The 72089-nt window shown below is 37.4% G+C and overlaps 1 protein-coding gene across 5 annotated transcripts; it reads left to right on the forward strand.

The window, feature by feature from the left end:
- The first annotated feature begins 13172 nt into the window (after positions 1-13172).
- AKAP11 (A-kinase anchoring protein 11) lies at positions 13173-58056 on the forward strand. 5 transcript variants are annotated; one of them, XM_026058943.1, is made up of 12 exons: positions 13173-13241; positions 18994-19098; positions 25978-26094; positions 29300-29347; positions 30719-30853; positions 32056-32320; positions 32802-37446; positions 39998-40153; positions 44937-45050; positions 45819-45865; positions 48397-48557; positions 53620-58056. In XM_026058943.1, the coding sequence occupies exons 2-12, from the start codon at positions 19039-19041 to the stop codon at positions 53764-53766; spliced, it is 5895 nt and encodes a 1964-aa protein (XP_025914728.1). In that variant the 5' UTR covers positions 13173-13241; positions 18994-19038; the 3' UTR covers positions 53767-58056. The 5 variants fall into 5 exon arrangements, with proteins under 5 accessions (XP_025914728.1, XP_025914723.1, XP_025914727.1 ...); XM_026058938.1 differs by lacking the exon at positions 44937-45050; XM_026058940.1 differs by lacking the exons at positions 13173-13241; positions 18994-19098; positions 44937-45050 and adding exons at positions 21429-21455; positions 22707-22736.
- The last annotated feature ends 14033 nt before the right edge of the window (positions 58057-72089 follow it).

Raw genomic sequence — 72089 nt, forward strand, 5'->3', positions numbered from 1 at the left:
CATGATTTATGAAATAGTTAGATTACTTGGGCAAACTCTACTTTTTAATCCTCTCTTGCATGCTGGAATAGATGGAATTTCTGATTTCTTTTGAAAGTAGGCCACCTAGTGCTTACAGAGCTGCACCACAGTGCAAAAACTACTGCACACAGCTTGTTTTGCTCTCCCTTTAAACCAGAAAGCTGCTCATTACTTTTCATGAAATACTATGTGTTATGCTCTAATCAACCATAACAGAGCTTTTAGGTTGTGATTTCACATGTACTGAGTTTGCCTGTTCCCAGCCCTGCTCTCTGCTACTTACTTAGCTCCAGCACTGTTTTTTGTCAGACCTGTGAATCAATGTAATTCCCTAATGTGGGCAAGAAAGGGGAACAACCGTAACAGGGTAGGGGTCTGTGGGGTTAGTGAACTAAATCAGCTGATAAAAGGATCTAATCAACACCAGGGCTGGCCCAAGGAGGAGGCAGTGCAGGTGGAAAAGAGGAGTGAGGAAAGGGAGAGAGGAAGCATGGTTTTCCCCTTTCGGTGCCAGCAAGTCAACAGAAACTGCAGCCTCAAGTTTTCCAAACAAGAACAGAATTAAGGTAGAAACACTGACAACTTCTGCTAATTGACACTAAAATGCTATTAGGAGAAAAAGCCCCAGTCCTTTACAAGTGCTATTAAAAAATCATGAGCTAAGCAGTCGCCGTACTTGAATGTGACATCTCCAAAGAAAGCTGAAAAGCGTAGCTCGAAATGATGTTGCTAATTCTGCAGCTGTCTGATTTGATATGTAACCAGTGTCCCGGGAAGATACTTCATGCCAGCATTTTGCTGGAGTTTTCCTTTCTCCTCCCAATGAGGCAGAAGAAGAAAAGCTAACCATCTGTGGTCATTAAACGTCTCATGGCACTTCTCAAGGGTGTGTCTAAAGTCTGGTGATGAGCAATCCTGACCAAATTTTGCACTGGCTAAATCTCCTTCGCCTTAGCAAAATTCTCTCAGTGATCTCAAGTGAGAGGTGAGTTCTGATTTTTTGCACATATGTAAAAACTAAATACAGAGCTATTCAGCTCTGTTTGTAGTATAGCATAGTTGAATTCAGCTGTGCATAGTTTCCAGTGTATTTAACAACATCATCGTTTCTTGCATAGGTTCAGCTTTTCAGTTACTGTTCTGTTCCCATTCTGTGAAAATCAGTAATTCCTCTTCTAGTCTGCCTTCAAAGAAGTGCAGAGTTTTCTTTTTTTTCTAAACAAATTTAACACAAGTTAGTGGATCAGATCCTTATCACTAACAACATTTGTAGAAATACCGTGTCTCAGACTGTACAACTTAAGAAAATGATTAAATGTCAGAAATTTCTTATTTGGTTAATGGGCTTCATGCACCTTCATGAAACATCTTTTGTTAGCTAGTGTCTGAGACAGAGTACTGGCTGGGCTGTTGGATCTTGCATGGAAATGTTGACACTCCTATGAGGATGAGAAAGTTAGCAGAAAGTAAGGTCTAAATGAGGCTCCTTTGGTCATAAATTTCAAAAAATTACAGAAAGGCTCCGAATTTTAAAGCAAGCTTTGCATTATACAAGATAAAAGTGGTAAACTGAATGCTGTTGTATACTACTGCATGCCTGCCTATGCAGCTTCTTGTCAGCAGCTATTTCAAAGATCTGTTACGTCAAACTGACTGGATGTTTTGTTGTCACTGGTAAAATGGTACCTGCATAGATGGACAAAAAAAATTCTGTAATAGTGCTCCTCAGTGCTTTGTTGGCAGAACTTTACTTTTGACCTAATATCAACTCTCATTCATTTTGGACCATCCATGGTAAAAAGATGTTGAATGAAGAGAGACGTGTGCACGATCGCTCCCGGATCACTTCAGATGAATGTTGGGAAGTTTTTTTACACGATGAATGCTGTTCAAAAAATAGCAGTCTCCTTAATGTCTTATCACAATACATTAATATTTTTAAATCAGTCTTTTCTTTCTAATTAATCAAAGCATACTTTACAAAGAGCTCTACAACACGACTTCAAGATTGCTCCAGAGAATACTGTCGGTGGAGAATTTATTATGTATTTTTCTCATCACTGCCCACAGTGTGACTTGTCAGGCGACCCACCAGCAACTGATGACTCTGTAGGTGTTTTGGCTTTTTTATTTTGGGTTGCATTTATGATTGTGGGAAAGCTGGCAAGGGTAGAATCCTTCAGAAGCAGAGGGCAGATTTGGAGCACAGAGAGAAGAAGGTGCAGGGCACAGTAGCTTTAAACTCCTTTTTGCCATTCTCCTGGATGCTTCTGAAGTCTGGGGAACCATAACAGCCTGTCCACATTGTACTCTCTTCCTCAGTCCACTATGTGAGCACTATCCTAGCCCAGACAAGCTTCCTTTACCTGCAGTGTTGGTCATTATCTTTCCTGGGCAGAACTGCAAAATGACCACATTAAAACTTAAAGCCTTCAGTGGAGCACTTTAAGAGATATTTTAAAGAAAGTAAGATATTTTCTTTAGCATTTAGTATTCTTCTCGCACATGCACGTTTATACTGCCTTCAAATATACAATTCAGTCAGGCTAAGTTTTAATTTATTAGTTAAACTAATTACAAATATTAATTAATTTTTTTAAATCATATCCTAAAACTTGTCAGCTATTAAACTGGAATTAACTTTATTTAGAAACTCAGCCTTAACACCATCAATATCAATATCAGGTTTCTGCAGTCTCTTAAAGTGCATTTAAAATAGCAAATTATCCTTCCCTGTGACACGTTAGATAGATACGGACAAAAAAAATTCTTGAAATTAAAAAAAAAAGGGGGGGAGACTATAATCTGTACTGATGATCCTAGGATACTTCCTATTTCTCAGGTTTGGGTATTGCCCGTCACATCCCAGTTATCAGAACTGGACTTGTGCTGTAATACTGTGCTTCATAATGTACTCTAATTTCTGAAAGGAGGCAAATTGAGCATTCAGAATAAGAGGAACTGCAGTCCCCCACAGATTCCCCTCTGTGATGATCAAGGAAGCAGGACTAGAAAGTACAGTTTCAGGCAAACCTGCCTTGCCAGACCCTTAAAAAAAACAGGATCTGAAGACGAAGCATTAGACTGTTTCCTAACAAAAAATGTGTGCAAATTCTTCAGTGACTCTTCTGAAACCCTGAAATGCTCAGTTTTCCTCACACAAACCATTTATACTGGGCTTTGATCAATTTTCAACTGTAAAAAAATGCTTTAGATGCCCTGAAAAAATCAACATAATTCTGCAGATGAAGTGGCTAAATCAGATTAATATAATTTTGTTTTCTGATATAAAAATGGTGAAGTTAGGCCTTTAGGGGAAATGAAATCCATTTCCATTTTTCTCCTTTGCCATGATGTGTTTTAAGTGTTATATTACTAAAGAAGCCATCATCACTACTTTATTATAACTTACCCTGCAGTGATTTTATTATACCATTAACTTCAACTCATACAGGATCAGATTGTTCTAAGTTTATGGCTATTGTAAAGTTTTTAGTATAAAATAAAAGAAATAAGAGTATTGTGGAGGTTTCAAACACTGATTTCTTTCCTGTACCCCATCTTCATTGTTCCTAAAGAACAGGAAAAAATTGCAATTGGGCAATACTTACCTAAGGTTCAAAATTACTTTTAGTAGCAAAGAAACACTTAAAAAAACCTTTTGGCTTATCTTTCAAGATAACCATCTTGCAGGGACAGGTCTCAACATTGCCATGTGTTCAAAGCTGACAAAATAAAAAGCTGCTGGTAATTCTGGAATCTTTTTGGCAGATAAGGAAAAATAATTTAATACTTTTATAACACAGCTTTCAGAATCAAATTATGACTTATCTATAGCACATGTGCTTTATTATGCCACATGTGACCTGGGCAATTACTTGAAAGCAAACAACTAATTCTCATTTTCCATTCATTTATAAATAGAACAGTGYCTTATCAACTGTAAATGATGATACATTGTTAAAGTTCAAACAATTTAATATACCTTTTTTTTTACATTTTCAAATATTCCTAATGCAGTTTCTTGAAATTAGCCAAGCAGACAGTGAATTATTTCCCTTTCAATCAATGGAAAAGTTTTGGAATTATGTTTGATATTTCCATGGTTTTAAAGCAACAAGAGTTTTTCCAGTGACAACAAAGGAGATATTTTCCTTTCAACCAACTTTTTCATTATTTTTCTGTATTAAAAGAATAAATAATACATTATTGGTAATACATGAAGATCTAATCCTATCAAGATGTAAAATTTTAAGCTATGTTAGAATCTTGAAAAACACTATTTAATTTACTGTCACAGTCAAGTGTGAATGAATAACTATTGATAATATTTTGGAACAGTTTTCTTGCTCTGCAAAAGGTACTGTATTTTCTGTAGGCCACATTTTTGCAACAAAAAAATACAAAGACTTGTTCTGAGAGGCCAAGTCTGTTCCATTCACATGATGTCTTACTGGTCAGTACAAAATCATGAAGCTAATTCTTCCAGAAAGTGCCGTGCTTGTTCTTTTTCAAGCTGTACCTTGACTTATTTATAGAATATTATTATTATAGATATTGCTGTTATCGTGATCCATGTATCTGTAGATGCATAATTTTTTTRAATCATTCCTATTTAGACTCAGGCATAGTTCATGATTACACTGCATATTCCAGACTTCCTCTGGCCTGGCCCAATGGTCTCTACATGCTCAATTCCATATAGTTTTTAGTCCATAGTAAACACGTAGGCTAAAGTTATATTTAGAAATCAGGAGGAGTACACAGGGTAATGATCACTACAATTAGATGAACTGGAGGTGTTCTGGAAATACATTTCAAACTTTTTTGTTTACATTCTACATTCTGCTCTGATATGCTTCAGTGACAGCTGAAGTCAATTCTCTTTATAGGGGAAATTAAGCTGCTTTGGTTTTAAATATGATGTGCAAATGTAACATTTCTGAGCTCAAATGAAAATTTAAATGGGAGAAGCTATTTCATTTTCCCAATGAAAATGAAATAGCCTTCAGCAAAGAAAACTCAGACACAGTTACTCAGAAATCCTACTTGGGTGGGGAAGAACTCACATTATTTCTTTCAGGCATTTCCATTCTTTGTCTCATTCTGGCCAAGATTTTCAGTCTTCAGGCAGTGACTTCCAAAGAGGTCCTTGGAACGGAGCATTACAGTGGCCGCTTTCCACAATGGCAGCACCCCAGGGTAATAATTCCCTTTCCCTGCAATATGGCTTTTAGGGATTCCTTGTATCACACTGACCTTTTATACAATCACTCATTCTAGTTCGTCTTAGGTGTTTTATTCCTTGTTACTCCTAGTTTTATTTTTATTTTTTGGGAGAACTGAAAATGAATTTTTTGAGAAGCTCTCAGTACTCCTATTACAGCAGAAAAGGTGTCACCAAGTAGTGTAAGAATTTGGTAGTTTCCCTTCAAATATTCTGAAGGGAAAGACTATAAAACTTCCATTAAAACACACTGATGTTTAAATGGCATTTCTTTTATTGATATCAGAAAGGAAAAGAAATAAAACTTCTGAGTATGTGGCTGAACTGAGTAAATTAGGCATCAGAGAGACTTTAAATGACACACTGAAGCAGTAATTGGTATGTATAATATAAARCTGGGCAACCCAGATGGACGTGTTAAGACTGACTGAAACCTAAAACATACGCTGAAGTTGTTATAGCTGAGATAAACAGCACATTTTAAGATCTGTTGCAGCAGTGTATGGCAAACCGTACAACAAATCCACCAGAAAGGAAGAAGTAAGCACACCATGTATAGCACACTATATTTTCATTTTGGGAAAGAGACTCACAATGCAAATGATTTCCTGTTCAAGAATAAACTCTGTAAAAACTGCCATAAACTGGGCCATGCACAGAAAATATGAAGGTCAATGAAAAGCAAAACAACTATCACAAAATTCCTTTGGAATCTGTGGGTAACAGGCTGGGATTCACCCAGATTGCTGTAGCATCTCTACAGGATTTGAATTTGAGAGAGAACAAGAAAGTAAGAATGAGTTGTGTTTATTTACAAGTGGAAGGAACAAGATTTGAAACATGGCTCAGTAAAGCATCTGTTGTTCCTCTAATTTCACAGCAGGAGTATTAGAGACCATTTAAATAGATGAAGTTGCAGAAAATTTAATTACCACTAAACATTTACAAGGGAATTCATTGTTCCCTGGAGTTACCACAGTTAATGTAACAATGGTATATAACATCTCTGAGCTTTAAAGAGGAAGTATATGCAGGAACTGGTTGGAAACAACCGATAGAAGATTTCTGGTAGACTAGCAGAGTAAAAAGTATCTGCAGATTTAAAAAATGATGAGCTTTATCTTAGAAGAGAAATTATCTAAACATTTGGAAAAAGCAGCTGATTTTTTTTATTATGATACCATAATCTTAAACTGTAGGAAGGCAAAGATGTCATTTTTTACAAACCTGTCTGAAAGTTTTACAAACTTGTCCAAAAACACTGAAGTGGAAAAATAACTTCAACCCTGCCAGAATTCTGCCATAATATATAAGGTTAACTTCAGCAAAGTTAGTGCATTGCTAGTTCTAAAAACGAAGGAAGGTGTCTGAATTTGTGCTGATCTCAGCACTACCAGTTACTCAGTAAAGCATACAAATAAGTATCCTTTACCTAGTTTGGAAGATATAGGTGCCTCATTATCTCATTTTTGCTAGTTCATCCTAACCTACATTCATGCACAAATACTCACTGAAGACAATGAGACAGGGTGTGTCTCATATGTTACATATATAAGTATTGATTTCAACCTAGTACCTTACTGTCTAGAGTGGTAACTGTACCTGCTGGTTAGCAGGGATACACAAGCAGGTACTATTGGGTACTCCTGGCGTGCAATGTTATTTGGTAACACTAATCGCATAACTAGCAATGAAGGACAACCTGAAAACTCCCTCATGGGGTTGAGTATTATCACAGATCAAATACAGGAAAATTCAGTGATATCAGAAGCTCATATTCACAATAAAGTTGTGCATAAATAACAAGGCAAAGCTGAAGAAATCCAAAAGGAATCCAGAGCAAGGCAGGGCTGCATTCAGTCATTATTAACTGACTTAATAATAGTCAGTTATGGAGAGGGTGTTCAAGCATTTTCTAAAAAACAGACTTGCACTGGAAACGTCGGATAGTACTGGTTTCATCAAAACTTTTTACAGAAGCTAAAGCGGTGATCTGCCAGCCAGAAATCCAACCAAGCTGGCTGTTTGCTGTAACTCAGCTGCCTGTGTATCTAGCCACCTGGCAATTTGCCGACTGCTCGGTTGGTTTCTTGGCTCCCCAGACATGTCAGCTGGCAAAGCAATAGATTGTTCCACTTTTGCCAGAAAGGCAGCCCAGCCAATGTGTTTTGTTCCAGTGCTCAGTGAAACATAATATTGACAAGCTGGAATTTCCTGCAGAATAAAAATTTCACTTCCCAGCCAACTCTAGTTATTATCGTACACTCTTGTGTAACATGGTGACAGTGTTATCACATCCTTTATACAAATACAATGCACAGAAGTGATGTTAATCCAGAGAGTGTTTTAAGGCATTGGATAAGAATCTTGTAGCATCTGAAACAGGCTCTATGCAGTACAATGCACCTTTTTATAAAGTTAGTTTGTGATGCTTTCCATTTTGTATCAAAAGGTCTACTAAGTTGTCTCTTAAAATTCATTTGTCAGCAGGACATAACTGGCCAACTGACGGATAAATTCTGAATATAGTCTGTGGATTACATCTTTTACACGTATTGTTTTGGAAGACAATTTACTTAGGTTACAGATCATCCAACTCCAGTTTCAGTTTCCAAGTAATGCAGAAGAAAAACCAATGATAGTTGCAACATATGTTTATATACATATAAAGATCATTAGATTTTCACTGTTAAAACAATGAGCTAAAATACTCACGAACGTGCAAATAAATATTAACATATCACTGGAAACAATAGATTTGTGAAACTTTCAGCGAAAAGAAACCAGCAGATGTCATTATACGTGCCATAAACTGAACCCTTGTCAGAGATAAATGCCATGGTCCAGCACTGGCCAAAGATTCATGACAGAATGACTAATAAAATTATACACTCAAACAAAGCATTCCAGTTTTTTAGTTGGTAGGTGTGTTACGAGTATCATCTTCAAGGAGAGACTGAGCAGGGTTTAAATGGCAACGCAAGTCAACACATGGGTATGCACTTGGTGGCAGAACAAGCCAATTTAAGCTGTTCCTGTTCTCAGTTGTCTCTGTGCTATCCCCAGTGCCATGCTGACACATTTATTATGCTGGTGAACTGGATCAGTGAAAAAGAAGAAAAGCAGGTTGTTTTCTAGCCTTCTCAGTCCAATCATCTCATTTACTGCTTGATTTCACAAATGTTCATGCTGGCACAGTCCAGTAGCAGTGCAGATGTAGAAGCAGGTAGCTGAGGCTGGGAGGCAGAATGCTATGTTATAAACAGAGAAGCCACCAAAAGTCATTCAAGAAATTGTATCATTAGTTCCTATCAGACAAGCTTTAGATTTGGGGGAAAAAGTAGTAGCAAGCATGGCAAATCCTTCCCAGCTTGCCACAAGAGGATCAATGGAAAGGCTTATCTAGGCTCTCAAGAAATACATGCTATGTCTCCAGTTGAAGGTAGGAATGGCAAGACTATAAACTGTCTATCTGCCTTTGAGCAGGCAATCCATATTACTACATCCGTGTAGTTTATATAATGCAATTTAAAGTCTTGCCTGGATGTAATAAAGCTTTAGGTATAGAGGGACATTCTCCAGAGGTGGTGTCATAAAAAAACCACTGATTGAATTATGCAACTAAATAGCTTTCCTGTACAAGGGAAAAAAATCTTAGCAAGGGACTAATAAGAAAATGAATGGAAAACTGCCATACACTCACAGACTAGTTCTTATCTCCTTTTATAGAACTGGCATTGAATATGTTAGAGAGATGACATACAAGTCAGTCTGAGATAGACATTCAACAAGTTGCTCTAAGCCAGTGATACTGAAAATATCAAGCTTATAAGACAGGTGCAGATAGTGACTCAGGATAGTATCAGTGACACAATAATATTTCTGCCAGAAAAGATTCTAGCGATACATATCAAGATGTTTTTGATACAGAAAAAGCAGAAAACACTGCAAGCGTCTACATGACAAAACTGCAGCAATGTCCAGGAGTAAATCACAATCTGTCTTGCATTCATTTCTGTCATGTTGCATATCAAATGAAAGTAACATAACTTGTTAGAAATGTTCTTTTACCTTAAAAGAGAAGTATACAGCTTATAGAATCAGAAAATATCCTTTTAAATAGTTTATGAATTCTGTAATTCCTCCCATAGAAACTGAGTGGAGCAGTATTCCATATAATCACACACCTATAGCATATGGTTACAAAAGGAAAAAGGGAAAGATTCTGAAACTTGGAAGTATGTCCAAAAAAGTTTTATATATTTCTAACCTGAAAAAGAAAATTGGACAAAAATCAACCCAAAATGTAAGAAAAGCCCCATTGGATCAACAAAAAGGTTCCATCCAATTCACTGTTCCATCTCTGATTACTGCTCACAGAGCCACTGTTKGTGGTGAGCATGTTCCTCGCCATTGGCACGGAATTTGTCTACCCCATAGAACTTAGTATCATCCTCAAACCTGGAGATTTCACTGTGCACTCCCTTCTATGGGTCAGAGATGAAGAACTTGAATAAAACTGGTCCCTGCCCTGATTCCTGAGGGACCCTACTACTGACTCTTCTGCATCCTGAAAAGTTACCATGAAGTCCAGCTTCCGTTTACTCACTTTCATAGGGCCTGGTAACGGATGTTGTTGCTAGGCAAGGTCCATATTCTCCTACTAGCAGCGAAGTTTTACACACCCACTGCTGGCAAAGAACCAAACCTGCCTGAAAATAAAACCATAGCAGCCGCTGGACACCCTACATATTCCTGTCAGGAACCCCTCTTGAAACATGAAAATACTCCTGTGGTAATTAATGAGACAAATAAAACTGTGTTCCATGATATCAGATTAGTCTCCTGGATAAGTCTGATTCCTGTTGGATCTATGTTAGATATGTATGCTTTGGGTGTAGCTTTGGGTTTATCTACCTATACTCATGTATTAAGTAGGAAAATGCATTAGTTGAAAAAAGCAATTCATTATCCTTCACCTTTCAGTTTAGTGTTTTCGCTATAAAGGGAATGCTGCTCTTTTGATCAAATATTCTACTAGATTTCTGCTTTATAAATGACTGTCAGCTTTTGCACTTGCTGTCTCTGAAACTCTCTCCTGTTCTGTCTGCCAACCCCAAAGTATATGAAAAATATAAGACTAAAGTGTGCTCTACAGGACATAAATTACCAGAGTGCAGAAACTGACACTCTATTTCTTCATAATTAATATGCATTTTAAGAAGTGTTGACTCACCAGCCAATTTTCCTGTACATTTACAAAGGCAGTATTTAAATCAGTTGTAATAAAAATCAATATTCCAAAGCTATTGCCATTTTTAATATTGTACATAAAAACATTTTTCTGACAAACAATGGTGTGCTGTGGGTTATGTTTCATAGTTTCCTGATGAGGGTAAAGTCTTGATTTTTTTCAAGGTTTTGCCAGAGAGCCATAGGAACTCATTATTCTGAGTAGTCTAAGGGGAATTACAGAACAAAAGGAAGAAAAGTCTTGAATTTATTTTTAAAGCATGCTTTCTCATATTTGTGTTGTTCCAAATTATTTTGTTTTGGAACACTTACTTACAGTAAGTCTTGATATATGAAAAACAAAAACAACCCCCTTTTACAGAATTATTAGTTTTTATGAAAACTGAAAGGTACCTTGAACTAAGGAGTTGGTCAAAAGAGGTACCTTTTGGTTGATCAGAGATCTGCAAAACTGTTAAAATTTCCTTACTTAAAGGTCAGTAAATTTATGAAATAGCATGGTCTCAATGACTACTGCAATGACGACTAACCTGAGTTAAATTTGATTCAATTATTCATTTACTTTCTCCCCACCCCATAGGGACCTGCAGTGCCTGGGAAGAAGAGAAACCTTGTGTTTGACCCACTTTACTAGCACTTTAGAATCAGTGATCCTTTGATTCTTTTTTCTAGCTAGCCTGCATGGTTTGCAGGCTTTGCCCCACAGCTTATTAGTTTTTAGGGCAAATTAAAATGAAATTTCTCTATCTGTTGGTAAAATGAATAAGTGAATATGCATCCTGACTTCTGAGGTGGCTAAAATGATTATGCAACCCAGAAATAGCAAATGATCAAGGACTAAACAGAAATAAAAGCAAAGGCTTAAGTAAAAACAGAAGCTAGGTGGAAGCCAGGAATTACACAGAAAAAGTTATGGTGATCCAATAGCAAATAAGGTTTGTTTGTTTGTGGCAAGAACACGCTCTCATTGCCTTTTTACAGGGCTCAGGTACTAGTGGGAAGAAGAGATAAACACAATTTAGTAGGCAGTCAGGCTAGTCTGTCTCTCTTTGTCCCTCTCTTTCTGTGAAGTAGATGGGTCACACTTTGAAATCCTCAGTACATAAAAAGCTAGAAGGCTAGCCTCTTTTTTCTTTCCTTTTCTGCCAGTATATAAAGCTTTGGATTCTTGCTAAAAACAGCTGTAGGGGCTCTTTCTTTTCTGTCCTGCAAAAGTTGTTGCAATCACATGCCACCTTGCATGAGTCTCTAGTTAGGGTGGAATTCTGGTTCTGTTCTTCCCCCTCCTCAGTTTCACTCTTATATGCCGACTCTCAGAAAGACTGGTCTGGATTTTGGGAGTCTCTCTTTTGGGGAAGGGAGAGAGTTGTTAGCCTCCAGTGACAGACTATCCACAGATGATGGATAGTGCAGAGAATCCACTGCAGTAAACAGACTTTCTGTTTTGTGTCCTTTGCTGCTGCTGTGCTAGGGTCTGACAGAGCTGGTGCTGTAATGGAATAATGTTGTGAAATTGCATGAGCTTTTATTAGATCACTGTTTCCATGCAGATAGAAAGAAATCCAATGCTCCAACACCATGCACAGTTAAATACTCATCACTGTCATAGTTCATGAGAATTTGAAAATAAATTGCATATTTGATGGCGTATCTGATTGTGCCTAAATTATTGGGGAATCTGGTAGCACTGAGTTTAAAAAAGGGTGGGAAGGAAGGAAATGCTCGGAGGCTTCAGGCAGAGTTTAAGTCTGCTGTCTGTGCCTTGTGTGACTAAAACCAGATTTAGCCTCTAACCCATCTGCCCTGCTGAGCCAGCCAGCCAGGTGGCAAGCCAAGCCTTGCATGAGAGGTTTTTGTGTGCAACCGGGAGGCGAGTCTTAAGTCCAGACTAACTAGGCAGGAAAGACCCACCTCGCAGGTCTCCTCTCCCATATGCCTTGGAGGACAGAGCTTGACATCCTGCTTCTAACACAACTTTTCAAGGGCTGTGTGAAGGCTGTAACTGCACTGAGCGAAGGGTGGTAGCCTCATGCCACACCACGTTTCTTGCTGCAGGGCAGATACTGGCTGTGACCCTACTGTAGCTTTTGCAGAGGGGACGAAGCAGGACTGGCTGAGAGGCTCTTTGCCAGGCGTGCTGAGGGAGGGCAGCAGCACCAGCTCACATATTCCCCCTCAGAGAGGGCGCCTGTCAAGGCCCGGAGGGGCAGACCTGACAGATGGCCAGGGGCAGGCACGAGGTGGGTTTTGTTCCTGACTTTGCCAGGAGGAGGTGTGTAAAATGCGGCTCCTGGGAAGAGAATATGGAACATACGCCCGTTACCGGGCCCCCGGAAGGCGACTAACGGCCATAACGGGCGGGGGCCGCGCGCGCACCCCACGCGGAGGCGCGCGGCGCTCGGAGGCGTCGCGGCCGCCGCCTGCGCGTCTTCCTCCTTCCCAGGGTTCCTGCTGGGGCGGCTTCGGATTCCCGCCTTGGCGGCCAATGAGGACGCGGCGGGAGCCGCCACGTGACGCCCTCCCTCCTGCGGGGGGCGCGCGAGACTGCCGGGGGGGCGGGGAAACGTCGCGAGAGCGGCACGCACGCGCGCAGGGGGCGGGGGACGAGGGCCGGGTTGGGGAGGCGGCGGCGGCGGGGCGCTGCGGTGACGGCGGGAGGGAGGGGGCCGGGCTGGGTGCTTGCTCTGTTGCTTTAGGAGGCGAAATGGCTGTGGGTGCCGGATGCTGAGGAGGCAGTCAGGTATGGYGCGCCCGCTCTTCTCCCCCCTTTCTCCCCCCCCCCCCGGCCGTTTGGCGGCGGGGGGCGCGGCGGCCGTTGCTTCCGTCCCCGCGTGAGGCCGGGGGAGCCGTTGAGGGCGGGGCCGCGGGGCAGCGGCGGAGCGCTGTCTCCCGGCCCGCCGGGCGGCGGCTCGTCCCCACAGGTGGCTGCCGCCTGGGTACGGGGGTGAGGATGCTCTGCCCCTTCTGCGCCTCCCCTGCGGGGAGGAGAGCCGGGGCGCGCCGCTGCTGGCTCCTCCCCAGCGGGCTCTGCGTGGCCTTGGGCAGGGCGCTCCTTCGCCGGCCCTGCGCTTCCCTGCGCCCGCGGCGGCAGCAGCGCTCGCACCTGAGGGGAGCGCAGCGCCCTGGGCCGGGGGGATGTGGGGGGAAGGCCCCGAGACGCGGGGGGGCGGTGCTCGCGGCCCCCCGCCGCGTGGCCTTCGCGGGAGGCGCGGCAGGCTGCGCCGGAGGCCTGCCGCTGAGGGAAGTCCGGTGACCCCCTCGGCGGAGGTCGTTTGTGGTCCCGGCTGCGTGCTGGCTTGTTTWATGGTTGATGCACGCGGGTTAACTAAGTTCACCACGTTCTCGGCGTTTAGCCTTTTAAAAGACGCTTTTCTTTTTCCCCTCCCCATCCTTCTCCCACTTCCTTTCCTCCCTCAAGGGAGGAGGTGGAAGGAGTGTTGTGCGTTCACTTTCCTCGCTCTTCTGAGGAGCTTTCTCTCGCTGCTGAAGTTACCTGTTTCTGTAGGTCGCACTGGTTTTCCCTAATATCCATTCAAAAACAACCCCCCCCCCCAAAAAAAAAAAAAACCGTAAACTGTGGCTTTAGATCCGGTACAATAAGATTTGTATTGAAGCCTTGACATATTACTGTAGTTCAACGAAATCACTATGAAATAGGGTGAAAAATAATAAGATCTATTTTATCTGAGAAAGATCAGTGGTAATAAAGTCAGTGGTAACAAAGTGCACTTAAGTTGTCCATATTAGAGTTGGAAAAAGTCTTACTTGCATTGAAAGTTTATTTCATAATTATACAGTTAGCCTTTAATCTTGTAAGAGATTCTGTCAGTATTAATTAATTCTTGAGAAATTACATATTTATAGCGTGGGTCCCATTTGTCCAGAAAAATTCCTTGGTCTGCATGCATGAGCAGGCAAGGTGACTTTTTGAAGCTTGGTAATGAAATTATGCCATCTTGTCTGATAACTCACAGTATTTTCTTATCCTTCATGGATTGTTTAAAATCCATTGACAGCTGGAAGAGTATAGTGGTGGAAAGTCTTATGCAGTGTGGAAAAATAATAAAATAAATTAGATTATTCCTTCTTCCTGTTAATCTTTTAGTATGGTACAGTCTGAAAAATACCTCCTAAACAGGGTATTCTCTGGCAATGTTCTTCTCCAAGGGGAAATAAGATTGCTTGAAAAATGCAATGTTACTATTGCAATGCTGTTACTTTTAAAATCATTAAAAAAAAAAAAAAAGATTTAGCCATGTTATGTATTAGACAACAGAATAAAGTGCAAAAACAAGAAGTTAATTGCATAAACCCCAAAGTCTAGACTAATGGGTATTTTTAGTACATTAAAAGTAATATTTTTCTTAAAGGCTGTATTTGAGAATGCAGACTCCCCCCAAAAGTTTCTTGTGTTTTAACAAGTGTTCTTTATGTTTTAACAGATTTTCTGGTGTTTAACAGTTGAGAGGTTGGCTTGTTTAGATGAAACTTAATTTGATTTTTCCTAAAGTGATTTAAAATATATACTTTAGGTGAACAAAGGCAAATATCCCTTTTGTTTAAAGTCCTCCTTGTGTAGGGAGGAAAAGTGAAAAACAGTAAAAGATGGTTTTTTGAGAGGGGGAGGAGAGGGGATGATTCTATAGTTTTTTAGTGTTGCTACAGTGGCATTCAACTGGTTAGTGCTATTTTTATGGCTGTGATGCCATATGGCTGTGTTGCTGATATGCAATCAGAAAGTAAATAAAAACAATCATGTTAATATTGAGTGAGMTTACACAGGGAAAAGATGAGTACTTGCTGTTTACTACAGTGAAAGAGTTTATTTTTAATCTTTTAGAGAAGATATAGCATGAGAAATGTTAATATTCCCTATGACATTTTATGGTRTAGTTATTTTATGATAAAATGTGAAATGTTTCTTGTTATACTGTAGCAATATTAAGAGACAATTTTCTATGGTAGCTGCTTATCAAACTTTTTAAAAAAATAGCAAAGGGGTTCAATTTAGGGTAGACGGAAAACTGCAAGTTTTCCAGTTTTTCAGCTATATAGTCTGAAATATATGGCTGCATTTTTTTTAATCATTGTCTGTTTTAACAGTTGAATGTTGAAAATAATTTTTTTTTTTTTTTTTTTTTTTACAAAAAGAAGAGGAAAGACTGTGATGCAGTATACTGGCAATACCATTGTAATAATGGAATCAGTGAATCAAAAGGAAATGGGGTGGTGGTAGCAATTTATAAAGAAAATGTTTGAGCCAAATCTTCAGACATCTTAATGTACAATTGATGAATGAAAGCACTCATGGACTGAATTTGTTCCACCTTTTCTTAGCGTGGATATAGCTGCAGTCAAGACAACTTGCATTTTTTTTAAATAGACTTTTTCAATGCTGCCAACCCTATTAGTGAAAGTGATAAATTATTAGAAATAAGAAATGGAAAAGCATCTATCAGACTATTCTGTGTGTTTGTCAGTGCAAGATTGTTTCATTTGATTTTTCAATAGCATTTACTTTGTTAAGGTTACAAAGGAGTGCATATTCTTGTTTTTAATTTTTCTTTTTTTAAGTTTAATATTTGGAATGAGTGTATCCAAGTTCAGCTTTTGCTTAAGCTTGGCTTTTGGAAATCATCAGCTAAGCTCTTTTGGCCACTTCAGGTCATTATGTTGAAGGCACAAAAAGTATTTTTGCTTTAAAAGAAAGATTTCTTCCCTCCCCTCCCCCTCTTAAACAGTACTATAGCAAAAATATGTTTTGGAACATAGTCATACAGTTTTCCTCAGCTTGAATCTTTTATTGGAAATTAATAAGAATGGAATATATTACATACATTTCAAATTTACTGCATATACAATTCAAATTCTTACATATGCTGGTATGCCTTTAAACATAGACGTGTGTGTATGTTCACAGCTATTTAAAAGATTTACTTGGCACATTTGCATTTTATAGACATTAAATAAACTTTCTACCTCTGTTAGTTAATGGTTGTAAGTGCACTCTGATTTTTAATAAATTTATGTGTAGGATGAATTTATATAAAAAATTRAAAACCAGGGCAAAATTTCTGTTGAATTCTTTGAGCTAATTTCACTAGTGAATTTTGCACATTGCATACTTGAATGAGATTTGAAAAGCTAAATGCTTATTACTTGTTGCTTAAACTTAGTGTGGGTATTTATTGGCGATTCTCACAATCAAAGTCTTTTCTTTTTTTCTTTTTTTTGTTTTTTGAATGTCTGCCCGTGTTCCTGAATAAATATCAGCCAGAAAAGTTCTGTTCCTCTGACATCTGAGACTTTTGCCATTTATTCCACTTTTCTTGTGAAGTTTACAATAGAAGGAAATGAAACTTAATAGTAAAATACAGTATGAAGAAGTAAAAATAATTTTAAACAGTAGGTTTTATTTATGTAAGTTATGAACTATTTCCAGACTGTCTTTCCTATCAGTGCTTTCACTTCCTTTCCAGTTAGTTTTAAAGTTTTGGTATTTTTCTGATGATTAGACCATTACATTTTTGAAGGTGAAGAATAGATTTTTTGTTCTGTTTTGTGTTGTACTGTTGGACAAATGGGAACCTTCAGATTTCTCTGAAATTGCTGTTCTTCATTTTATTGGATGACAGAGAGCTGGGATACCGTAGGCAGTGGAGAGAGCCTGCATAATGCAAGTGCTGAAGGACAGAATGCAGAGAAGACAAAATGGTTATGGTGCTGAGTCAAGGATAAACCAGGACTGTGTCTGTCCAGCATCTTTCAGGGTCTTTGTACTATGACTTACAGAATTGTTGGTTTCATGGTGTAGATGACACTGTAGGTGGCTCTGTGTGGGTACTTAGGTCTCTGGAGTTTACTAGTTGAGCCCTGTGCCATAGGATGATGCTTAACCTGCTGCCTGAAGGCAGCGTACTGTAACCATAAACTACTGTACCTGAGTAAATCCTGTTGGACCCAAGATGGTTACAAAGTCATCTCTGTCATTTCCCTGTGCAGGGAGGGCTTTCTTGAATTGCTGCAAGGAATGAGCAGTCCGCGGGTAGTGGAGCTCAAGTACTTGTACTTGACCCTATGTGGGAAACCAGCTTTTCCCATTGATGGTCCTTCTTCGGACAAGGATATATTAAAAGAGTGTTTCCCTGATACAATGAGATTAGCAAGAGTAGATTAGCCATTTAAGATGGAGCAGTAGGGAAAAGTGAAGTGGATCTGTTTTCTTGCTTGATATTGTTTCATGGCATTTTTTAACATGTAAATCTCAAGAGAAGTGTGATTGTGGTTTTTTTCTTCTTCCATCCATAAAGTTTGCCATGTTTTTTTTCTTTTTATATATGTGTATATATATTAAAAAAATAGATGGTAGACAGATTTAGAGACCTGCTTTGTGTTATTGTCTTAACTGGATCTCTGAAGTTTGGAAGATTAAGATGCATATCCTGCTCTGTAGATGAACATGTTACAGTTTATTTACCTGTGTAACTTTTTAAAAGTTTCTAGCAAATTAATCTTCATTAAGATTATTTTACTGTGATGTCTGCATGTTTATTTTTTATTTTGAAGTCAATTTAATGTGTTTGCTCCTTACCTGGTTTATTTTCAGTAGTCTAGAAGTTCTTGTTGGCTAAATTGTGTGACCAAGAAGAAAGATAATTTTGTAGAATTTAAAGAGTCCAGCACATGCTTTCTCTCACTTATTGCTAATTTTTGGGTGGTAGAGATGAATGAAACAAACTGAATTCTTCTGTTTCTTTTCATTGCTGTTGATTAAAGAGGGAAACTTGTAAAATGTATTTTGATTTCATTGCTGTATCTTTTGTTAGAACTGGATATARGGGTAAGGGTAACTAAGGTAGAAGCTCTTCTGACTACTACTTTGGTGATATGAGAGTCCTGGTAGATTCATGCTTGGTCTCCTGTGTTTTACCGGTTGGGGGAGGATTGTCCAGAGCAATGTGAGAGAACAAGACTATTAATGCATGTTATCCTAAACAGGAGTCACCTGTGTTCTGTAGTACTTAGAATGACAGAGTAAATAGGCCAGTTGGCTGAGAGCGTAAGTAGTACATTTTCCTCTCCAGATTGTTGGAGGGTAGTCCTAGCGCGTGGTACGATACAGGGATCTGCCAATAAATTTCACTAGACTATCAGCCATAGTAAAACGATATCAAGTGTAATGCTCCCCCCCACCCCACCCTGTGCAACCTTGAAATCTGCTTAAAGAAACATATTGGAACTAACTTTTTAAATTTTAACTTTACTAAAACTTTACTTTTTTAGTTTTACATTTTGTGTGGTTTTAAAATCTTTAAAGCAGTATGCCTTTTTAAAGGCAAAATCTGCATGGGTGTTATACCTGTTAAACTTTCTCGGTTTTAAAATGCTTTTACTTGTTTTCATTGGTTCTTGTTTCATCCACTTGCTTTTTCAAAATATATATTAACTAAATGAGGAAACATAAAATGATCAAGTATAAATGTTTTTTGTAGGTATTTTTGAGCTGATTTGCATCAAATACAAAGATTGGTGAAATCATGGATATATATGCCAAGGCTCAGAGCAATCGAGTGAAGCCAAGGATATCTGTGAAAAAGGTAATTATCTGTTCTAAGCAATAGTACTTTCAAGGCTTTTTGATCCTAATCCTAACAGTCTAGTAATGAACCAAGTGGACTGGTAGGTTTGGTTGGTTTTTGCTTTATATATTTTAACTTTGATAGGCTAAAATTTCAAGGAGGCAAAAAACTGCCATTGCTTTATGTTTTGGCATATTTAGCCAAGTGGACCTGGGAGATGGAATAATTGAAAGGAGTACACTGCATGCGCATTTGCTTTTTATCTCTTATTTTGAGGTAATTTGATGAAATTGTGATGTATTTAAATATCAAAATTTGCCTTGTTTAGTGGAGTGTGAATATTTTTTTGAGCACTGATTATTCAAGTTTATGTGTAATTAAGATATGCATAATATTCACTGAAAACTATTCTATGAAATCTGTTAAGACTTATTGTAATATCCTTGTCTTTAGATCTTGGTTTCTTGACTGGCTTATCCTTATGTTTACATGAACTTTTGGGGAGTGCTTTGATGAAAAATAAGATCTGTCTAGCACTTATGAATGAGTTATATATTTTTTTACCAATATGATGTCTACTAATTATAATTGCTTTATTTATTCTTTTCAATTCTGTGGCTTTAGCTTGGAGAACATAAATATACTCCTATGTTTTTCTTGAAACTTCTATAAGCACTTATTTAAATGGAAGTAATACATAGCAGTTTATCCTGAAGGAACAAATTGATTTATCCAAGCGTGTTTCTCAAAAAGTAATTGAATGCAGATGAGTATTTTTTAGGTCTTTCTTGATTGCTAATAAATTCTTTTCTTACAGGTATATGCAATGCTAAAGAGGGGAATCTGAGCAAGGAAATAGTGTCACCTGAAAATTACATTACTTTATTCCATAAGCAGTTTTTTTGTTGTTGTTTTTTTTAAGGGAAGTAGTGTCTGTGATACAGGTCCTGTAAAAACAGCTTGAAAGCAAAGATCTGCATTATGTGTCTGCTAGTTTGCTGCAGATATTCACTTGTTTCAATTTCTGATATAGATTGATAACAGCCATACTTCAGTTTGTAACTGTGGGTACTATTCTTTCACTTTAAGATACAAGGTATAAAAGTTTTTATTAGTTTATGAAAAATCTCCTGTTCAAATAGAATTGCTTAACTACATTCAAGTCATTTTGTATTTTCAGCCTGAATATAAAGTGAATTTTAGAGATATTTTATAGTCTTCCCTTTATTTTTTTTTATTAACATCTTYTCTTCTCTACTCCCCCCACTCCCCCCTCCCCCCAAAAAAACCCCTAGGTTTCTAGGCCTTTGGTTTCCAGAAATATGTTTCTAATAATGGTAGCGAATGGTGATTCCTGACTGATTCTAATAGTAGCCTAAAACATTATCTCTCTGAGCTGTTCTATTAATTGCCATTAAACCTTCTGGACCGTGTGGTTCTAGGAACATGAATTTGACCCATCTCAGGTGTCTCACRGGTTTCTACATTTTCATGTAGCCAGACTGATGTTTTGGTCTGTAGCTGCCTCCTCTTAGTTTTTCCCCAGGGGCAGCCACTTAGACTATAGTGTGGAACCTCCATCCTTTTGCACAGAGCTGGACAGTAGAGTGGTCAGAACCACACTATACTTCCTCTTCTGTTGATTCATAGCCTGTAGTCTGATTCATGTCCTCTTCGTAATACTTAAATAAATTGTTACAGTAGCTCTTGGAAGTCAGTCCATGGTTGTGGTATGGTAATTTGAAGACCAAGTTTCCATCTTTACAAAATGATTTAAAACATTTYAGTTTAAATCTTACGGCATATGAAATCAGGAAGAGCTATTTTGTTACTTGACAACAGAGTAAATATGAAAATCTCTATCATTGGACTTGATTTCTCTGCAGATACTGGAAAAAACAGAGTTTGTTTCAGACACTGTTAATGCTCCTTGAAATCTCCTCCAGCTAGCTATATAAAGCACTGTCGTCCTCCCTGCCAATGACATAGGCATCTTACGGGTTTGTGAGTTGTTTGAAATGTTTGAAAACAGTTGTTTAAAATAATTCATGAAATCCATTAGTATAGAATTTAAGCTACTATACTGTGAAGGATCCATAGATAAGGACTTCTGGATTTGCTGGCCACAAAGGGAAAATGCAAAGCTTTGCTCACTTGAGCTAGATGAGGGAGATCTATTTTTCATGTTCAGTTCTGTCTTGCTCTGAGTGCGTTTGAGGACATTCGTGTTTCCCATGCTACGGCTTAGTAAGCTCAAAATCTTTGTTCACAGCTGAAATAGGATTCCCTGCCCAACATCTGACTTCAGGTTTTCTGTGTGGAAGGAGTACACAAACCTAGCAAGCAGAGCTCTACAGAGATTTTGTCTTTTGCCTGTAGGTAAATGTGTATTGAAAGTAGTTGTGCTATTTATAAAAACAAATAACATCCTGTTGTTGAGGATGACCTCTGGTTCTTACTTAAACTGAGCTGGTAGTCTTAGGGACACACCGTTTTTCAGTTATAAATTTAGTTGAGTGTCTCCCAAGCAGGGGTTGTGGGAGAGTTTGCTTACATTGCCTGATGGATATAAGACAGGAAGAATTCTCTGGATTTGAGTCCAGGCCTCTGCTGTCACAGGTATGATTTCAATAAGCATATGAAGTTATTAAACATATGTCTCATAGTTAATGAGGGGAGATTAAAAAAAAAAAAACTCCCACTGTTTTTAAGTCTTTTTGAATCTTGCTGTTGTAATAAGTAGGAATCTTCTTATGAATTCCAGACTAAAACTATTTATAGCAAATTTATACCCATTTGTTCATGGGTGTCATTAGTCTTCAACTTAAATGGCTTTTTTCTTTTGCTGATGTTCACCTTCATGGTGTAGTTACAGTCAGAGATCATATCTTCTCTCAGCCTGCATTTTGGAAGCTGTGTAAGCTAAGGTCTTAATCTGCTTTTGTATGAAAGCCTCTGCATTTCAGTGATTACCCTTCATAGTCTTCCTTGCTGTGCTTGTTGTGAATTAATCTCCTTTTTACATGTGGATGATACTGTATGGGCAATTACAGAGGATGTCCTCCTCACTGACTAATGATGATAGTTCTCTTGCTGAAAGGATGCATCCTAGGGTCATGTTTGTTTGTTTGTTTTCCCCCCCCCTTCAGTGCTGTGTCATATTGACCACTCATTGCTATCCCATGATCAAGTAACAGAGTCAGGTCTCTTATTTTCCAACTTGCAAATTCCCAGTTCTGTTTGAAAGCTTGCTGTTAGTTTTCAAGGAAGTAACCTTGCACTTTGTGCTGCTACATTTTAAACTATTCTTGTTATGGCAACTCACATGTTGAACAAGTTCTTCCTGTCTGGTATGCTGCTCTTCCTCTTAATTGATGATGCCTCCTTGCTGTGAATTATCATTAGACTTCATCTGTACTTTTTTTTTTTTGCAATACATTTATTAATAATGATGATACTTAATCAGTTTCAAGATAAATTTTGAGGAAGTTGTTACTGGCCCACTTCTACTATACCCTCTCAAAACATCCTTTGCTTCCCCTTTGGGTAGGTTCTTTTTTCCAGAAACAGTTCTTTTGCTAAATTTTTTTTTTTTTTTTGGTTTGATGACTCTTCTTATGGCACAGTGTACTCTGTATCTGTGGAAGTCCAGATGGGTGAGTTCTGCTCTGGAAATAGTATGTTATATATGCCTGGTTATTTCCATATGTTTTTCTTTCATTGTTCCGACTTCTTCTATATTCATTAATTTGGTCTTAAAACCATGCATCACACCCTTCCTCCTCCTTTTTAAACATAGTTATTTTATATCTTCAGTCATGTAGTGCCACCATCAGTGTGCTACCAGATCTATAGTCTTGTGTGTCAGTTCTTCCAAACCCAAGTGATATTTTTTTCAATTAGTGAATCTTTCTTCCTCTCTGACTTCAACCTGGTATTCTCCAAACCCTTGAATTTTCCTTCGTCTCAACTATAGTAACTCCTAATACCATACTTCTGTTCCAGTTTTCCCTACTGCCTCTTCTTTCAGAATATTAAACTAAGGAGAAATACTTGCTTATAATTAAGATATATCTAATGGTCTGTAGCCTTAGAAAACTAACAGCTAGAGAAGCATACCGAGCACTTTTCAAAGTGGATCACCATTAGTCTGCAGAGAATTAGCAGGTCATGTTGTTTAGCTCTTGAGACTTTTTCTAAATTACTGCTCTGAGTGCTGTGACTGATTAAATTATTGTAGAAGCTGAAAATGAGACAAGCTTGTTTGTCTTCACAAAAGACTTCTCTGAGAGGAGTGGTGGAGAGACTAACTGCTTCTAGAATTACTGGGGCAGAGTCTTTGTGCAGTGTTGGCATTGTAGCCACTTGCAAACCTGGAAGAAACCAGAGAATCAGGACATTGTCAGCTTACTTAAGAGATTGGAAAGCTATACGTATATATCTAACACGTGTCAAAGGAAAATTGCAACTGAACATACATGGGGGCAAAGGAATAGATGAAAGTAGAAATTAGATGAACACGCKTAGTTAACTTACTTCAAATGACCCTGTGACATGCCACTAGAAGGGCGTCCAGGATTCTTTCGGATTCCGGGGTTAGTTGTACTGAACTTGAGAGATCATCATTTGTCAAGTGTGAATATAGCAAAGCTAACAGAATAGCAAAGCTGCAAATAGAGCAGAACTGAAAATATATATACATGTCAGAGTTCTACAGTTCAATCACAGGTGCATGGTACAATGACTGCTCTCGTCCTTTCCTCGAGGGCCACCCTGCCAGTATAGCTTTCCCTGGATTCTCAAGCAATGGGTGCATGATATAGTGACTGCTCTCACCCCTTATGGGCCACCTCTCCAGTACAGTTTTCCCCGGAGTCTTGAACAACAGGTGCATGGTATAGCAACTGCTTTTGCCCCTTATGGCCACCCTCTGGCCTAATTTCCTCAATTTCTCCTCACCACACTGGAGACATCAGGGGTGTCTCTGCTGACGGGTGGGTCTTCAGGTCTGCAGGCCAGCTAACCGTGGGTCCGAGTCCACACAAGTGTATGTGKCTTACTCCCTTCTATACCCAGTCAGAGCAATGCCAGCCCACAGCCCTACCAAGGCCACATGGCTCTAGTCAATACTAGCATGCACATCAGCAGGTGACCTTGTGCTCAGCCTGTTAGATCCTGGGTGGGTAACAACACACCCATTAGCAGATCGTTCTGTGGGGAATGGCTCCACCGTGTGGAGATGTCTATGGCGTGAGTCTGTGGTGTCACTTCTCCTTTGTCTGGACTTGTCAGTCACGGGGTCATTAGCGAGTGTTCCCCCAGGCTGCAGCAACCTCACAGTGTGGTGGTGCCGGCCGGCCATGATGCACCCGGGGTTTGTTAACTCTTGGGGAGCACCCCAGAGCAAACCCCTCTTCTATGGGCTGCACCATCTGGTGTCCCGTGCTCGCCTTTGTGGCGGCTGCCAGATCCCAAAACTGCATTAAATGCAGTTTAAAATACTTGAGGTGAGAGCTGTTGCTTTTCTATATAAATGACTGTTTTGACTGCTTAAACGTCATTTGGCCTTCAGTGTAAGGGTGGTAGTCTGGGACTTGTTTGTTAACATTCTGAAACATATTATGGTAATTTCAAGGATCCTAAAATTAAGTTTCTATTTTGCTTTTGTCTAGCCATTTTAGAAATGTTTTCCTAATCTTGCATCACCATGAGTAAAAGCATGGTAATGCTGTCCATGCTGTAGTAATTGGACCTCCCATGCGATAGTACCATTTTTCTACAGAAAAAATCTTTCTTGTGGTTTAGTTGTAATACATAAGATCACTTTTTACCATAAATGGATTGCTTTTGCTGTGGGAGTATCAGAAAAACAAAACACTCTCTGACTGAATTCGGCTCTCTAGCACTTACACTGCTGTTTAAGAAGCTATGCAAAATTGAAATAACTTTTCATAAGTTTGACACACTGATTTCATTTTTAGCAGAGCAAGAGTAGGGATGATAAACAACTGGACTAATAGTTAATAGCCACATTATGATCCTGTTTTTACTTAGCTTACCACTTGCTAGAGAAGATGACAATTCAAAATAGRAAAAGGTTGCTGACTTCCTAAAAAAGTGAAAGGATGCTTTCTTTTTTACAAGCTGAGGAGCAAAAGAGTTTTTGTTGTTGTTCTGCCATCTTGTTTTGTTTACAAGCTATTTCAGATAGCAGTTCTTTGATTCTGCTGCCATTTATCATTTTTACATTGGGAGAAATTCTTAGATTCTCAAGCCCTTCTTAGCAGTCTGTCCAAGTTTGCATGTCATCTTAAGTTTCCAAGAAATAATTACATCCTGTTCAGTTGGACTGCTTTTTTTTCAAGGAACAAGGATATGTCTCTTGTCTGTCTCCCTCCCTCCCTCCTTCCCCTCTTCCCCCCTTCTCCTGACTGTTGCAGTCACCACCATTATTCCTACTGACTACATGGTCTTTCAGTTTTTCTAAGGAAAAGATGGTGGAAAAGTTCCGTATATAGGTTTTGATTTAAGAAGTAGATAGGGCTTGAATTCATCTGCTTCTTTTTTCCTTCCACTTATTTTAAGACTGCAGGCATTAGTTGAACTAATTAATAAACAAGCCTGCATTTTCTCACTATTCTTTTTTTTAATACAGAATGGCTAACTTCTTTTGGAATAAAAGTATTGCTTAAAGAAAAACCACTTAATCTGTGTTAGTTTCATGTCCTGAAGTAGACTTAAACTTCAAACCTGGTGATTTATATGCAAAATAGTTTGACACAGTGCTTAAAGTAGGGAAGTGTATTGGGGGTAGGGAACAGACGGATGGATCCTGTATCCAAAACTGAAAATGCATTTTGTTTGCTTTATATTTTGTTGTTTTTTATTGTCTTTCAGACTTTTGGTGAAGGTGTGCTGCACTCTATGAAGTCACTGCTACAGAGCAGAAAAGAGTTATGCAGTGTATCAGCAGAAGAGTGCTTAAATTGGGAAGAACAAGCTAATTTTCTTGAGGTTTGGCATAACCTAACAATTTGTTTTTCATAGGTATGATAAAGGATGATTCCGCTTGTAGTGGAATGGGAAGTCGCAGGATAGTAAACATGAACAATATGGCAACTTGCTGACTGTCCATAAACTCTACTCTATATTGTTGTCCTTGAATTCAGTAGTTGCAGTCTTTAAAAGGATTGTAAAGTTTCAAGAAGACATTTCTCTGCTTTGTGAGAATCATGAAACTAAATATCAAAATGTGTGGACAGATGATTTTGTAAGAATTATATTACTGGCTATGCTGCATTTGATGAGCACTCCTGTGTTCAGRTTGTATGCATGGTATCCTAACAAAGTAGCAGAACCCTTACATTCAGGTCTGAACATGCAAGCTATACAGGCATACCTTGGAGATATTGTGGGTTTGGTTCCAGAGCACCACAATAAAGCGAATATCGCAATAAAGCAAGTCAAACAAATTTTTTGGTCCYAGTGCATATAAAAGTTATGTTTACACTATACTGTAGTCTATTAAGTGTGCAATAGCATTATGTCTAAAAAAAATGTACAAAATGTGACACAGAGACACAAAGTGAGCACATGCTGTTGGAAAAATGGCGCTGATAGACTTGCTCGATGCAGGGTTGCCACAAACGTTCAATTTGTTAAAAAAAACAAAAACACAAAAACAAAACAAAAAACCAAAACAGTATCTGCAAAGCGCAATAAAACGAAGTGCAGTAAAACGAGGTATGCCTGTAATGGTTGTCTGTTCAGACAGATGGTGCTCTAGAAGAGCACTCTGGATGAAATGTAAGATGGTCAATATACGATCACAGAACAGATTTTTTTTTTTCCTTTGTGTAAAAATGTGGGGAAAAATACCTATATAAAGAATAGTGTTAACAGAACATTATTAGAACTGCAAAGTAATTGCTCAGACTAAGAAAAAACAGAATTTAGGTTTCCTATGCAATTTTAATTCAGCACTTCTATCCCTGTGGATTATGATAACCTTCAAATACAGTTCCACATACACTATTTATAGTTTAAGGAAAAGGTTTGTGTTGTTGATTCTAGGTCCTTCTGTCCCCCAGTCCACTCCCCAGTGATTTCTGAACTGGCATACTAATTTCATCCATGTTTGAGATCTTAAAGGTGATTTCTGTTAATTCTGTGACAACTGAAGGCAGGTCACATAGATCCAAATTAATGTTGTCACTGAGGCAAAAATAGGTGGACTCTGCAATGATGTCATTTGGCCAATGTCTGCAGGCCCATCAGCATATACGCTGACTGGTTGGCCCTCTTCTGTGTGAGACTGCAGCTCCTGAATACTGCCCTGTCTTGCACAATGAAGTGTTCTCTGGGAGAAGGGGCTCGGAATTATTACCTTGAGAARGAGGAAACAAAAGGGACATACACCCACAAAAAACAACAACCAACCCAAAGTCCCCCAAAATGCTGTTCAGAGAATTGGTTTTCCTCCAAGTCCTTTAAGTCGTTCGGTATTCTGTTAGGCCTCTTCAGTGGAAGAATTCAGCTTATATTGTAGATATCGTACAGATTAAAGATGTAGGAGTTGAAAGGTGTGTTGTAGGTATTGTATGGATAAAAGATGTAGGAGTTGAAGGGCATATTGCTCAAATGGAATTGTTTCATAGTTAAGACAGTGAATGCTGTGCTGAAGAACTGTGTTTTGCCTAGAGCTGTTTGGAATGCTATTGCAAAACTTTTTTTTGGTTACTGCTTTGTCATAACTGAAATATTCTAATTAAGATATGTGGATTTAAACGTATCAAGGATCTTTTCTGTTGGGAAAGTAGCCTCCTAGTACAAGACCCCCTAAAATACGAGTTGCCAGAATTTTTAATGTTTTAGTATGATTTCAGTTTACAAGTAAGACTTCTTTTGTCTTACATTGAAATAAAATATACAAAATGCAAATACTCAGCAAAACAATTGTTTTACACCAATTTCTTTTTCTAGCTCTGTTTCTTTCACAGTTTCTATGTATTCCCCATCAAACTGCTGAACCAGTTAATCATAAGTGATTATGAACATAATACTGTTCTTCCCTTAAAAATTTTTTTTTTACACTTAAGACCCAGCTAACTACCTTACAGAAACAGTGAGTAATTGCCACAAAGTTAGTATGACCTGCGATTTGAATACATACAATTCAGCCTACTGCGTAGTGTTCTGAAATAATTGAATCCAAGGCATCAAAAATTTAGCTCCAGRCATAAGTGAAAATGTTTGATCTTTGTGCTTTAATTCCCTATCTACAAAATAGGAATTTTTTTTTTCTTACAAGCTTTTTGAAAATAAATGCTTTGGGTTTTTTTGGAAGCATGCAGATACACTATTGATTTGCCGTAAGGGAGAAACTAAATGAGAACTGAATAAATCTGACATTTAGAGCAGGGTTGGAATAATGGACATGAAGTAGGTCATGAAGTGGCACTGAAGAATGAAAATAAAATACTTATTTCCTTTGATTTGTTAGTACTGAATGATACAAGATGTCTGTAGACAAAATAGTATGGGAATATGTGATAAAATATCACTGTTCACAAGCACAACAAGCTGAGGTGAAGCTGATTAGACAGTCGTATCACCTTCCAGTTTCTTGAGCCTGACAAGACCTTCTAAGTATTACAGTTTTTGTTTTTTGTTTTTTGTTTTACTTTAGGAATTTGTCCACTTGGATAGTGCATGTAAACACCTGGCTTAAGTCCTCTGTTCTGTTTTGGCCTAAGGCTAATCAATTTACATGGTAAATTTGCTTAATATATCACAGCATGGACACAAATTTCAGAACTGATTGAAACTGGCTTATACCTGGCCAGCTGGAAGCAAGGACAGAGGAGCACTGATCTTTGCAAAATCATGTTTATATCAGCAGACATAATGGAACTGTACATGTTGCTCAAGATACACCAGCCAATAGGCCACTAGAAGAAATTCTAGGTAGTAGGTTTTAAATGTATGCGTTCTTCAGTCTGATCTAATCTTTCATGACAAGTCAAATTGCATAGGCTTACTATTCTTCATGTAAGACTGTGTATTACTCTTTCTGCAAGCAATGCTGCTCAAAGGTATGGGTTTTTTTGTGACAGTAAAATRAAGCTTTACAGTAAAGTCAACTGAATTTTAATTCTTAGATTTCTACAGAAATCTAGACATTTCTGTACTTTAACACATTCATATATTTATTCTACAGATTACATTTATAGGTTTTGCTGAAGAGATTGGTACTGCTCATTTGCAGGTATAGTATTTATCTCTATTGGAAAATAATGTAGTTCAGCACTGGTGATCCCTTCTAAATAATATATACCTTTTTGATGGGGGAATTTTCTTTGAGAAGTTAAATATGTTTACACTTAGTATTTAAAAACTTTCATAACAGTTTTAAACATAGTTGAAAAATACTGATTTTGATTTTAATACAAGTACCAGTGCTTTATGTATATATTCAAAATATTARTTGTTTGGGAATGGTCTGGAATAGCATGCTTAAATTGCGTTGTTTTACTATGTGTATCAGTGTTTTGGCATGACTGTTTTGTTTGTAGTTTGTAACTTCCTCCTTCATAGAGTTGTGCTTAATAATAAGGTGCCACTGTCATCTGCAAAGCTATAACTTTCCTGAAYTGACTGCTAGCTAGCTAGCGATTGCTATTCACTGATGCTTAAAAATAAAAATAGAAACTCTGAATCCATTTGTGTTCAAACTTGCGTCAATATTGAGAAATTAATACAATAATACTGCTAAACATTCTCCCAAGTATGGATAAGAACCATTTGATCATTTAGAGTTAGATGAAGTTTAGAGAGAGTAGGGCTGATGAAGTTTATGAAAATTTGCTACATATAAGTCAGTAATGCTCATACTGTTGAGAAGCATATAAAAGATGAGAAAAGATTTTTAAAGGCCTTTTTTTTGTGTGGTTTAGGTGAATCTAAAAGTTATCCAAGATCATGTTTAAGCAAGAGCACTGTCCCTGTGTTTTTAATAGTGGTCTAAAACACCATTCAAAGAAAGTCCGCTAAGAGCATGTAGAGATCCATTTAAAAGTATTATTAGCTGAGCTCAGTCTTTTCTGAGTAGCTGTGCACCTTGTAGGATGGGTAGATGCTTTTTACTCCTTCTAAGATTTTCCCATGTGACCTTTAAAGGTCTTCTGTCACATGAGAACAGTAGACGTTTTTCTTTGGTAGAAGTGTGAATTAGAAATGAGTGTGAGTTAAATTATTAGCGAAAATGAATTTTATACCAGAGTTTGAGAGAATAACTGAAGGATGGGGTAAGAAGTAGGGAAGAAAACAAAAGCTTTATCAAAATTAATGGCCATTAATATTTCACAGAATCACAGAATGGTTGAGTTTGGAAGGGATCTCTGGAGATAACCTAGTCCAACCTCCCTGCTCAAGCAGGGTTACCTAGAGCAGGCTGCCCAGGACTGTGCCCAGACAGCTTTTGAATATCTCCAAGGATGGAGACTCCAAAACCTCTCTGGGCAACCTGTTCTACTTGTTAATACACAGTTTTGGGGATATGAAATCAAAAACTCTTCATTATCACTTACATGTTAGTTTTTCACTTTGTATTCTCAATGTGTTCTTATATTTAAATTAGGAATTGACAGCTATTTCTGTAGAGCTTCCAGATGTCCTGAAATCGCTCCAGTTGTGCAAACTAAAAGAAAATGAAGTTATATTTCTAAAAGATATAAAGAAAAGCTTGGAAAAACCTTATATCATGAAAGATCAGGTAAACATTCTGTGTCTTCTTAGATGCATGTCTTAGATACAGATGTCTTTTAGTTGGTTTTATGAGAGTTTAGTAATACCACACCTTGTCTTGCTTGTAATACAGTATTTAGGCCATCTTGGACCAACCAGTGTTAATGTTGTTACGTTTCTGCGGTTTCCTTGTGTTTAAAATTAATGTTAGAAAATCTCAAAATAAACTCTTTCCTTTGGAGTTAAGTGCTTTATTATTAATACAAAATAGCTAATATAAATATTTAATATTTATGCTGCACAAGAGAACTTATGCTACAATGAGTCTGTAGCAGTGAACTCGGTAGGAGGTTGCTTAAAAGGTGAAGCAGTGCACGGGTAATCCTCAAGTGAGTTATGAATAAGTACTTTTGGGGACTGTTTCTTGTGAAAGAACATGAGTTTTAGAAGATTAACTAAGAAGTTTGGAGGTGTTTTTAGTTTTGAATGCACCTTATGATCAATATTTTGCCTAATCTATCTAGTATGGAGTGAAATGCCTTCTTGCATACTTACTTGATGCATGATATGCCCTGTCTGTGTTTGCTTGCTGACTTGGTCCCATACTTCTGCCTCACTGAAGTCCTTTTCATGGCCAGCTTGGAAAGAAAAAGAAACTAATCAAATTGTCATAATTTCCTGGCACCTATATTTCAAGGAGGAAAGTCTGCAGAGGAATGGAAGCTGTATCTGAGCTGAACAGTCATAGGCAATGTCAGCTGTTCATAAAATTCAATTTTATTTTTTTCTTCTCCAATTATAAATGTTGTTAAAGCAAACTTTTTAAAACCATGTTGACTAATGATACAATGTAAATTCGATTGTATTGCTATGACACACACATATAAACTGAAATATTCAGCATGAACACAATTTGAAGTCCTGTCTTCCTCTACAGGTTTTTAACATGTATATTCTTAATAGTCTTGAGCGTATATTATCAGGGCTGTATTATATAACTGTTTGTTTTGTTTTAATGCAATGATTTATTTAGAATGCAGGAGTTACTAAAATGAGTGATTTAACTATTGCTGTATACAAACTGTTCCATTTTTTTCCTTATCTGTAAAATATTTGTAAATTGTTTACTGTTCATAAAAAATATACTGAAGGAATCCCTTGTTACTCCTGACAGTTGAATTTTTTCCAAGTTTGTTACATGTTTGTTTTCTTGTTGCCCTCTTTTTCAAGAATCAACTTCCTGAAGTGCTTTGTGTGATGAGATTGTCTCCTTCATTCCCAAGGATCAAAGCTGATTATGTATTTACCTTGCTGAGCAAATATACTACAGGCATAAGATATGCAATGGAAATAAACTCACTGCAAAAACATCAAACAGAGACATCCAATGCAGAAGATGATGATACTAATCAGTCAGTTTCTTCAATTGAGGATGATTTTGTCACTGCTTTTGAACACTTAGATGAAGATGAGCCTTCAAAGATGCAAAGTGTTGGTAAGTGCTTGCATGCTGTTGAGTTTTGTTGTAGAGCCTGTTCTTTGAAATTTTGTCTGTTGCAGGACTTCATGAGACAATAAATGTATATGAAACATTTAGTAATTTTTTACAGTAATTACCTGTTTCAAAGGGGTAATACACAAATGTAAATTTAAATTTTTGCCTTTCTTTTCACAACAGTAGTCTGTCAAATAATAAACCAAAGATTCCAGTTGTGATGTCAGATCCAGATAAAGTAGAACCTATGATGTGTGCTAAAAAGTATGTGATTTTATTAATGATTAGATTTGTCTAATAAATCAATCCTTCATTCTTTTCAAACTCTAATCATGAGAGATCACCTAATGTATTGCAACAATAGAAAGCCCAGTGATTGCTATCTAAATCTGTCCCCGGTATTGTGCATTTGTGTGGAGATTTTTGTTTTTGAAGCTTTTTTTTTTTTTTTTTTTTAAGTTTTTTTTTTTTTTTTTTTTAGGTCCATGCAGTTTTAGTTCTCGAAACCATCGAGATGTTGCTTCACAGACCATCCCCGCTCAATGTTTAGAAGCTGTTGACTCAAAAATCCTCGTGGGTTCTGTACATCGAAAGTCATCTGCTAGATCTTCTACTTTGGTTGATATTTTGGGACTTAAGGAACTGTCCTCAGTAAAAAACTCAGTTACAACCTCAATTTCTGATCCTTGGATACAGCAGAGTTTCTATAAGCCATATAATCCTTCTGATCAAGGTGTTAATTTTTTACGTAAAACATTATTTTCCTCCTCTCCGGCAGAATCCTCTGAGTCAGATTGCTCCAGCCCAAGCCCTATTATCTTCTTAGATGAAGAAGGATATCAAAAAAGCTTGAAGGCAAAACTTCAACTGCCAAAAATTCCAGTAGTGAAAGATGGCATAGAGGATTCGGACTCAGAAGTAAGTGAATTTTTTGATAGTTTTGATCAATTTGATGAACTGGAACAAACCCTGGAAAACACTTGTAAAGTTATTAGGGATCCAATCCAAGGGAATCCTCCTCAGAAAAGAAGGACTGTTCATGAGCACCTGTGTTCTGCAAGCATTACAATGAATCCTCAAAAATTCAAGTTTGATCGTCCCACACTTCCAGCCAATGTAAAGAAACCAACTCCTCGTAAACCAGAATCGCCATACAGCAGCATTTTTGATGTTCCAGATTCTCCTCGCCCGGTTAAAATGTCAGGGGAAGAGAATGGAGGTTTGTTCAGCCCTATTAGATCATCAGCTTTCAGCCCACTAGGGAGCTGTGGTTCTTCTGAATGTTTGTGTCGGATGAATCTTGGTGGAGATGGGACAGGTCAAAACCACCATGACACACTTTATAATACTTACTCAGAATATGCTGATAGTTTTTCATTTGAAATACTAGGTTCTGTTTTTCATTCTGAGTCTTCATCAGAACAAATATGTGCAGGAAATGAGTCCAAACGCAACAGAATTGCTTTGAAAGGAGAAAAAAGTCTAACTACAGATCACAGAATGAAAACTGGCAAAGAGCTGGCTAAGCAAGCTAAATTGAAACATAAGTCATTAATGATTAGAGATAGCATTCAAAGATTTGCAACTGAATTGGTTGAAAAAAGTTTTGGCAGTGCGTTTAAAGATCTGCAAAAAGGCGTTTCTTCATGCACCAATGCACTTTGTCATTTGGCTGCTAGGTTGACTTCTTCAGTCTTTCAAATGGCTTTTTATGAGATTGGAAGACGTAGAGCAATTTCCTTGAAGGAGTGTGCCATTAATGGGCTGGCAAGCTTTTTGGTGAGTGAAGCTATAACTGGTGCTTTGAAAGAACTGCGGCATGTAAAGAAACAAATATTTACCAACACAGTTGCACGATTTGCAGCAGACCTTGCTGAAGAACTTGTATTTGAAGGAATCATGGAAGTATGCCAGTTTTCATATCCATCGACACCTACAGCTGCACAGCCTTCATCATTTGATTTTGAAGACAAAGTGGTAAGATCCTATGCCAGAGATTTGTCTGAATCTGTCATTCAGGAGGCTTTTATTGAACTATCTCAGGTTGATGTGACCTTCACAACACAAGCAGCCATTAGTGTTTCCATGGACAACATTAAATATGTGAGCGCAGAAAGTATGTTACAGTCAACACARACTTCCACAGCTTTTCCTAGTTTTAATGATAGAGTAGCACTGAATCCCATACAAGAATCCAGAAAAGAATATACAGTACAGCAAGCTCTATTTTGTGCCTCTGGTGTTGTAAGTTCGATACCTGTGCCCTTAGCTGGAAGAGCTCTTTGTCAACATCAGGTTTCCTCTGATGTTTATAAAGCAAAAGCATGGACTGCTTCAAACTCTGATGGCAATATGAAAGTGTACAAAGACTCTACTCATCTGTTTTTCACAACTAGAAAGAGAGAGGAGGAAATTGCTTCTTTCAGAAATATATACCTAACTTCAGATCCCAGTCAAAGTACTGAAAATAATTCATCACTTTTACATAACCAAAATGATACCAAACAAGCAAATAACAGATCTGGAATGAATAATAACTTAGAATTAACAAGTGGGTCAAAAAGCATCAGTAGTTTCTCTGGAACAATGGTAGATATGATCGTAAATGAAGCCTATGAAGCCATAACTTCATCCAGGGTTACAAAAGCAGTGGAAGAGTATACAGATTTTTTAACAAGAAAAATAGTAGAGAAAAAACCTTATTTGCAATGCATTGGTGAAGATTTTCCCAAGAATGTGTTTGCAGACCACTTGGCCAAGTATATTATAAAACAATCTGTGGATGAAAGTAACAGCGTCGTATCCAACACCTGTGATTATTTAGCATATAATATGGGCTCACAGACATACACAGATAACAGTAGAAAAGAACAATATAGTGTGTTAATGAAGCAAGAGGCTGAGAAACAAAATAACGTCCCTATAATTGTTGAACAGCAACGGATGCCTTTGAATAATCCATCTAAACTTCTTACTCCAGCTCATTCTGTTCCATGTTCTTCAGAATCTAAAGACAGTTGTCAGGAACAAAAAGGACGGAGGTTGTTTTCAAGTTCACCACCATGTTGTTCCACTGTGACTTTTTCTAAGCATGACTTTACTGACACAGGAAGCTGCTCAGTAAAGTACTTAAATAAGCCCTCAAAATACCGTGACACTCAAAAAGCATCGTCTGGATCTCTAACTTACAGGCAGGATGATTGTTGTCTGCATGCAAGTAACTTTTCAGTTATGTTTGGTAGTGTAGATGCTTTGCAGATGGAAGATAAATCAGTTATCAAGGRTGGAAATACCTGTGTAATGCCTGATACACCCCCACCAACTCCCTTAGTTCCATGTCAAGCTAGTTCTGAAAAGAACCTAAGGAAGTTATCTAAGAAACTCAAGGGAGAATTAGCAAAGGAATTTGCACCCGCAACACCACCTTCTACGCCATATAATCCATCTGTTACTGGTTTGTCTGAAACTGAACACAACTCTCTGGAAAAGGAAGAATTTATGCTGAAACTCATGCGGTCACTTTCTGAAGAAGTGGAAAGTAGTGAAGATGAAGATTATTCTGAAATGCTAGCTGAGAAGGAGGAACATCCAGAAAAAACAATACAGTATGCAGATCACTTAGCTAGTCATATAATTTCAGTAGCAACTGAAATGGCTGCTTCCCATTTAGATGATAAAACAAATGAAGGTGAAGCTAATAAACAGGTTCAGTTAAGTATGCCGAACAAAAGATATGGGTCTGCTGTATTTATAAATATTCCAGAAGAGACCTGCAATTCTTTATGGAATTATGCAGGTGATATGGCAGGAAAAGTTATCAGTGAGGCCAAGAAAATGGTGAAATCAAGGCATTGTAAACTGAGGTTGAAGCGGGTTAACTGCCAGGTGGATTGCCTTTATCTGAGAAAAGGTGATAAAGTTGATAGTTCAAAAGAATGGTGGGGTCCAGGGCAGGACCAGTGGCCYGGGGAGAGGGATTCTTCTGTACTTTCTTTACCACAAAGTTTGGGCATGATGGGTTTGACTTCCAAATACCCAAGCTGTGAAAGTGTGACTGATGAATATGCAGATCATATTATTCGAGTTTTGAAAAGAGAAGGTGGTAATGCTGAATTGTTAGTGGATCAGTATGCTAGTAGACTTGCTTACAGGTCTATAAAATCAGGCCTACAGCAAGCTGCTAGGAAAACTAAATTGAGGTACAACAGAAGGACATTGCCTGGGCAAAATACAAAGGTAAATGGTAAGCTGGAGCTCTTCAAAATAATGAATAAAGATTCACTACAGCAAGTGAAAAGCAGGATTCATCACTGTGAAGACCAAACTTGCGAAAGGAATGTCTGCGCACAGAGAGCGGAACACACAGAGTTGTTACGTTTTTCGGAATCCCTTGCTCAGAGTATAACTTGTGATGTCAGGAAGAAATTGAAAATGTCGGGAGCGTGTTTGCCAAAATCTTTAACAGATTCTTGTCTATATAAAAAGACTGAATTTGATGAAATCACAGGGGATCTTATTAAAACAACATTTTCTAGGACGTTTCTTCCTTTCTCCCCCAATTGTAAACTGTATCATAGTACAGGCAGTTTAAATGAAAATGGCTATAGTGAAGGCATAATTCAAACTATAGAACAATATGCTAGGAAAGTAGCAGACGATACTCTAGAAATGAGTTTAGAATCTGCTGTTCTCCATGCGGCTGAAAACAGAAAAAATGGGGATGGACTCTCATACACTGAGAAATTGTCTCCTTTTTCTGGAACTGTCTGTAGATGCTGCAGTATGAAGGAACATCTGTACTGTACAGAGAGTACATCTCGTCTACCTGCACAAGAATCCTCCATTCCAGTGAGGCATTTTCCTCATTCTAGGTTGGGTGGTGTCTGTCAAAAATCAAGAATATTTCACCTTGATATTCCTAAAATTCATATTGATGTAGAACAGAAGGCAGTGTTTTCTGACAAGGTGGTTACTGCAGCTATTGAGAAAGCAGAGAGAGAACTGAGTAACATGAGTCTGACGGCTGACAGTGGTATTGGGCAAGATGGAGTCAGTTTTGCCGAAAGCCTTACTACTGAAATAATGACATCAGCTATGACTAATATTGGTCAGGCAGTTAACATAAGGTAATATTCATTTTCTCGTTTCTTGCATTCTGTACCAGAAAAAGGTGGATTGTTAATACAATCACTGTGTGATCAGAAGCAATTTTTTTTCTTTTAGAAATATACACTTTATATTTTGAATGTTTGTTCTTTTTATTATTCTGGTGATAGTTAAACAATTTGGACCTGGAAAAAATACTTTTTTCCACCTGTGGGAGCTTAAAACCAAAGTTTCTATATACATCAGGATGTGTATGTTCTGGTAGGTGACTAACAATTGGAATTTCAACTTTAAATGCCTTCTATTTTTATCTACTGTAGAGACTGTTAAACCTTAATTAAAGGTCTTGTTGTCTTGTGAGCCATGACAGAGTCCAGGTTTGTTCCATACCTGTATTTTCTCTTTTGTGCTGAGGGGAAAAAAAAACAAAAAAACAGTTCTGTTTTTTGTCAGTGTGACCAGTGTTTGGTACTAGGAAACCAAGCTAGCCATTGCTTTGTAGTATGAAACTTACTTTTAGAAAAAAAAATACTTTCTAAGACATGGTTTAGCTTATAAAATAGTAATATACTAGAATAGAAACTGACTCTCAGATGTATCTTTATCAGTGGCTAATATACTGTTTCTTTTAATATGCCTCTGAATAAGAAATATGTGCCACAGTAACTTGGGGGAAAACATCATCTGTTTCTTAAAACAGACTGTGCAGAGATCAGAATGACTTGAAATCTCTTCTTCAGGTCCAAGAACAATCTTTACCGTGTTGATCTTTCTAATTTATAGTAGTTACTTTCTGAATATTTTTGCATGGGGGCTCCTCACAGTGGCAAAGGATTCATTTTCCTGATTTCTAGAGTGACATCATGATGAATAATAAAACTTATTTATTTGTTTTTAATGACTAAACACCCCCCCCCCACAGTGGGACTGAAACCAATTTTTTCAAGATGTGATATGAAACGCATAATAGCTCTTGCTTGTAGTATTTGGGTGTGAATGGAAGTTTTTGATTTGTGTATGGAGGTTATTTTTACAAAATGATTTATACCAATAAGCTCTGTTTTAACTTTTTATGGCCTTTCAATGAAAGTGTTTAACCAAAAATTCTAGCAGTATATAAATGCTAGTAAGTTGTATATTATGGCTGTTTTTGCATGCTCATGGCAACCCCATGGTTGGGTCCTTAATCAGTGTGACCAAAAAATATCATTTTATGTCATGTGGTGGTGTTTTTCTAATACCAACAGTATCAGAGCTGACTCTTTGTTTCTGAATCACTACTTTAAAATGTTATCTAAAACTTCTAGTTAGAATATGGTAGAGCATCTAAAAGGCAAGGTTTGAAGAGATACTGTTTATTATTTTTCTGTGATAAGGAGGGGATGTTAGGTTTTTAACATGACATCCAGTTTATAAGTGCTTTTTGCCTTGGTATCTAAARTGTGGTATAAAATGTGTGTGCTTCTTGAGAGCTGCCTTGCTTATGTGCAGTGAAAAAAAAATTGCTGCTAGCACTGGTATAATTGTAAATAAAAATGGAAAAAAATAGCTTTTATATTGCCCAAATGAGTTGAGATTTAAACAGTTAAACAGTACTTATTCTAAGCTACATCACTGCCTGCAAAAATGCATGCTTACTGGAGTGAAGTGTTATTCATGATGTGCTTAAGGCTGACTTTTTAAATGGTGAATGCAACAATCTTGAAATGATTGCCATCTATGGTAGTAGTAGGATAATAGTTTCTCTTGAACTTTCTGTCATTGATCTACATATAGATAACCACAGTTTGACCCTAAAAGTTAGTGCATATGGGTATATTTTCAGATTGAACTCCTTATGAAAAAGTTGCAAACTTCTTTTATAAAATTGGATCTCTTGAAGGGTCTTCTAAAGACCGTCTGTTATTGAGCATACTTGATTGACTGGTTTTTGGAAAAAAAAAAAAAATCTTATGGACAAATTCTGTATGCTGCCCCTGTTGCTGCCCCTTCTTGAAGCAGGAAGAGAAATTTTTATTTGCAGAAAGATCTTTTTCAAAAATGGAAAAGTTACAGCATTTTAAACACCAGTGTGCTCTTAAGCAGTTTGTCTACAATAGCAAACCACTGGTAGCTAGCTGGTTGTAATGAAGGCAGAGAGGGGATATAGCCAAATTGTCCTATGGTGAACAAGCTCAGAAATGCTAATTCTTCCCACTTGAAAAGTGTGGTTTGATCAGTCTGTAAGAGTAAAATGCCTAGGTGCTAAAGCTATACTATGCTTTATGCAAATAATCTTCCAAATGAGAGAGCTGTTTGTACCGCTCCCTCTTTCTTCTAGTGAATGAGTTCCAAATGGCAGTCCCGGGTCTAAGCCAGGTATATGTATATGTTACAAAATTTCTTGGAATTTGAACTTCGTTAGGTTGCTCCATTTCTTATTTGGAAAGCAGGCTACATATTAGTGTATACCCCCCCTTTTTGCCTGGAATTTAGTATCTTTGAAATGGTGTTAAATTGCTTTAGATGAACTAATATAGATCAGCATGAAATACAGCTCAAGTGATGTTTTCATCTTAAATCTTTGTTTAGCTCTGCTGGAAGAGAAGGATTTCACTCAGTTGAATCTATTGTTAGCCAGCAGATGAGTCTGAGTATTGGTGATGATAGCACTGGCAGTTGGTCCAACCTAAGTTTTGAAGATGAACATCCTGATGAAAGCAGCAGTTTTCTTCACCTCAGTGACAGGTAACTATGTTAGCATAGTTAAACAGTTGTCTTGGTGTCTACTGATATCAGGTGGTTTTCTCTTGGGGAATGGGGAGAGAAGAACTTATTTTTCTCCTCAGGAAACAATGGCTTTTTTGTTAAAATTAGCTCTAATGTGTATAAATCTGTTTAATTACAAAACTTTTTTGTTCATGAATGTTAATACTACACACAGTATAAAATATGTAGTTTGCATTTTCACTGATATCAAGAAATGACATCAAGTAACACTGTACGCTTATAATTTCAGTACTAGCAAAAATGCAGGCATTTTAAAAACCGTCATATATAAAATACTACTTGAAAGTAGTGCATCTTACTCATGCTCTGAAATATTAAAACTTAATAATTAAAAATGTATTTTCTGTATTTTCTGTAAATTCATCTGTACTTTTGAAAATAAAAAATGTGAATTTAATTTGTCTCTGGAGCTTAGACAGATGTTAGGGTTTTGGGGGGTTGAATTTATAAGGTATTTTAACTGATAGTGGTGGAGTATTTACATCCTACTAACCAGAGCTTATAGGTGTATTGGAACTTACAGTCTGTTCAGGATAGTAGCTTTTTTCTGCAGAGCTTCTTGCTACACCTCCACTCGGCTGCTTGATAATCAGCAAAGATTAGAACAAGAGTTTAAAAAGYCTGCAATATATGTCTGTTGCCAGTGAAAATCAGAGGGAGAATTGTGACCCTAGGTTCTGTATACAGGAGATTCAAAGAATGAGTAGACTTAATTTTCTATGATTGGTGTATCACTTATGTAGAAAGTTCAGCTTTTTTTTTTATTCTTTTGCCTGCTAGTTAGTACTTCCAGCGTCATTCAGATGTTAAAATACAGCAGTAGTCTTTGCTTATATAATTTACAAATAAATTATTCAGTACTAAAGTGAAACTGCTCATTTTAATTTTGCAGTATCTKCACGTTTTGCTTAATTGAAAGTAGTTTTATCAAACCAATATTACACTTTATCACTGATAACAACTGAATAATTTTGTAAGAGACTACTTTGCCTTAAATTTATTTTAAGAAAACATCTGTTGAATGAGTGAAAACAAATCAGACTTACATGATTAAAACCAGAGTATAAGGAAAAAAATCATATTGGCAATTACAAGTAGTGAATAAAATACAGGTTAGTTGATGCTAACAAGAAACTAGATAAAAAAAAAAATTGTTGGACCTGTTGTGCCAATGTTTTTGTTGTTTGTATATCATCCCAAAACCCACTTTAAAAAAAAAAAAAAGATTAAGAAGTTGTCTACAATTTTCAAGAAAAATCAATTGCTCCTTAGAGGAGGAATGATCCAAATTAGCATTAACTCGCATAATTTGGATAGCCAGGTGCCAGCAGAAGAAACTGGCATGCACATATTGACCAGCTAGCTTTACAAAACTTATGTGGACTGGTAACAGCATGTTTCCCTTGTGTCACTGAGGTTTAGCAGATGAAAGTGAGGGGACCTGGGCTTATTGCAAAAAGATAGGGGGAGAAAAAGACATCCTGTAACAAGACAAGCTTTGGTAGCAACACTCTGCGTGGAGCAGTGTTAGCTTATTACAGCAATCTCTTTAAGAAATAGAAGAATTACATGGCAGTGATGAAGGTATACTGCTTTTACCTGGTCTTTTTAACATAAAAAACAGGAAATAATTAAACAGGGAAATGCTTTTCAGTGGTAATAGGGCATTTTTCTTGCAGCTACAGCAGTTGAAATCCCCCCTGCCCCCTCACCCTCTGTCAAGGCTATCTGTTTAAAAACTATTGCACAGTTTAAATATAAACCATGTCATTTTGGAACATCTAAATGTACTATCAAGTAGCTCTTGGTATCCAGAGTTTTATTTCCATCAGTGGAAATTTATGTAAATTTGGCTTGACTTTTGATTGCTTTTGTTTATAAACAAATACTTGTTTTGCTTTGAAACAAGTTTCCGGGGGGGATGGGGGGGAAGGGGGAGGGCCCCCACTCTCCCCCCCACTCTCCCACTGAGTATTTTCCAGGCTTTGTGAAGTAGTCAACAGATGCTGGTACATGAAACTCTTCTAGCTGACACTTTGAAAATCATCTTCGTAATGATAAACCTAGAGATACTATTAATGGTAGCTTAAATTGTGGAACACAGGATCAGAATCCCCATAAAAGAAAACAGCAATACAAGCTGCAACAGTCCAATTCATTTTACCTTACCTTACTTTCTTATTTTACTTTCTTTTCTAAGGGAAAAAAAGACATGTAGTAGCTGTAGTGACATTGTACATGCTCTGTTAGTCTGTTAACTTCTGGACTGAGAGGAGATGCGTTTAATGCAGATCAGTATGAAAATTATACTTCATAGAGGATTAAACTAACCATAAACAAGGGAGCAAGACAACTTGGAGAGAATTATCAGAGCGTGATCGCTTTAGTTTGTTGTGTTGAATGGAAATAGGAACGAAAGTTCTTTAGTGGACTTGGTAAAGTTAGTCATTCAGGGGAGTATTCACACTGTCTGCTTTACACATGTGATGTTAGCTGCTTAAATTTAGAAATCTAGTAGTCTTAAGCTTCCTCCACAGTTATTGCATAGATATAGGCTTCTCCAGAGGATCAATCAGAACATCTGATTTAAATTATAATTCAGAGCAGAAGCCTGCCTCTTGCCTTTGACTGCACATACCTAAGGCAAAATCTCAAAGCAGATGATCTGAGTTCTAGTTCACATAGGTATGGTACAGTTTTGAGWCTTGTTTGGCCTCACTTGATAGGCTGAAAGCTTTTATTTCTGGTAATTTTCCTGCTTATTTATGTTGAAGAGCAGCACGAAGCATTATAGAGGCATTACAGTGCCTTTTTCTGTTTGTTGCCTGTTCTGTGGCTGCAAGACTTTCAAGAGTGTTCAGTGTCTTACAGAAAAGTTAAGTTCATGTTACAAAACATCCTTAAACATTGCTATATGTTGTAATCACATAGCTAAATATCTGATTATATCAGACTGAATTTGACCTTTGTAAAATACATTAACTTTTTCTCTAATCAGAACAGTGGTATGTATGTATGAGGTCATTCTCTTAAATTCCATACACTTTTTCCTTTAATCTGACAACTAGGGCAGCTTTTACTTGCATTTATGTTATGCATCGAAAACTTCCAATCAARGAGTATCTATGAATACAGAGCATTGATATTAATAGGCTATGTTAAATATATGTTCTGTACATGTAATTAAGAATCAAATATAATGTTAATACTTCATACATACTATGATAGTCTTGTGCAATAGCTTGAGAAATGTTCTTAAGACTAGGCTTGCTTTTTTCCATGCAAATCTAACAGGTAATTTTGAAGTCTTGGTAAAAGTAAGTAACTGCCATTAGCATTTTTTTTAATTGTGCATATTAATAGGTTTGCTGCAGTTCTAGAGACAAGCTAGTTTCTTTGGATGCTTCTTTTTAATTTTCTTTTTTTTTGAGTAATGACAGAACAATCTGATTGTTCTTAGCACATTTTGTCTAAATAACCAACAGTAACAATGTGCTGAATAAAGCATCTCCAACTTCTTTTTTTTTAGTATTTTTTTTTTCTTTTAGAGTATATTCACACTGCAAGTTTATTAACCTGCTGTTGTTGTGTTGAAATAAGGATCCAGACAGACAAACTGGAAAGCAATTGATGCTGTTGTTTGCTGCCTCTCAAAAAGAGATTGATGTCTGGCTCTTGAAGTGCTCCTTTACACTATTTGTGATTTCAAATTTTACTATTTGTCTTGAGAGTGGAATGAGTGGAAAAGATCTTTAACAGTCAAACACAACATTTAGATGAACAGACAACTAAAAGCATCTTCTTGCAGCAGCTGTTCTCTGGAGTTGCTTCATGGCTTGTCATACCATCCATGGACAATATAGCCTTCTCCAAGAACGCTGGTTCTGTTCTCTTGACATCTTATTCTTGGAAGGCTTCCAGCCATGCTCTGGGGGTGGTATCAAATCAAGGAAAGGGAGTTTTAATCATGTGAGCAGCTCAGATTTGTACATAAGCACAGGCCCCATATTCTCTGTAAATTTTAATGCTTAGAATATACCAGTATAAGGACATGTTCAAGTTTTCAGTTCTTCGCATTGATTTGAGCATAGTTGTGGAATAAATGCAGTATGGTTGTGAACTGTGAGCGAGTTAATCTTTTTAGTCTTGTTTTCACTGATTTATAGCAAAGTTTTTTTTAAAAAGCTTTAAGAAGAATATTCAGATTTTTGTTTTAAGAAGTATCTTTTGGGGGTTTGGGGTGTGGGTTTTTTTGTTTTTTTTTTTTCCTTGCCCTAAGTATTTCCTGCTCATCAGGCTGCTGTAGATCACTGCTTGGTTTTTGGAATGAGATAGAGAAGGATTTTCTTTGTGTAGTTGTCTTCACAATATATAATTTCATGAACTCTTGGCTAGTCTTTAAGCAAATACTATATTTGTAATCCATATTCCTGTGAGTAATCCTGTTGAAATTGTTGAGCCTGTATAAATAAAAAGCTGTGTGCTTAGGCCTGAGGACAGAATTACTGTTAGCACTGATCTAGAAAATTAATGAGTACAAATTAATACTTTGACTGGTATACAGAACTTACCAGTTTTGCATTATTGTGCAAACTGCTGCTCTGAATAGCACTGACAGTCATGTTTGTACTCTGTTCCAGCAAACCCATTTAGGAAGTTTCAGTGCTCTAGCATTAAATATCTTGACAAAACAACTCTGAGGAAAACGAAGGTTCTAGTTTGAGCTATTGTTCTTTTCTAGTTCAGCTGTGTTCTCTTCTTCTCCTGGCAGTAATGGTAACAGCAGTAGCTGGAGCAGTCTTGGTTTAGAAGGGGATATGTATGAGGAGAATTTATCCTTTCCAACATCAGACAGGTTGGTTGAGTCCAGAAATATAAACCAGATGGATTCCTCATAATTAATGCATGAAATCATTTTTTTTGAAGACAAGAATACAGTGCATTTTTATGCTGATACATTATTCACACTCCTCTCATTTAATCACAATATGATTTTTTCATTAATTAATCCATACTGATTGGATAAATTCTGCTGTGCTAAACTGATGTTGCCTGTTCTGCTTGCAAAACAATAGGTCCCTTTCATGCATGTTCCTGCTTGCGATTTTACAAGTCTTTAGATTTACTTTTTCATGCAAACTAGAGCCTGCTTCCTATGGGATTTCTGTTTTTATTTTCCTTTAGCTTGTGAAAACTTTCAAAATTGCTTGGTAGTTGATTTTGTAGAACACATGTCATACAGCTTTGAATAACCTCTAGCTATTCATAATTGTGACCCAAGACTGCTCAATCCTTTCACATGTGAAGCAAAACTAAACTGTCCCCCTTAATTTAAAAACAAGGGCTTTGTCTTATTTTAAAATGTCTTCATGTTATAATATCTTCTTAACACTCTTCTCCTGTTTCTCTCCTCCCCTTTCTTCCCTGAAGAGCAAATATTGTAAACTTATTGACAAGTCCACTTACAACATGAAATGGTGTGAGAAGCAAAGCTTCTTTTCATGGTCATTCCTTAATTCTTTTATGGTCTTCATGTCCTTTACTGATTAACAACTTGGGATTGATTACACTTATTGTGCATATAGTGGATTGTATTAAATTTTTTGTTTTACTTTTAAAATAGTGATGGAACAGAAGATAAAGATGAAGACTCCAAGGATGCTGTAGAAGGTAGTATTAATTCCAACATAGGCTGCTGTTCTTGACTTGTGTACTCTACACTAATTATTTTTCTTGATTCTTAGTCTACAAAACAAGGTGGTAACTGTATTATCCTTATTCATTATAATTCATGTCAATCAAGAGTCAGAAGACATTCTTATATTAATACCCTATGAACGCTTCTTAATACTCTGAATACAGCCTATGGGAAATGCTYGTCAGTCTGATGCTCAGCTAACACGTTCTTAATGTTAAGGTAGTGAATGCTGACCGGCTTGTTGAAAGTGTGAATTTATATGTATGGAATAATCTCTTTGGAAAATATTCAATACGAGCCATGGCAACACGTCTGCATGACTATTCTCAAGGCACTAAAGAACATGTTATAATTGGCCATATTTACCTTGGTAAGAGCAGTCATGAGGAACAAATGAGAATGCTTGGGTTCAGTATTTTTGTTATACTGTTTCTTTTCAGCGTAATGTAAAATAGATTCTGTCCAGAAGCTTTTGACAGCCTGCTGGTTTTAAGAGGAACTCCGTGTGGGTTCCAGCCTAAGAGTGAACTGCGAAAGGTTGTTGCCTCAAATGAGGACAGGCTGAATAGGCAGTGCCTTGTTTATGTCTTGGCCTCTCAGCATGAGTTTGGTTTAAATATGAGCTGATGTTAGACCAATTTGTAACAGAGCTGTTCTTTGTGTTGGGTATATTCTGAAGGCGAAATATCAGAGTTTCAAGAAACCTCCTTTACCTACTTATAGAGGAAATTAAGTCTTTTTGCACATCTTCAAATACATTTTTCTGCCTACATCAAAACTATTTTTAACTCCTGGAAGAGTGTATGGAATTTGAACCACACTTAAATTTTGTAATCCAATCTGACTGGCCATTAGGGGTTTGTGAGGATACATGAGTAAATATATTTATACTAAAGAATAACTAAATTATTAAATATCTTTCTTTATCCACTAAAAATAATTATAATAAACATGATTTTTGCTCTGTAGATTTCATTTAGGTTTTCAGTATAATGTTGCTTTCTGTTGGTTGTTGTTGACTTGAAACATTTCTAGGATTTTGAATGCACTTAAATTGTTTGAGTACAATTGTGCTTGAATTTATTTTTTTACACAAGTAAAGTGTCTCCTGGAGTGCAACAGACTGCTTCCTACTGTATTGTGGATTTCTTGCAAAACATTTCTAGTGAAGTTATAAAGTTTAACTGCTTCACCATCTCACTATTCATTTGAGAAGATTATTTCAGATAACTTTTGTCATAGGACCATTTAAATTGCGTTCTGAGTAGAAAACCTTCGTATATGGTGCTGTACATTTGGAAGATCTGGTTATGTCAGTAGCTAGTTTGGTTTACTCTCAAGTAACTGCACCTTGTTCAGCAAATAATTTGAGACAAAGCCTTGTTATTCCCAAATGCATAACTATTTTGTAAAACTGAAAAACGTATCACATTTTTCCAGTGATTATATAGATACATTACCACAATGCTTTCCATCCAGTAAGTGTTGCTAATTTTTTTATAATTGGTTTATTCTTCTATAATATATTAGATTTTGGGGCTCTAGACAAATACTCTGTCTTCCACCAAAAGCACTCTTGTTTTGACAGTTCACTAGGTAAATTCTCTCACCCTTTTCTTCCTGGGGAGATCTGTTTTTTCTTGCTTATCTTTGGCAGGTAGGAATGTATACCTTATGTACTTGAATTTTATAAGGTTGATTGGAAGAGTAGTGAGATTAAGGTAAACTGCACATTAATACATGTTTTTATTTCAAATATATTCTGTCTCTCTAAAAAGTTAAGTCATACTTCTAGACTACTGCCTTCATTCTGTAAGTGTTGACTTCAGGAAGAACTTGGAGAGCCCTACACATATGCTTAGTTGGTTATGACAGTGTGACAGAGGACTACTGTGATATCTGGATAAGAAATGCAGACTGAGAACAGAAGATGATGATGCTGTAGCTGTTTTTTGTTATTCATGCAACTGCTCTTTGAATACTGTGTTCATTTCTGGAACTCATGCTGTAAAGGAAGTGTTGAAAAATTGGATAGGCCTCAGTAAACAACAGCACTGTATTTTGGAAAAACAGAGGCAGCCTGACCAGTCTGTTGCCTGTACAGGAAAGAATTCTGAAACACAGACATTATTAAATTTAGTAGATGAAGGCATTGCAAAAAACAGCAGATTGAAACTGAAATGACTGCTTGAAGCACAGTGTAAGAGCCCATTGCTGTTTGAATGGATTATGAAAGACTGTTTAAAAGTCCTTATCACTTGGAATCTTGCATTAAAGTTCAGATGCTTTTTAATCTTCAGATATGTTTACGTTCAGCTGCAAATGTGCAAGAAGAGTTTATCCCAGAAGAACAGAACATTTCAGACCCAGATGTTTTTTGCCATTCATTATCTATATACACTAAAATGAAATATTTAAGATAATATAATCTAATAGTGATGCATAGCAATTCTTTTAAGACAGTTTGGACCTGTAGATTTGAACATTTTATTTTTAATGTTAGGTATGGAGCAAATAAGAAAGACATTAGCAATAGTGAATATTGATCTGGAACCAAATATAGTGGATCCCCAGCTCAGAGCAGCGCTCCAGTGGCTGGCAGCTTCTGAAACAGAGGTGTCTGACCTTCATTTTCATGACACTGCTACAAGGGAATTTGTCTTTGTAAGTATTTGGGGTTTGGGGTGGTGGGGGGAGAAGGATTTGCTATTGTAATTTTACCTTAATTTTGATTTGCTCTGATACATCAGCTATTTCTACTATATTTGCCACACAATAATAAGGAAAAATTTGCTTTTGAGAAAAAACATTATTTAAATCCTGAGATGTCAGAGTAGAACAGCCTGTTAGTCTGTGCATGTGCTGTAAATAGTGTTAGTTAAAGCCGAGTTAACAGTATATTTTTATATCTTGTTTCACAACTTGTTTTCTTTGGCTTACTCCAAAAAAGATACAATTATGATGTTCTTGTTTAGTGAAAAAATGTATTTCTTTGAAGCACTGTTTACTTAGTGTTTGCTTTAATTGTCTATAAATTGAATCTTGTCGTTTCTGAGAACTTGCTCATGCAAGTGAATTTTTAACTTAATATTCTGATGTTCTGTTTCAAGGTTTTTTTGCTAGCAAATACACATTTTCTTATCAGAATAAATTTTAGCTTCTAATCAAATTTAATTAGAAGTATGTTTTTATTCTGGAAGCAATTTCAACCAGAACTATTAAGAATGAAGGCTCGAAAAACTATTTTTAGGAATGTTTATTTTGGCTTTATAGATTGAATTTAATATATGATGAAAGAGAAAGTGGAGCTTAAAAGAAGTCAAAGAGGTTTCAGCAATTTGTGTCACTTAGGGAAGAGCCAAAATTTTATCATACAAACTGACTTGGAGTTATTTCTATCACAAATACAGAATAGAAACTTTTTATTCCTGTAAAATTGTAGAACTCGCTCCTTTATGTGACTATACACCAAGCTGCACATAATAATCTGGCATTTATTATATTTAACCTCTTCTGAATCTTCTACCTTTATGGCTCTTCACTTTTGCAAATGGCATTCTGGTTTTCAGTAAGCCTGTGAAATATGATTTTATACCTAGCTACTAAAAGACTAGAATAACAGATATGTGGACATTGCCTCTGAGTATGAGATTGCTAGGGATGATAATTTGTCAGATACTATATTGTGATGTGTTAACAAATGAAAAAGGGTAAAGGAGACTTTTTAATGTGATGCCATTAGTACGCGTTTTACAACAAAGATCTTGACAAAAATGATTTGAGGCGTTTATTAGTATCTAAGGAAGCAAGAACTTGCTTTCAGTTCAGCAAATTAGTTTTGAGACTTCAGTTAGGTGCTTTCCAAAGCTTGAATCATTATTCTAGGAGCGACAGGGAAGAAGTCAGTATTACTAAACATAAAGTTTAATTAAGCGAATGTGCGCACCGAAGGTACTTAGTTACTGTAGACTTGTGTTAATAGAGTGTGAAAGGTATCTCTGGAGGTCAGTTTGGATCTTACCTGGGCTGAGTTGCCCTAAGAGTGCCTTCTCCCTTTTTGGCTGTAGAGAGCCCAGAAAATAATGCTAGTTTTGGATTTCTTTTGTGTAACTGTATATACTCAAACCTAAGAGTAGGAAGTCTTATTTAATTTATTCTATTTTAAAGTAGCCCAGAAAACTGGGAAATATTTTTAGGCAAGTTGAAATATGTCCCTCTGTTCTTCTTTTCTGGAGATCGGTATGTGTTTGATTTAGAAATATCTGTGGTGTGGTGTTATTCTTGCCTTCCTAAACTATAAGGCAATTTGTTGAGAACACTTTTTTTTTTTCCATTTCTGGTTTTATTTGGAATTATTGGACTTAATCCTTCTTTTCATATTACTTCTCTGTTACAGTTTGTAAGAGTCTAACATAAGGAAGAAAATGCTTCACTTTTCTGTTCTTATATACCTGACCAAGAGGTCTCTGAAGTCCATTTCAGTTCTTCTTTTKATATGAATGAGTCTTGCTTAGCGATTACACTAATTCTCCTTGTGAGTCTGGTTTTGTCTTCATCTGTAGATCTGTCCATTTGGTACTTGCTCTGTGTGAATTGCAATATTGCAAACACTCAGGTAGAAGAGTGTTAGGACCCATAAGTGTTAGCAGTAAACTTTCTTGTGACCTGTAGCTGATCTTGCAGTGTATATATAGCACGTTAGACAAAAAATAGATGGCAGGTGCCCCCCCCCCAGTCTCTAATTCTTTTGCCAGGTCTGACTTCATTAGATTTTGCAGTTGGGATGCTACTATTTGAATCTGCCTAAAGATACTTGGAACAGATGCTGTTAGCTACGTATGTATTTTAAATTGTTTCTAGCTACCCTAATAAGAGAATATACTGAGAAGAGCACTCTGGAAAATAGAAGTGTCTAGTGTGCATGCACTCCTAAAAATTGTAATATTTTTCTACTTGATACTTTGACTTCAGTCATAAATTGATACTTAGTTGACAGCTAAAGATAAAACATAAGACCTTCAGGCAGGCAGTAGTCATGCAGTCTGGAAAATGTTAAGTAATAAATTGATTCTCTTGGTTTTATATATTGATATTTTATTTTTATTATTATTATTATTTTAGTTCTCCAAATGCAGTTATTTTAAAATGAATTCAAATCCTGTTCCCTTTTGGGGGCAGGGAAGGATTACCTGTTTTGATTCTATCTGATTTCCCGATCAGAATGTGTAATACTGTCTCTTTGCAGATTTGTGTCCTTGTCCGCTTTGTGGAGTTTATGCCTAAAAATTGCCAAACACCAGAACTTCACCTGTCGTGTTAGTCTGACTCCACATCTCTTACCATTTCTTGGGGTTTGAAGCAAAATACACAGGTTTCGGAACACTATTTCTGTTTGAATGACCTAGTATAGGAAAATTAGGACATACATAGGTGTTTTTTTTTTTTTTTTTAAGTAAGAATGTAAAAACAAATCATCAGATTTAAAGTTTAAAGAATGAGGACTTTCTGAAAGGATTTTTGTAATTTAATAGGGAGGTTATTTTGAAAATAGACTGTTCTTTCAGGATTGTATTAATAAAAGTGAGATACTGAGTAGTACAAAATAAGAAGTCTTGCAGCTAGTCCCAGACTGAGCCCAGTGAATTCTGGCCAAATTGAGATTCTTAAATTAGAAATAGTCATCCTCAGTTCCTTAAGGAGTAAAGACAGGCACCTCCAGAGGGCGCTGCAGCCTAACAGAAAACTTAATTGACCTTTATAGATGCTGATCTCTCTCTCCAACTAAAGGATTTTTTAGATCATCTCATAGGTGCTTTGATAAGGTGCCTAAGCAATGTGGGGAATGAGTCTGGGCTTGAGATCCCATTGAAAGCAAGAATTTTCACTGTAAGCAGTCAGAAGGTTCCAAAAGAGAAGAAAAGCTTACGCTAGCTGATCACAGTATGATAACAAGCCTCTGATGCGGTGTTGCTCTCTAAAGGACAAAAGTACTCCTAGCATATATCAGGCAATGTACTAATTGCTGAAACTCAGTATGAAGTCTTACTCGGGTATTCAACTTCTTTCTGCCTTGCTGAGCATAACATGAATCCTAATGTATGAAGTGAAATACATTGATTAGGAGCTAAAACAAGAGGCTTGTAAATAGATGGTTCTTGACTCTTTCACGAATCCTGGCAGCTTGGATATGCAAGTGCCTGGATTAAAATAAATATAAGTGTATAGATATACATACATATTAAATTTTTAATCAGATCATATCTAGTTATTTTAGAATTTCTGGTTTCTATTTTGAATAAACTTCAATATTTCACTTGTCTGACAGTAGGAAACGGATCAATCAGAAAAAGAAATGATGGGGTTGATCCTTGAACTCTAAATTAAAACCAAGATTAGTGAAGCCAGATCTGTGTATCTTAACATGATGGTATCTTTTTCTAATGTGATTTGAAAAGTAGACAGAAACTTTACACTGTATTTGACTAAACAGGTCTTTGGACATTAGCCAAACTTCTTTGTCATAAGACTAACTGCCATTTTCTTATAAACCAAAAATCACCCTTTACAAAATAGCTATGTTGTAGACAATGAAACTTCTGTCTCCTGTGGTATATTTTAAATTTCACAAATATTTCAAAGAAACAATTTCAGATTTCAGTTGTCTTCGGGATATGCTTATGTAAAATATATATGGGCTTCTTCACTGAAAAGTTTCAATATTGAGGATATATTGTGTATAAGATTAGATGTCTGGGTTTTTTTGCTTGTTCAAGTATGTCCTATAAGAAGTTAATTGCTGTTTACACATATTTTCTAGGAGTAAGAATCCTTAGGAATTCTTTGTTTGGTAGATGTGGGATCTATTTTACTGAACTTTCTTTGGGATTTTTTTTAACTTAATATAGGATATCATGATGAAGGCTATTAAAAAAAAAAAAAAAGAAAGAAAGAAAATCTACAGTTCCAAAAATAAGTAGGGTAAATGTTGTGTAAATTATCTATTAAATGCAGCTTTGACAGTTATTCAGAAAGCTGCCCAGAATGATTTTTTTTTTTTTTAAACTAGAAGTTTTCACTCTTAAGCAAAATGGCAAATTCATCTATGTCTTAGGGTAGGCTTTCTTCTGTATATAGCTGATCTTGACATGTAATCAAGGAAAGTTTCTTGCATGGACCCCGGGGGAAAAATTGTTTTCAGCTACGCTGACCTCTGCTTCCAAGTGGTAGTTTAACTTAATCCTCACCTTTTCCTCTCTCCTAAGACGCTATAATTTCCTAACTCTGAAGACACTGTTTCCTTTGAGGGTAGCATCTGTGCCACCCAAACCACACTATATGTTGTGAAAGCAAAATCCACATCCTTTTATTAAGACTGAGTTTTGTCTTTTTATATGTGCATTATTGGGATGGGAGCGGTAGCGAATGTCTTAATCTTGTGTTCAGAATTTCCTGTTTTCTGCAGTCTTGATGAACCACAGCCCTCATACCTGTGGCACCACATCATTTGAAAATGTCACTCCCTCCAGAAGAAATTTCTGTGAAAACTGCCCTGAAGAGAAGTGCTTGATCCTTGAGGAAGTTTTTGTTTTTATAGCTGTGGGATTAATGATTAACTCTTTACAGTTATTCTCTTATGAGCTAATGTTTCAAGAATAACTTCTAAAACTTCTAATTAGGATGTGCTAGTACAAATATTTTGTTTTGTGTTCCCCCATCTCTCCTTTAGCTTTCCAGAAGACTGCGAGAAAGTGATTGGAAAGTGGGAGATCTCTTGCAAGCAGTGCTGAAGTACTGTGAAATAATAGAGAAGGCATCTGATGGAGAACAAGTCCTAAATAAGTCTTTGGTTGGTTGGCTTCTGGAAAATGTCTGAAAAATCCAAAGATGCAACATTCTTTGCTTCATTCCCCTTTTAAAAGAAGACAAGAAGAACCCAGATATGTAATGTAAAATTTAACTGATGAATGTTCTAGTAATTGTCAGCATTTAAAAGACTTTGAGGTGAAAGTCAAGATAGCTGTGCTGTGCTTTGTGATACTGTGTACATGATGTGTTTATCCAGTCCATAATCGGTGTTGTCCACCCACACATAACTTGTATTTACTGCTGTGTTCGGACCATTGAAATAGTTTATGAAAATATAGATCATCTGTGCTAGTAGTTCAGAGGTGACAGCGTGATATTCAGGATTTCCTCTGTGCCAGGGTAGCTCTTTCCTGCTTCAAGGCGTGCTAAATTCACAGTGAGACTAAGAACACTGATGGAGAGTTCTGGAAAATCTTGCTGCAGACCCTAAAGAAATTACCGCTCTTTGCCAGGTGTTACATGCCCATGGGCAGCATTGGCAGGAGGAAAACTGTGACAGTGCCCAAGGAGCCTCTTAATACTAGCTTCATAGCTGCCTTTATCAAGTTTAACTTTGTGCGATTTTGCATTAAAATCATTGAGGTTCAAGTATGTGTTCCCTTCTCTTGACTTCTGTAGAAGGATAACTACTGGCAGCAGGGCAGAGTGGGTAGCTGAAGATAACTTCTGAAATCTTCTTCAGCAAGGTTTGCCAAAGCTTGCCTATCAAATTTAAATCKCTTTTTTCTTTTCCTTACTAAAGCTTTTTGTGTGTAAGTACTTCTATGACGTTAATTTTGTCTGAAGAACTTGTGTGTTTGTCTCACACACTGATAGGTTAAAAGTAGCAAACAGCTTTTTCTTCTTATTAAATTTTGGCCATCTTTTGACCAGTCTACTTATTTTTCTTTGCATCCATATATAAATTTTCTTCACTGAAAAGATAACTTTGTTACTCCATAAGCACTTCAGAGTTAGTGAAGAGAGAAAGTTAGTTAAGACATAAAGAAGAAAATTGCTGCAAATTGTTTTTTTTATTTTTCTTAACTACCTTTGCTATTTTCTTTAAGGCACTTTTAATCAAGTCTTTTTAGCAGTCTGATCTAAGGTTTTGTACCAGTGCTGCTGACTTGCATTTCCATTGGAGGGGAAATCTGGATCTTTACATATCCTATGGTCTGAAAGTGCTTTTGGATTTTTATTTATTTATTTTTTTTAATACATCCTTTGAGAGAAAAAGGCACTTGCTGGTACTTACCATGTTGCCAGCTTGTATGAGTTTTCATATCACTTGCAAGAGAATCATGGAGTCTCACTTATTTTGGATGAATAAAAGAATTTTAATGGCTGTTTCAAAGAAAAATATACAGTTGATAGGTGTGCAAGTCTCCTGGCTTGGGATCAGCCCCTGAGAAATGGAGTCCTTACATCTATGAATTTTAGTGGAATATATACAATTCTGATCCCCTCCCTACCCCCAAAATTACTATGAGACATCACACTGGTGAACTCGATAGCACTCTCCTTGCAATGTCTTTGTGTTTCAGGAAGGCATCCCAATGTTCAGTAAAGGTATTTTTACAGGGACCTGGTATGTTTTAGTCCTTCCTTTGTCATCTGGATTTGAAAAGGAACCCTGCCTTGGACCTCACAAAGTTCACCTTTCAAACTGAATTGAAGATTTTTTTTTAAGTTTTTATAAATGCATGTGTGTGTGTACACATGTCCACACATTGTATACATTTGTATATGTGTCTATATGTATGAAATCTCACCTATATGGACATATAACCTAAATCTTTAGCTTAAAATTCTATATTATGTTCATAGTTTATTACTTCACCTTATGTATCATTTCCCTGATTGAAAGACCTACATATGCTGTGTGACAAGAAAGAATGAAAAACATCACAGATTATTTTGTCTTGTTGCAGGCAATATGATATTTTAAGCACCAGGATTTGGCTATCTTTAGAGGCTCTAGGGGAAAAAAAAAGTTCTCAATTTCTGTATTTGGAAGATGGGGCTAGTAATAAACTTAGACGGGTTGTACAAAAGCTGTCTTTTTTTTTTTCCTATTTGTTTTCCATCCTCCATCTTCCTTTCTTTTCCTTTTAAAGGATGTAGTCTTTGAGAATGTTGAATTTCAACTTTTGTTTCAGGTAAAAATTTGAAACCATTTTTTGGTTGTAACATCTTCTCTTTAACAGAGCAATAATGTACTTACAGACATAAATTTAAGTTTAAAGTTTAAGTGACAAGAACATAAAATATTAAGAACAGTGCCTCAAGGCTGAACTTTGCTCTGGTTTTTCATCCCTTGCATTCCCATCAAAGTGGAATTTCAGAAAATGAAGATAAAATGGAATTACTATAGTGTTTCTATACATGTCCAAATCAAAAGAGAGAAATTCAAGACATCATAAATGTGCAAAGCTATCTATAAATTTTAAAAAATCAAGAACAGCCAGTTTTTAACTAATTTATTTGATATGTTGGATTTTATAAAGTTGATGTTGTTTTTCTTTTTAATCACTTTTCTGAAGAAAAGCAGAAGACTCTGCAATTCCCAAAGCTTACAATGATATCAAAACTTAAGTAGACAATAGTTATACTCAGAGTTTTTTGTTGTTGTTGTTGTTTTTTTACGCAAGGAATGTTGTTTTCAGACTGGATAAAATACATCATGTAGCTCTGCTGGTGTTATATTAAGGAAGAATTTTGGTTTATTAGCCTCTGAGGAATGTAGCAGAGTTTCCAAATTTACTGGAGAAAAATGTGTTGTAAAATACTTGATTTTTACTTTCAAGAACAGTAGTTTTCTACACAAATCATTTTAAATTTGTGTTCTTTAGGCTTTGCCTTTTTTTTTCTGTTGGGTATCAGAATTGGAAAAGCATTAAACCAGCTTGGCACAATTATTATTAGAAATTAGTAATTGCAGTAGTTTGTGGGAAGCATTATTCTGATTAAATCTAATTGTTGTTTTCTGCCTCTTTGGTAAGAAAGCTATTTTTCGCTGGACTGAATCTTGAGTTACATCATTACTGAGTTTATTTAAAACTCCTGAACACATACAGAAATGTAGATGAACTGTAAAAACATGAAGGGCCAAATTTCAGTCTGTTTAAACCAGACAAATCTGCTTTATAAACAAACGTAATAAAGTAGAATTTGTCTCATCTTGCATTTTTCTATATGGGAAACCTGACTTGGAAATATAATTTCCAGTTTGAGGAAAATATATATTGTTCAAGAAAAACAGTCTTTTCTGAAACACTTCATAAATGCATTTGTTATTCTGTATGATGGAAGTGTTTTGATATGCTTTGTAAGATTCTGTAGAAAAAGCACTGTGAAAATAGTCCCTCTGTAAATTAGCACTAAAAGTGACCATATTTACAACAACTTTAAAACATTGAGAAAGAGGTGCATAAATAATACAAAAGTGTGCATAAAGCCTTAACATTATGAAAACAAAACAAAACCATATGCTAAAATTAAGGACTATCTACTGTCTCAAAATGAGGATGTGAAAAAGCTAAGGCCATGTACTTACATGTAATTTGCATAGTATCTTTGTTCTTGAGATTAAAAAGATTGTATAAATTAAAAAAAACACACACATTCCGAGACTAATTAGGTCTCCCAAAGATAGTATCAAATTTTAAATGTTACATTTTCTAATGTAACTTTGTATGGGACCTTTTCTATAAATAGATGCATATTGTTGGAGATGGGAATACAGTACATAGTAAACACTGTTACCAGCGCAAAAAGAACTAGTTTTACACAGGTGATTTGCAAAGAAAAATACAAATTTCAGGAATGATTTTAGTGTAAGAATTCTAGCTTTTCAGCAAGAGCCACTACTGTCAAGCTTTTACTGTACTTGAGCTCTGAAGAGCCAAGTACAGACCCCAGCCACTGTAGTCACTTTATTTTGTACCATCTTTGTACATTCCTGTTGTATAGCTGGAGTTGTAGTTTTAGAGGGCCTTGGTTCTGTTGTAATGTCTGAATAGTATTTAATACTAAAATCTATTATAATTTGCTGGAACTGCTGCTTATTTGTGCAGTGTTACGGTAATTCACAGCCCAGTTAGTGATGCAGTTGTATACCAAAAGCAGTTTGAATAACYATAAATGTTTATGTAGTTGTACTCAATGAATATGAAGGTCTTGTACTGTATAATGGTGATAAGTTTTGCTATTTTAGTAATTTAACAGTATATTCAGTTTTCAGATCATGAACTCCAGGTTGCACTAAATTTGTCCTTGTTTTAGCAGTGGCTTAAATAAAACACATTTCACTGGCTTCAAGAGCACTGTCATTCTTGTAAATTCTTAGAATATTTTTCTTTTCAGCTCTCGCAACTAAGATTGGCCTTAGTCAGTGACTGTGTGAAGGAACTCATAGTAAATAGTGCTAGTGCATCAGTAGATGGCATACTTTTTACAGGATTAAATTAGCATCTGGGAAGGATGTTAGAACACTTTTACTGTCTTTAAGTTGGAAGGTAAAACTAGTGTTACAGTCATGTGAAGTAAAGAAATGCATGGATTCTGTAAGGAGAGATTGGGCAAGAAATCCATTATAATAACTCAGTATAAGACAGACATTAATAACCAGTCTGCATATATCTCTCTTATACTTAATGGCTGGACATGGTGTGTTCATGTCTTGCCTGAAAGCTAGGTCAGGGAGACTGGTATTGCTATTTCCATGTGGAATGCGGTTAGTCTTCAGCACATGGTACGCTATTTGGGATATCAGCATAAAAGCCAGCTTTGGAGTCTTCTGGATAAATACAAGAAGATACTGCTAATGGAAATACGTTATACGAAACACAAAGTTTCAGAGCACTGGAACAGGTTGCCCAGAGAGGTTGTGGAGTCTCCTTCTCTGGAGATATTCAAAACATGCCTGAATGCAATCCTGTGCAATGTGCTCTAGGTGACCCTGCTTGAGCAGGGGGGTTGGACTAGATGATCTCCAGAGGTCCCTTCCAACCTCAGCGATTCTGTGATTCTGTGATTCACAGGCTTATTTAAAATCCTGAAGTATTTTGGTATCTTGTGAAATACATTCAGGAACTTAGGTTTACCAGACAACTTATTGTCAAGTACCACAAAATCATAATGCTGATCAAAGATGTTGTATATAGACAGTTTCTAAGATTTAAGATTAAACTGTTACTGCAAATATAATTCAAAACACATAGATACAACTGTATTGCAAACTAATAATTTCAGCAGGGTTTCATTTCAAGAATTAGGAATTTTTTTTGCTAAAGTTATTTTTAAAACAGTAGTTGTACCCATTTTTGCATGAATCTTTATTTTTGCAATGTTTCCTTATTGGAGGTTGTTACTGTATTTATTTGTATCCAAAAGGAACATTCTTTTGTATCATTATCATACCTATTTAGAAGATTTATGTGTTTGAGTTATACTTCAGGTTTGACCATGTAGAAAATGTATGCTAACTGAATCAGGCAAACGTTTAACTTATTCCTAAAATATTTTACAGCCAAAAAAAAAAAAAATTGGAGTGGCATGTTTGGGGACAAAAAAAGAGGTTTTGTGAAGGAGAAGAAGGGTATATGCATGTGGAAGATTACTTGAGCTTTTCTTCTTCCTGCCTGGACTTTTTTCTTTCTTTTGACAGTCTGGTTCTGGCTGACTTTATTGAACCACAAAACAGTATCCATGCACTTTGTTTAACCTTGGTGTATTAAATTGAGAGTTGAGTCTGCAGCTGTTCCGTAGTCTTCCCCCAGCATGTGTGTTACTCCATCTCCTGCTGCTTTTGCCTGTACCTTCCTCCCTGTCCATAGCCTGAGCTTCTGGTGTGACTGAATTCCATGCTGGTTACCGCTCCAAGCCTCCGACTGGAAGCTGGCTAGGGAAAATGAGTCATGCTGAGGCTGAAGAAATGTGCCCTGAACACTAACCTTGCTGGTTATTTATTGAATGCCAGGTTAATCAAATGCTGTTTCTTCCCCTGCTGTTAAGGCAAACCACAAAGTGTGTGACTGTTTGGAGCAAGGGAACTAACCATGACAAGCATGAGACTAGTGTCTGTGGTGAAGGTATTGGTTATCTAGTCCGTGAGCACGTGACACCTTTCCACAGGAGTTATGAAGATTGAAACTGGGGCCTTCAGTTAGCCAAAATAAATGGTTTGTCTTGCTTCCATTCTTCCTAAAGTGACTGCTGCTGCTCCTAGGACTGTGAAAGAGTTATTTTAGTATTATTATTTGTGGGGGGTGAGGGGAAGGGGCAAAAGAGAACACTTGTGTAGATGACCTGACTTGGTTTCCTGAAGTTCCAATGTTACAGCCAGGAATAAGATGAGTATCTAGAATGAAATGGTGTGATAATGTGGTATTCTTTCTTCCATCTGTTGCAGTAGCCCACTTATTACGAATCTCTTATTTTGTACAGTTTCCACCTCCTATAACCTCTAAGTCTCATCCCATACTTTCTTTGTGGCTCTTGCTGGTTTCTGCTTACTTCTGTCCCTTGCCCAATTTGTAGCATGGCTGTTGCCTTCTGCTTCTTTCCTGACCCTACTCTGTTGTCCTGATGTGACTTCTGGCCTTCTTGTTCTTGGCTGGCGGAAGCGGTTAAAACCAATAAGGGGAGTCTTCTCAGTTGGGAGGCTTTGGAATAACGCTGCCTACCAGAAATCATCAAGCAGTGAAGAAGAACCAAACTTGCTTTTGGCTGAGTTTTTCACTCCTGAAGGAAAGTAATCTGTGGTTGCTTTGGTTTGGAACTCAGCTTATTGCTAACAAAACCCTTAGATTTTATGCTGATCTGAAAATAAGTTTTAAGTTGATACTGAAGTATAATGTAAATTTAACATACTATGTTATTCATGTAGATGTATATTTGGAGTGCTGCATGACAATTGCTTCCAGGCACAAACAGGGCAAAATTCGTTCCTTGTGAATGCTGGAAAAGTCCCAGTAGTCTCACCCACTTACATCAGGTCTCAGTTTAGATGGTAATGATTAATAACAAACAGTAGACACAATTATCCTTCTCAGAAACAGAGAAATTGAGATGTTTTCATAATTATCGCCCTATAATACTGTGCTCTGAGCAGATGCTGCAATTGAATTGATTAACCACACAAAATCAGTCATACTACTCATGATGCTCCAAAAAATGCTAGTTCAATATGAACAGAAATACAATGGAGAACCATCTCCTCACCCTGCAAATCGGAGATTTAGAAGAGATGTATAATGCTTCTTTTGGAAAGTGGAATATGACTCTCTGGAAAATAAACTGTGGAAGAAGTTCATCCCAGCATAATTGTTTAAAGAAATTATTTCCAGAGAAATGGCAATACTCAACTGTCCTGTTAAACAGACCTCTTTAAAGTACATTATGCAATATGTATCAGAGAAGAGTAAGATTTTACATTTAGTGAATGTACTGGAGTTTAAAGCCACTGGAACTGTGGCTGTGCGCAAGAGAGCTTCCAAGATAACTGCCGCAAGATTGCGAGATGTTTACCTAATGTTTCTGCTGCAACAGGAAATGCCCATTTTGGATGCTGTTGGCTTAGGAGGTTTGGGRCATAACCGGTTTATGTCCCAATTTAATGCTGTAACCTGGCTGGTGAAGATTATATCTTCAGGGTGGTGAGAGTCATGAAAGAGTTAACCTTGAGACATACTGGCTAGCCTTGTACATGCTGGCATCTTCAGCAAAACCTCTTTTCCTGTGACTGCCTGAGAAAATAAGGAGGTGGGTGTTGGAAATTCCCCAAGGAGTCTGGAGGGCCCTCATCAGTGTGATCAAAGTGCCTTTGAGAGGCTCTTAGAGACATGGTTTTAGGGAAGGATTAATGATAATTTCTGCTTAAAATTATTTTGTGAGCTTTTTTTCCCCTCTCCTTTAGGTTTTGGAATGCTGCTGTTTATGGTATGTGCCTGACTTGTAGTTGGTGTGTTTAAAATTTGACTTACTATTTTTCAGTGTATTAGCTTTCTGCAACTGTTAAGAGAAAATTTAAGTGCATTAAGAAGTCATCCTTGCTGCAGTCATCCAGATGACACTGGATGAGTATTTTAGATTAATTAGGGAAATAACCCTTGGTGTGAGTACATAAGTCAGCAATAAGAAGGTTGTTTGTTACCATCATTCGTTTTTCTTTCCTAAAATGTGAACCTTTTTTTTTTTGATAACTAGACTAGAAGTGCACTGTGGCTAAAGCTCATGTAATTATGTCTAATTAACACAGAGAAAAAGGAGGAGAATGAACAGTGGTCATAACACTGTCCTGACCCTGGCAGCTCAGTTAATTTGAACAGGAATTAATTTCCTGCTGCTATCTTCTGTTTTCAAGTCCAGTGTTCAAACACACAGTCATGTCATAAATTCAACATCTGTTTTAATGTCTGCATTTTCTGTAATCTCAGGATGTTGAGAAGAGAGGCACAGTATGGTCACAGCATTTTTGCAAGCGTTTGCCATATTAAAAAAAAAAAGGAAAGAAAAGAAAAAAAGACACTTCTTGACTGTGAATCCCCAATCTGTAGTGCAGAGCTGAGTTTCTGTGTGTGTGTGTGTGTGTGTGTGTGTGTGTGACACTGATATCGGATATCATACCAACAGTACTGGAAGCAGGAATCATTATTGCAGTAATACCATTTCCATTGCATTTTGCTTTCTTCTGGGTATAACGAAGTTSCTGTGCATATAGGGACAGAGGTGTCCCTTGGCAAGTAAGATTTTAATAGAATGCTGTGTCTTGTACCGTGAGGGTACACTGAATTTGACAGAACCTTGGATTTACCTCATTTCTTTTCCTGTGAAGTCAGCATGCTAACATGCTCCAACAGCTTCCAATCTCTAAAGCTAGGTTTTATTGAAGTACCAAAACACAAAGTAGGAGAAAATAATTCTTTAAAATAGAGGAAAAACTCTAAAAAACCTTTTGGACGAGAAGGGTTAGGTAAAGGTTTTAAAGATTTCCTTTCCTCTTGCCTGTAGTGTCCTTGCTGGGTGGGACTTTTTCTCTGGACCTCCTTCCCAGTCTAGCAACCTTCAGTGGGCTTTGTGGATTGTGCTAGTCCCACGCAGCCTCTTGGGTATTGCCCCTAGAATTCTCTGCCTTTCTTGGCTTCAGGTCTTCTCTCCACTGCTCCTAAAGGTCTCCAAACCTCAGGTCCTGTAGTCTAGAAACTTCTCTAACCCTGAAGGTGGTCAGATACTCTCAGAGAAAGTGAAATCTCCTTTGAGTCAGCCTGCATAGGAGCATAGCAGCCAGGACAAGTCAAACAGCCAGCCTTCCCCTCTGCTGCTCAGCCTCTCCCTTTTTARTGAAACATGCACAATAAACTGTAGCCAGGCAAATCTCAGCCACATGAACGATAAAAATCAGCATAGATTACTGTCTCAGAAGGGAAACAAGAAGATATGTGAGACTTGCAGTGCTTTATTTTCAGTTTGCTTGTGAACTTGGGTTCAGTACCTAGCTCTGGCAATGCCTTGTTTTGACCCAAGGCTAATTGTGCATCTTATGGCCCCTGATATTCCCCTTCTGTAGAATGGAATAGTGATCCCGAGTTCTAATGAGTTTTGAAGTTTGAAGGTGTATTTGGCCAGATCCCACAAAACCTAGCTTTTCCTTACACTCCCAAATCTAGTCAAACGAAGATTTTAGAACTTCAGTTTCTTTCCTTTCCTAAGAAAAGCTTGAAAATGTGTCATGTTTCTGTTCTGACAAACCCAGAAACCGGAAGGCAACAAGAGTCCCAAACTGACTGTTTGTAGAGAAGACCTTGTGATTTTGAAGCCAGTTATTTTGGTGAGTACCTGACTCATAGTTTAGAAAACCTTTCCTTGGTAGGTTAGAATGATGAAATGTCTCCCTCTTCCTTTCTGTTTTAGCTGATGAATACCTTCAAGATGGTAGCATAACCCATGGCTACATGACCAGGAAGTCTAGGAATTTCCAGAGAAAACATGATAAATGCAAGTATCTGAAGTTCCATCTGATGCTATCTCACCTTGTATCATTTTCTTAATGGCATAATATTGCTATTAAAGCCAGAGCAGTAAATACTGCAGTGAGATGCACAATGTCTAAAACATTGTGCCCTTGTTGGAATAAGGGAGTTCCCTACACAGTTCTGATATGGGGCTTCTGAAAGAGCTTTTGGATAAGTCTCCAGTCTTGTGCTTTTTAGTTTCTCTTTCTGTGAAGCTGGGTGATACTTACTGCTCTCCGTGCGGGGAGCTGGTGGGAATCCTCTCCCTCTCTCCACCATGTGAAGGAGGAGTCTCCTGCCAAACTGAATCTGACTGAGGAAGCTCCAGGGAAACAGGTCAGGAGCAGTGAACAGTGTGTGGCAGCTGGATGTTAACAGGCATGTTAGGAGCTGGTTATGGATTAATTGAGATGCACATAGTTAATTCAGGAGCTAATGAACCACCTCTTGTGAAGAACTGAAGCAACTATTTTCTGGATTGCAGCACCCTCCCATTAAGAAATTATTGATTGATTATGGATTGCCACAGAACTATGGCTTAAGGGGTAAAAACGTTATTTAAGTTATGGTTGGGAAAAAAAGTAGAAAATGCTGGAAGCAGAGGTATATAAATAACTGGGTGATATTTTCTACTTATTGTACAGGAGCTAAGACTAAAAATGTCCCTTGTTAGCATTAAAATGTGTTTTGATGCCTGAACCTACTCTAAGCTAGAGGGTGGTTCCTCATATACTTTATATACCACTGATCAGGAAGGAGGCCCTGGAATGGTACTGAAGCACATCTAATTATTGTAAGAAGATAAGACCATCCCGGCTGTGCTACTCACCTGACAAATACTGTGTTCTCGAGAAAGCCACAAAAATGTTTTGAAGAGAGCAGCATAACCACTCTACTGCCAGTGGTTTGGTGAACCTCACAGGGCGGCCCGCAGTCGGATGTCAGCCATACTTTCCAAACAGCAGTAGGACTGGTCAGTGGTTTGACATGAGATGCAGCCAGGCTTGTGCTTTGGCTCCAGGTAATGCCACCACAACCTGTTTATAACATTTGCTCTGTTTTTAATGGTTAGGAATGGATGTGTTGGCCTAGCCGGACTATCATAAGCACCTTCAAAATGAACTATTTTATGCAGATTGCCCAAAGCTATCTTGGTCTTTCTGGCTGAATCTCGTGTAAATGGTGAACACTAGAATTTTTACTCTCATTGAAATATGTAGTTTTGATCCTATGGGCTTATACGTTAGCAAACATTGCCAGGTTTTCAGGGAAGGCCAGTATGTTAAATTATAGTAAATGTAGTGCATGCTTCTTTCTGTAGCTTGATAGCTGTAATTTGTTAGCTAGAAATGCACTATTACATACATACTGAGGTTTTGTGGATTTCCTGGCTTCGTTGTTACAATGAGGACAAGTGATTAATCATGTAACATATCTAGTGATGAGTGAGTACATCCGGTACAGTTTTTATTGTCGTTTTATATTACTCTATTTTTCTATACTTCTGTAGCTTGTACATGGTTTTATATCAGTTCTGTTTCATCTCTGAACTAGCCACTGACAATTGCAGCTAACATTTGAGGAGAAGCATTTCTCTTTGGAGTTATAATCTGCTAATAGGTAGGAAGTTTCAGGTGTACATGTCTTTTACATGAGGGATGGACATATAACCCTGGAGGTTTAAGTTAAAGACATGCTTTTTGGCATCTTAGGTAACAAGCCTTTCCTATCAAATCCTTACACATGTGAGGATCTGTGAGAAAGACCCATTTCTGTTTTCAGTGTTTGAACAGCCTGAAGTGATATTCCACACCTCCCCCTTCACTGCCCTGATACAACTATTCCACTTGACCTTGAAATCAATTTTTTCTACCAGAACAATATCAGAGATGCTCAGCATCAGTGAGCTCCCCTGAGCAATGTTCAGGGCCTGTATATTCTCTAAATATTGACCCACCTTTAATTTTTTTATATGCTTCTGCACTTCCTTTTTGTTACTGTGCTTTAGAAATCACAGTAAAATCCGGCTCACAGCTAAGTACAAAGTTTACCTTTAAAATCCTTGGTGTGCTTTATAACCCTGTCATCTTTCTCTTCACAACAGTAAGAGTGGCAATTCCAGATTATAGGAAGTTGTTACAAATGTTATGATTAAGGTCATGATTTTAATGCCAGATTTAAAAGAAAATTGCACATTTACTCAGATGCAAAGATGACACAGGTGGGTTTATGCATAGGGGTTTCTCCTGTTTGATTAGCACTGCAAAAGGGTGAAAAGAGCACTCAGCTAGAGGTAGATGAGGTTGCCTGCAGACACCAGCAGTATACCCAATGTGGCTTGATTGCTGATTTGCAGGGATATGGGTCACAGAAAAGATGGAGATTACAGGAACAACAGAGAGATGTTGAAACTGGGGATACCTATGTGACTGCAAAAAAATGTGATGCAACATATTAGAATGGTAATGCAAAAATGAAAACAGACAGCTTTGCTATATGGTGCATGCTAGAAAATGAATCTTCAGGGAAAAGTATGGATATTTTCACGTGCACATACACACTTCCAGTAATACAGCCAGTGTAAAACTAAAGACTTTGTGTCACAGTTAGCAGAACCAGAAACAAAAGTCTAGATACAAGTTTTAACTTAGAACTACAGGCATAGTAAGCCCAATAGTAGTGAAGGGTTTTCAGAAATGAACACGCTCATTTTTGTCATCAAATTTGGCAGCATCTCCTTCGTGCCTGTCTAATCTGCTTGATCTTCAGATTGGTGATAAGTGTAGGATCAGGTTCAGTTAGACTCCTGAATTGTCACGAATGTTCAAATAGCCTGTTTCAAGCCCAGCCTAAGATGTGTGTATGGTATATATGGAGCTCTTAATACCTAGCTCTAGGGTACAGACCCTGCAGCTAGAAGCCTGGGAGTCCACATTTTTTAATTCTTTAGAGAATGTGTTCAGCATCACCAGTTTCAGATTTTGGCAGAATTTTTTAGATGGAGAAAGAAGRAGGATAAACTCTGAATACTCAGGTTCACAGTTTTACAAAGCTTATGGGTTACTTGAGGAAATGAGTTTGAGTAGAGATCACAGACAGGTGTAGTATGCATATTTCTAAGCCAGAATTTGGTGCTGAAATTTGAAAATTTGGGTGCTGATTTTTAATTAGGAAATTATTTAAGCCATCAGGTCATTCTTAGTTATTGGAAAACTTTTGAAGACTGATAGCATTATGTAGATAAAGGAAGATATTTGGTAGTACAAGAATCCTAGGGAAAGATGACACCTTCTTCATTATTGACTATTGCCAAGAACATATCAAAATGAAGCTGTTTTGGCTTGCTATTCTGGTGGATATGCTATCTTGAGCTTTCTTGTTAAAAAGGCAATGAATCTAACAAATCAGGATGGCATGTGCATGACTGATGGAGGGGGTCTAGTTTCTTAACCACTTCACAGTGAGTCAATTTGCTACAGAAATTTTGGAAATATTTTGCATATCATCCACTGTCTTGGCTCAGTAAAACAGGTCAAAACAACGTGCTTGTTAAATGAATGGCATGTTTGGAAAATGACCATTTTAGTCCATGGGTAAGAAAAAAGCTAGGAGTCCTTGTTGGGTTATTGGGTTTTTTTGAGGTTCTGAGTCAGAAATACACATGCAGAAGTGCCATCAGATTTATTTAATGAGACTGGAAAAACTTATTAGCAGAATTTAAAAACAGTGTGTTTATGTACACAATAAAATCTTTGTGTTGCCAGATGCTAATGTTACAGCACCTCATTATTAATTTCCAGATAAATGGACAGCAATATCCTTAGCCTATGTATAAATATTAGTATTTGACAATATGATAGCACAAACTACTTCATGCTGAAATGGCATTATCAGCTCGTTAGAGGAAAACAGACATATCCCACGCCAAGAGACACCACTGACTACCTCTGTTGGTTTAATATTTGTCATCAGGTATGAAGGCAGCTTGAGACAGTTGTTGAACAGGCTGAGGACAAGCCATGGGTTGAATTCAGATGGGAGTCCACTTTTGAAAAATTTGCAGTGAACTTCTGAAGGGCTGAGAGGCTGAAACACCTGCTCTTTTTTATTTTCTTTTATCATCTCTCCCTCAATCACTTAGGCATAGCTGACAACAGTAAATCTCCAGCCAGGTGAGTAATCGGACCGAGATCTTTTTTGGAAAATGTCATTCCCTGTACCTCTAGCCAAAGCGTTGAAATCTTATTTTCAGAAGTGTGCCATGCAGGCTGCCTCTGATCACACCTTTTGGCAGTGCTATTACAACAGCTTATGCATTTTCTCCAAAGCAGCTTAAATGGAAAGTGCAAAATTGCATAAGCAGGCCTGAAGGAGAGGCCAAGACATTCCCTGCCTTTAAGGGAGATCCCAATTCATGGGGCTACAATCAGATTACTCTTATTTGACATTTCTATTGCTTGCTCCATGAATCTTGGGATATCTTGCAGCAAGTAGGTATCTTGCAGGCTTGGTTGAAACTGTAAGGACTAATTTTACCATATAGTCTAGCAATAAGGACCATCTCCTGGTGTGGAAGATCTTGATGGCTCAAACTCCCCTCAGATGAGACAGGCGTAGTAGAAGGCATCTCTGTCCTGGGAACAATGTTTTTACCAATAAGCGTGTATGTGAAAAGTGGGAGGCTGGCTTCTGAAAGAGTCTCTTTGAGTTCTTTCGGCACCGCTTGAGCAAGCAGACTGCATCCAGCTTCCCTAGTGAATTCAGTAGGATTTTGGAGCCTTTCCCTCTCCAGTTTGGAATCATAGCAGAACTTAGGGATATAGCTGAGGCTGCAACCATACAACCAGCCAAGTGGTAGAAGACGTCTAGCTTCAAAAGGAAAGTCTTATCAGAGCTGGAATTACTGATTGTAAGGATTGTGATGAACCCTTTGAAATGTTAGCAGGTAAGGAGGGTTTCACCTCACCAGAGGACTACAGCATATGTTGGATTTAGTTGACCTAAGATCCCTGTAATAATAAGTGGCAAGTAACAGTCTCTTCTTGGGCATGCTGCATCTCACTCTAAGGTAGGCATCTGAAAATAGGTCAAATAAATTGGGCTGTGAGCCTTATTTCTTTCTTTTGACCGTAAAGGGAGCCTGGGTTAGTAGCTCGCATATTGATATTTAGATAGTAGTTTGTTAGTAGAGATGAATCCTGCTCCTAAAGGGGAGTTGAGAGGCTAGAGTCTGGCCATTTGTCTCAATGGCTCAGTCCTGTAAGAGATTTGCACTAAATTTCTGTCTATATTACCTGCTTGTAGGAATATTTTTGAGGCCACTTCTGAGATGGCCATATTCCTGGAAGAAAACAGGAGGGAATGGACATTGATTACGCCCAGTGCTTGAAGTGTTTTAAGTACACTTGTTTGTTGCTGCAGTGGTATTATTGAGCAGAAAAACTGCTGGAGTCTTTTCTTACAGGAGCTTCTTCCTAGAAGGTCTGTGATCCAAGGGCTCTGTGGTGTCTTCTCAGGGGCAGGTGAAAGTTATAGACGGCCTGAATCTGCCTGCAAGAGACAATATAGGAGACCAAGCGACCAGACTTGGGACTGTTCTAGCAGTGACAGGGTAAATGGTCTCAAAGAATGAAATCACTTTTGAGTATGGAACTTATCTGTGCACTTTTGAAAAATGTACCTATGGTTATCAGACAATTCAATAAAACTGTCAGTCCATTCTCTGTACTACTTTTTCCCCAACCCTTATGACTCAGTTAAGTATTTTGATAGAAAAGCCCAACTGCTTAACCTTATTTCCACCAAGAGGACAATTCCAGGAGTCTCTAGCCATAGCAGAGAAAGTAATTAAAAACAAATGAACAACAGACTGGATGTACTCTTGTTCTTTTCTGTCCTGCTCAGTTATCAGTGGTTTTGAAATATTGCAAAACTTCTGTGGGTAACAAAGTTAATCTTAAAAAAATAAAAATAAAAAAATAATGGCTATCAGGGGAAAGTCCTATTTATTTTATATTTGATGCTTAGAAAAATAATAAAGTATTCTGATAATGCGGAAGAACATGTCTTGGAGCTGAGAGAGGCTGTCTCACCAGGAACCTCAGCCCCTAGCATAGGAGGCCTGGCATGAGACAGTAAACCACACGTTCCTCAGGATGAGAGAACATTAGTGACAAACAAAAGCAGTTTTGGTAACCCCAGACTTTCGACACTTATGAGTCAGGACTGGGGTCCTGACTCCAAGTCAAAACTGTGAGATGTACAAATAATGTGTTTTGTGTTGTTTTTATTTGCTTGCTGGTGTTTGAGCATTCAGAGCTCACATTTTTATTTTCTTTGTAAGACACTAAGATTTTGAGGCAGTGAATGAACTCAAGCAATTGGGCATTGGGGAGGGAAAAAAAAAGTTAGTTATCGTGATACCTATGATGAAACCGCAAAGGTTGCAAACCCACATTGTTTGTTTTAAACCTGAGATTTCTTTCCATTTGCAAACCAATGGTGGACAGTTCCTGATGACTACAGATATGTTTGTTACAGCTAGTAAGAGTTGCTTGGAAATTCTATCTTAAAAAGGAAAATGTGGTTCTCATAAAAATCAAAATTTACCACAGGAAAATGGTTGATTTTTTTTTTCCCTGGAATATTTCCATCAACATATAACATTTGTTGCTTCAGATTAGGAGGATCCAGGATGTTTGGTAGGTTGCTTGATAGAATCCAAGTGAAAGTAATTTGATTAAATTGATATTAAACTTCTTCCAGCAGTCCTCTGAAATGCCCAGAGGATTCTCTTTTGGGTCCTACAGCCCCATCATTTTCAAAGGCAGGGCTCTCCAGTTGTCATTCCTAGCTCATGACATGCTGCAGTTTGTCGTCTTGATGTGATGCATCACAGATGTCTGAAACTGTCACGTAGCATGGAGATATGATCTGACCTGGTTGGGTGTCTGAGCTGTAACTTCCCAGAGACATAGTTTCGATATTTCTTCCCCCAGCTGGAAATGCAAAGAGGTGTGGACATACCCACTTTTCTCACAAGAGAGAAATTCCTATTTTTGGTCAGCTGCTTTCATAAGTACTATTGAAACTGTTTGTGTAAAGACATTACTGCTTATAAATTGCTGAAAAATTGTTCATTTTGCCTAGTATGTGATTGGTCACCAAAGTCACACAAAATGTTTCTTTTTCTGATTAGAAACATTTAAAGTCATATAATACTGAATAACAAATAATATACTCCTGGTTCAAATTTCAGATAAGCTAATATGTGCTTGAAGTGTTATTGACTTTTTAACATCTTCATGAATATGCAATAGCTCTTCAAATATTTGTGAAAAAAAGAATTCTAAAAGCCCACAGAAATCTCAGCTGGTTCCTTTCTTTCATAAATGACTAGATTTACAAGAGGATTTAGTCACCAAATTGCCTTGGCTCCCACTACAGTCGGTGGAGAGACAGAGGCATCTCCAGCAGAAGATGAGGCAACTTTCCCAAGGTTGAATCAATGTCCGGTGGTGCCTGTCCATTTCCACAGATCATGGAAGGAACCTAAGGGTACATCCTCACAGCCAAATAAAAAAGGGCTGGGGAGCAAACTTGAGTCCTGCACCCCCATCGCCCACAGTCCTGAAGTGTTAGCTTGCTCACCAGCACTGTTTCAGCCATTCCTCAGTAGTTGTCTCCAGGACAAACCTGCTGTAAAGGGGCCTTGGATCTGGGCAGTGGGGACATAAGCCCATGTGAACCTCAGATCCAGGATTCATGCCCTTGGTCCTCTTTCATTTAGCAGTTGCAGTATACTCTTATGTACATAGAGTTGCGTGGTATGAATCTGGCCTTGGGGCATCTAAGGTACTAAACTGTACTGGAGAGCTGGGGAGCTAACATTAAAATGCTGCAAAACTCAAAGCTCTTTGCAAATCTAGTCCCCCAAACAAGCGTATTCTTGTTTGTTCTATATGACCAATTTACCTTTTGTTTTCTAATTCAGACTCTTCTGACTCTTTGTCTAATTCAACATGTGCAGTCCTGGACTATTCAAGAAAAACTAAATTGGCAGAAGTGGCCTCTCATATTTAGTGCATAAATATTTGGAGGACTAACTAGAGACCAAGAATTTAGAGGAAACTGCAACCAAAATCAATAGTAACCACAAGCAGTTATTACCTTTGAAAGCATTGCCCAGGGTGTCACATGTAGGTGACTGTGAGATGCAAGGCACCTGCATTCAAAATGCCCAAATTTTGGAAAACTGTGACTGTAAAAGCAGACAAGCAAAGGAGGGCAAGAACAGTGATTCAGAAACTCACCTGCACCTCAGGGGTACTGTCAG

Source organism: Apteryx rowi, unplaced genomic scaffold (genome assembly GCF_003343035.1).
Source record: "Apteryx rowi isolate R43461 unplaced genomic scaffold, aptRow1 scaffold_150, whole genome shotgun sequence".
Lineage (NCBI taxonomy): Eukaryota > Metazoa > Chordata > Aves > Apterygiformes > Apterygidae > Apteryx > Apteryx rowi.